This window comes from Oncorhynchus mykiss, chromosome 18 (genome assembly GCF_013265735.2).
Source record: "Oncorhynchus mykiss isolate Arlee chromosome 18, USDA_OmykA_1.1, whole genome shotgun sequence".
NCBI lineage: Eukaryota > Metazoa > Chordata > Actinopteri > Salmoniformes > Salmonidae > Oncorhynchus > Oncorhynchus mykiss.
The window spans coordinates 39,369,208-39,441,296 of NC_048582.1; the positions used below are offsets into that span (position 1 = coordinate 39,369,208).

The window sequence follows — 72,089 nt, forward strand, 5'->3', positions numbered from 1 at the left end:
CTGTAAAAGCCAATTCATGCTTGCCCCGGAAATGCAATCTGTAGGCTGCGTACAGAGGGTGTGATGCAATCGCAGAGCCTCCGGAGGCCAAACGGAGCTCCGTACCGCATCGCAGTGCGCTTCCCAAATGTTTTGACTATGTGGAGGGCACCTTATACCTCCGCATTGACATGACTGGTTGACGGTAGGTGGGGGCGGGAGGTCCTGTATAAACACAAACTCACTTTGACAACTTCTTTCACAACAGCTCTGCAAAGCTTTCTTCGTGTCCAACAAGTTTCTCTGCCCTTAACCTTGTTCTGAACACCTCCAAAACAAAGGTCATGTGGTTTGGTAAGAAGAATGCCCCTCTCTCCCCGCAGGTGTTATTACTACCTCTGAGGGTTTGGAGCTTGAGGTAGTCACCTCATACAAATACTTGGGAGTATGGCTACACGGTGCACTGTCCTTCTCTCAGCACATATCAAAGCTGCAGCCTAAAGTTCAATCTAGACTATGTTTCTTCTATCGTAATCGCTTCTCTTTAACCCCAGCGGCAAAACTAACCCTGATTCAGATGACCATCCTACCCATGCTAGATTATGGAGACGTAATTTGTAGATCGGCAGGTAAGGGTGCTCTAGATGTTCTTTACCATTTGGCCATCAGATTTGCCACCAATGCTCCTTATAGGACACATCACTGCACTCTATACGCTTCTGTAAACTGGTCATCTCTGTATACCCGTCACAAGACCAACTGGTTGTTGCTTATTTATAAAACCCTCTTAGGCCTCATTGGCCTATCTGAGATATCTACCGCAGCCCTCATCCTCCACATAGACAAGCAACCCCGGGATGTGGGTGCTTCTGTTCTGCCAGTCACATTCTGTTAAAAGGTCCCCAAAGCACCCACATCCCGGGGTTGCTTGTCTATTCAGTTCGCTGCAGCTAGTGGCCGGAACAAGCTGCAACAAACACTCAAACGGGCCAGTTTTATCTCAGTCTCTTCATTCAAAGACCCAATCTTGGACACTCTTACTGACAGTTGTGGCTGCTTTGCATGATGTACTGTTGTCTCTACCTTCTTGCCCTTTGTCTGTGCCCAACAATGTCTGTTTTGTGCTGCTACCATGTTGTGCTGCTACCATGTGGTCATGTTGTGCTGCTACCATGCTGTGTTGTCATGTGTTTCTGCCATGCTATGTTGCAGTCTAATGTCTCCCTTTATGTAGTGTTGCATTATCTCTTGTCGTGATGCGTTTTTAAAAAAAAATATAGGACAAAAAAAGAGGCCTTTTGGTAGGCCGTCATTGTAAATAAGAATTTGTTCTTAACTGACCTGCCTAGTTAAGTTTTTTTTTATTTTTTTAAGTAGTATGAAAGCCCTGACTTCTGCAGAGGCTGTATATTCTGTACGGACACTTCTGTACGGGTGATGATTTAACAAAAGCGCATTTGCAAAAAAAGCACCATCATTGCACAAATGTACCTAACCATAAACATCAATGCCTTTCTTAAAATCAATACACAGAAGTATGTTTTTTTTAAACCTTAAGAAATGAATGTTAGCAGGCAATATTAACTAGGGAAATTGTGTCTCTTCTCTTGCATGCAGTGCAAGCAGAGTCAGGGTATATGCGACCATTTCTTCCTAACAAAGACCGTAATTAATTTGCCAGATTTTTACATAATTATGACATAACATTGAAGGTTGTACAATGTAACAGCAATATTTAGACTTAGGGTTGCCACCCGTTCGATAAGATACGGAACGGTTCCGTATTTCACTGAAAGAATAAACGTTTTGTTTTCGAAATTATAGTTTCCGGATTTGACCATATTAATGACCTAAGGCTCGTATTTCTGTGTTTATTATATTATAATTAAGTATATGATTTGATATGTGATAGCAGTCTGAGCAGTGATAGGCAGCAGCAGCAGGCTCATAAGCATTCATTCAAACAGCACTTTATTGCGTTTGCCAGCAGCGTTTAGCAATGCTTGAAGCACAGCGCTGTTTATGACTTCAAGCATATTAACTCCAGAGATTAGGCTGGCAATACTAAAGTGCCTATAAGAACATCCAATAGTCAAGGTATATGAAATACAAATGGTATAGACAGAAATAGTCGACGCGTCATAATTCTTATAATAACTACAACCTAAAACTTCTTAACTGGGAATATTGAACCACCAGCTTTCATATGCTCTCACATTCTGAGCAAGGAACTTAAATGTTAGCTTTTTTACATGGCACATATTGCACTTTTACTTTCTTCTTCAACACTGTTTTTGCATTATTTAAAACAAATTGAACATGTTTCCTTATTTATTTGATACTAAATAGATTTGATTTATGTATTATATTAAGTTTTTTTTTTTAAGTGTTCCTTGTTCATTCAGTATCGTTGTAATTGTCATTATTACAAATATATATATATAAAAACAGTCCGATTAATCGGTACCGGCTTTTTTTGGTCCTCAATAAACCGGTATCAGCATTAAAATCATAATCGGTCAACCTCTAGATTTTAGTCTTCATGTCCAACAATGACATAAAAAAAAAAATCTGAAAACATGGGGACACATGAAAAACCACCCGCGGGCCAAATTTGGCCCAGCAGTTGGGGAACCCTGGCCTATCCCATAAACACTGGCCAAGCATAAGGTTTCTTTGCAAGTGACAGATGATTAGGACTGTGGTAAAATTGACTCAGGACCATGTTCAGCCATTCACTCTCAAGTCAAAAGGCATTGCAGACAAGCAGGCTTATTGGGATTCAAAGCCCAGGTGTCATCGATGCACTCAGATATGATAAACTATGCTCAGTCCAATGAGCACAGCTTGCGCTAGGCCAACAACCCTGCATGGATGGAGCGGTCAAAAGATACATGTCACGAAACGACAATGTTATGGTGTCGTTTGACGCATAGTGTTAAAAAAATATTTCACATTTACTCTTTACATGCAAGTATTGGATATTGGTATCAGTCAGAATGAACTGTAAACAACGTATTAGGGTTAATTCTAGACAAGATACTTTGAGACAAAAAAAACATTGTATACCGGTTTCATCGTGGAGGCTTGCGGTGTTCAGGGTCGTTATGAGGTCGCCCAGGCTTTTCTTGTCACCGTTCATCTTCCAGTTTCCTCCTACGAAAAATGTTCTGGACGACATGATGGCTGGGCGGTAGATGATACTAGAAAAACGATGACACGGGCCTAGGAGGTGATGCTTTTGATACGAACAGCGGGCAAACAGAAGCGGTCTTTTTCTTCTTCTTTGGGATTGGTTTGCGGATCGCATCCAATTTAAAGGTGCATACACCGCCACCTACTGTACCAAAGTGTGAGGCAAGTCAAATTCATTTAATTATTCCTGTCCCTAAAAGGAAAAACTTGCACCAACAACTAACCCTACACCTAAATAACACTATTTCATAAAAATACAAATCACCTCTTCTGCAATAAAATACTTACATGTAAACAGGTAGCCTATTTCACTGCAGCTACCACCTACACTAAAACCCACCACCCCCATTCCATTACTTTTACACTATCTGCTTCAGCACCATGCCAACGGCCTGGGAGGATGGGAAACTACCCCTCAACACACCCTGTAATTCTTCTGATGTCAAATCTCATATACTGCAGCTGCCACCACAACATATTTTCTCTGTGATTGCTATGAACGCTAAGAAGCCAACTTTACTGAAGCATAACTCACTCGTTACCCTATCCCTCAAATCTACTACTCAATAGGATCCCTCACCCTTGACCCATCCTGCTCTACTTTCTTCATTGCATCAGCATTCAACATCCTCTGCACTACTCTGACTCTGGCCACTTCAACCTTCCTCACTCGCACCGGACACTTTGGAACCCTAGCAACATGAGCACCCCTACCCCCGTCTTCTTCTTCTTCTTTTTCTTCTTCTTATTCTATGATATAATGGGGCTTTGCAAACAAACGTCAAAGGTGCCACCTAATGTGCTGGAGTGTGTGGTCAATCACGGTTGACAACACTTCTAACTCAGTACTTCTGAGAAAATAAAAAAGAGTCCTACTGACTTCTAATAGACCCTCCCCCATCCCCCATCCCCCAAATAATTTCCAACCCCTGTCCAACCCCGTCCAACCTCAATGACCCTACAGTTCAATCTTTCCCTCTCTTCAACAGGAGGTCAGAGGCCTGGCAGTGTGGTGCCAGGACAACAACCTCTCCCTCAATGTGAGCAAGACAAAGGAGCTGATCGCGGGCTACAGGAAAAGGCAGGCCTAACAGGCACCCATTAACATCGACGGGGCTGTAATGGAGCGGGTCGAGAGTTTCAAGTTCCTTGGAGTCCACATCACCAACAAACTATTCTGGTCCAAACACAACAAGACAGTCGTGAAGAGGGCATGACAACACCTTTTCCCCTCAGGAGACTGAAAAGATTTGGTATGGGTCCCAAGATCCTCAAAAAGTTCTACAGCTGCACCATCGAGAGCATCCTGACCGGTTGCATCACCGCCTGGTATGACACTTGCTTGTCCTGACTCCGAGCCCGCCTGCCTGACCACTCTGCCTGAGCCTGCCTGCCGACCTGTACCTTTGCCCCCCCCCCCCCCCTCCCCCCGGATTACCCTGACCCTGGACAAATGCAGGTATGTTTATCCCCGTTTCATTCCGTTTGCTTCCATTTTAGAAACGTTTTTCAACAGAATCAGCAGAATGAATACACCCCTGATCACGCAAAAACACAGTTCACTTTCATAGCAGCCACATTGTATTCCTTCTCGCATCTCTGCGCTCTCTTCCTCTCACCTTTTCCCTTCACTTGTGGACTTCAAAACACAACACATCATATAGAATAGTTTTATCTAAAAAATAATAACTTTTGAAATGTTTTAACATTTTTATGAAATTTAATGATTAGGATGGTCCTCCCCTTCCTCCTCTGAGGCGCCTCCACTGATTCTAACATCTTCAAAGTTCACGGTGAGGACACTCGTCGTTGCATCCTCGACTTGGGTGTTCTGTTAAGAGTGATTATCATAATCTAAATGTGATTTCTGTCATTCTGAGCACCGTGGGTGGACACACTAATCACGTTACGCACCAAATGCACATGGGTCCGGTAAATTGAAATGCTGCCGGTCAAATGTCCCATGCCACATTTACATAACGGAAACCCTGCTCTACATATACCTTGCAATAAACCAGACTTTAGTCAAGAGACAATTCAGCAACTCTTGGAGGACAGTGATGGGACTCGATTAATGCCCCGGGCACATTTTTTTTTACAATAAGTCCTTCAGCAAGAGGTTTGCAGATGACAAACTTTGAGACAAACTTCTTTCTAAATGGTTGACTGTCAAAGCACACATACACAGACATGGTGTTAATGCAGAAGTCAATGTTTATTAGAAAGGTTTTTCAACAAGCAATCCATTTTTTTTTTAACAGAGATACTGCAGATGTGTAAATGTGCTACAAAATGCAGTTGGGAGGGAATGTATTGGTATCTGATATGTAACACCTCAACAACGCTTTTTCCCTGAAGTATAATACAGGCGTTGCATTTTGTTTTTACATCATGGATTTGCCTGGTGATTGCAGCCATTTTGGGGCAAAGTAGGAGGGTGCTGCTGGTTAGCATGTGTCATCATAGGTCCAAAATGGCGATAGTCATATTCCTGTGGGACACATACAGTGCCTTGCAAAAGTATTCGGCCCTCTTGAACTTTGCGACCTTTTGCCACATTTCAGGCTTCAAACATAAAGATATAAAACTGTATTTTTTTGTGAAGAATCAACAACAAGTGGGACACAATCATGAAGTGGAACGAAATTTATTGGATATTTCAAACTTTTTTAACAAATCAAAAACTGAAGAATTGGGCGTGCAAAATTATTCAGCCCCTTTACTTTCAGTGCAGCAAACTCTCTCCAGAAGTTCAGTGAGGATCTCTGAATGATCCAATGTTGACCTAAATGACTAATGATGATAAATACAATCCACCTGTGTGTAATCAAGTCTCCGTATAAAGGCACCTGCACTGTGATAGTCTTAGAGGTCCGTTAAAAGCGCAGAGAGCATCATGAAGAACAAGGAACACACCAGGCAGGTCCGAGATACTGTTGTGAAGAAGTTTAAAGCCGGATTTGGATACAAAAAGATTTCCCAAGCTTTAAACATCCCAAGGAGCACTGTGCAAGCGATAATATTGAAATGGAAGGAGTATCAGACCACTGCAAATCTACCAAGACCTGGTCGTCCCTCTAAACTTTCAGCTCATACAAGGAGAAGACTGATCAGAGATGCAGCCAAGAGGCCCATGATCACTCTGGATGAACTGCAGAGATCTACAGCTGAGGGGGGAGACTCTGTCCATAGGACAACAATCAGTCATATATTGCACAAATCTGGCCTTTATGGAAGAGTGGCAAGAAGAAAGCCATTTCTTAAAGATATCCATAAAAAGTGTAGTTTAAAGTTTGCCACAAGCCACCTGGGAGACACACCAAACATGTGGAAGAAGGTGCTCTGGTCAGATGAAACCAAAATTGAACTTTTTGGCAACAATGCAAAACATTATGTTTGGCGTAAAAGCAACACAGCTCATCACCCTGAACACACCATCCCCACTGTCAAACATGGTGGTGGCAGCATCATGGTTTGGGCCTGCTTTTCTTCAGCAGGGACAGGGAAGATGGTTAAAATTGCTGGGAAGATGGATGGAGCCAAATACAGGACCATTCTGGAAGAAAACCTGATGGAGTCTGCAAAAGACCTGAGACTGGGACGGAGATTTGTCTTCCAACAAGACAATGATCCAAAACATAAAGCAAAATCTACAATGGAATGGTTCAAAAATAAACATATCCAGGTGTTAGAATGGCCAAGTCAAAGTCCAAACCTGAATCCAATCGAGAATCTGTGGAAAGAACTGAAAACTGCTGTTCACAAATGCTGTCCATCCAACCTCACTGAGCTCGAGCTGTTTTTCAAGGAGGAATGGGAAAAAATGTCAGTCTCTCGATGTGCAAAACTGATAGAGACATACCCCAAGCGACTTACAGCTGTAATCGCAGCTACAAAGTATTAACTTAAGGGGCTGAATAATTTTGCACGCCCAATTTTTCAGTTTTTGATTTGTTAAAAAAGTTTGAAATATCCAATAAATGTCGTTCCACTTCATGATTGTGTCCCACTTGTTGTTGATTCTTCACAAAAAAATACAGTTTTATATCTTTATGTTTGAAGCCTGAAATGTGGCAAAAGGTCGCAAAGTTCAAGGGGGCCGAATACTTTCGCAAGGCACTGTACACCGGATATGTATGACCAAACAGAAATCACACTGTACATCAACTATGCACTCTAATTAAATACCTAAATGTAAATAAATGTACATATCAACTTTCAGCTACTATCTGCGGGCTTTATTAATCAAAGACAATAAAAATGTATCCGTAATACTAAATCGTTACTGATGTGCATTATATTTCTGCATTTATCTCACACGTTCTTATTGTCAAAAATCTATATGTGTAATTGTCATTCTCACCTTAGACACAAGTAGAGCATTTTTTTTATTTTTTATTAATTCGTTATTTCAAGTAATTACTTCAAATATCCTATTTTTTGGTGTTTGCCATTGCCTAGATATTGATAGTGTCAACCATAACTTCAAAACTCTCGTGTACATGTAGCGCGACTGCATCTTGTGCTGTTGTCGAAGCCATTTATGTAGCATGTTCTATGAAGTCCCACTCACCACCTCCCACATTTGCACACATAGCTGAGAAAGAGGGAGCAAGAGAAGGGAAGATCTAGCGGTTACAAATGACGTGAAATGGTACGGCAAACATCCTCCTCCTGGTATCTCCCCAATCCCAAAATGAGCAACCTTATTTCTCAGGCTTGTGATTCCCCCCTTCTCCTCTCCTCCTCTAGTTCCATCCATCCCCCCTTCTCCTCTCCTCCTCGAGTTCCATCCATCCCCCCTCTCCCTCTCCTAATGTCGCCTCTGGAGCACCAGCTCAGTTCCAGATCTTCAGGAAGCTATCCCAGGATCCTGTGCAGATACCCAAGCCATCATCTGGCACCCCAATGCAGCTCACTCTGTTGTCATGGCCAGATAGAACACCTGAGAGAGAGAGAGAGAGAGAGAGAGAGAGAGAGAGAGAGAGAGAGAGAGAGAGAGGGAGAGAGAGAGAGAGAGAGAGAGGGGGAGAGAGAGAGAGAGAGAGAGAGAGGGGGGGGGAGAGAGAGAGAGGGGGGGGAGAGAGAGAGAGAGAGAGGGAGAGAGAGAGGGGGGAGAGAGAGAGAGAGAGAGAGAGAGAGAGAGAGAGAGAGGGAGCGAGAGAGAGAGAGGGAGAGAGAGAGAGACAGGGAGAGAGAGAGAGAGAGAGAGAGAGAGAGAGAGAGAGAGAAGTCATACACACTGATGCAAATTATGCAGTTCTAGTTTCTATTCCTTTTTCACCCGTATTTCTTTAATTGACTGCCTCCACAAACATCTCATCCAGACTTTTTTTTTTAACAATCCACTTTCTCCCTTTCATTGCCTCTGTTTCAACCACCCACTTATGCCATCTATCTCTTGGTCTGCCTCCCTCTGTTTACATTGACTGTTCTCCCTTCGGTTCTCTCTGCCTCTGCTCTCTTTTTTCCCCCACATATCCCCTCAGTCCCCTCCCCTCTCTCCCGCTCTTTTCTCTCCCACTTTTACTCACCGACTTTCTCGGCCTTCAGGGAATCCCAGATGTTGCAGTTGAAGTTGTCGTAGCCGGCGAAGATGAGGCGTCCAGAGCTGGAGAGGGAGACTGACGTGACGCCTGCATTCAACGCAGCGTCCTGGTAGCCATTGACCTCCTGGTCGGCACGGAGGTCATACATTTTGAGGGTGCAGTCATCGGATCCCGTGATAACTGCAGTGCCACTAGGGTAGAACTGGGGTAGGGGGGAAAAAGAAGAGGAGAGGGCTATTTCAGCATGTTTTGTTTTTTGTTTTGACATTTACTGAGCTTGAAGGTAAGTTGCCTGGTGAGTTGACTGAGTTTGCAGAGTACAGACTCCATGGAAAGAGCTGGTGTTGTGATGCTAAACTATGTTTTGATTTTGGATCACACTGCTCATGTCTTGCTTATATTGTAGTCGGGGGGGTAGTCTCAACCGGAGCTTGAACCCAGGATCTTGTAACTGCAACCCAACACCTTGATGAGGTCGCTAGTTGTTGGGTTAAGGTCACTCAAATTTTTAGAAAAAGAAGAGTCATTCTGATCAGGATTTATGTGCTCACCGCAATGGCGTTAATGTCACTCGTGTGGCCGATGAAGGTCTGCTTGCAGCCACCATCTCTTATGTCCCACAGCTTGGCGCTGGAGTCACAGGCCCCTGAGATGAAAGTGTTCTGGTCTGGTGACAAGGCCAGGCACATACAGTCACCCACGTGGCTCTTGTAGACCACCTTCTGCTTGCCAGTCTCCAGATCCCACAGGCAACAAGTGGTGTCACCGGATGCAGTGAGGATCTCGCTGTCGTTCAGGAAGCGGCTATGGGAAAGGTAGCCTGAGATGGAAGGAGTCGGACAGAGATTTTATTGTTTGTTCTCCTTATTTCCTACATATGTTGAGGACATCCAATTTATGAACACCGTTTTAATGAATTCTCTGAATTGTAGTTGCTCACAGAGTTAACCATAACCCAGTTGGTAACAGAGTTGACCATAACCCAGTTGGTCACGAGTTGACCATAACCCAGTTGGTCACAGAGTTGACCATAACCCAGTTGGTCACAGAGTTGACCATAACCCAGTTGGTCACGAATTGACCATAACCCAGTTGGTCACGAGTTGACCATAACCCAGTTGATCATAGAGTTGACCTAAACCCAGTTGGTCACAGAGTTGACCATAACCCAGTTGGTCACAGAGTTGACCATAACCCAGTTGGTCACGAGTTGACCATAACCCAGTTGGTCACAGAGTTGACCGTAACCCAGTTGGTCACAGAGTTGACCGTAACCCAGTTGGTCACAGAGTTGACCGTAACCCAGTTGGTCACAGAGTTGACCGTAACCCAGTTGGTCACAGAGTTGACCGTAACCCAGTTGGTCACGAGTTGACCGTAACCCAGTTGGTCACAGAGTTGACCATAACCCAGTTGGTCACGAGTTGACCATAACCCAGTTGGTCACAGAGTTGACCATAACCCAGTTGGTCACAGAGTTGACCATAACCCAGTTGGTCACAGAGTTGACCATAACCCAGTAGGTCACAGAGTTGACCGTAACCCAGTTGGTCACAGAGTTGACCATAACCCAGTTGGTCACAGAGTTGACCATAACCCAGTTGGTCACAGAGTTAACCATAACCCAGTTGGTCACAGAGTTGACCATAACCCAGTTGGTCACGGAGTAAACCATAACACGGGTGAAGCAGGGTAGCTACCTTCATGTGCGTCCAGCTCCCTTAGGGTCTTTGGGCTGGCAGCCTTGATGTTGACGATGGTGCACATGTTATCCAGACCTCCACTGGCCACCAGATTGCCAGAAGGGGCCATGGAGCAACTCATCACCCAGGAAGACTTGAGGGGGACGGCATATACCTGGAGGGCAGGGAGAAGAACACTTAACCACTCACTTTTTAGTTTGCTTTGTCTAAAGGTTAGAATACATAATATACCAAGCTAGCTGACTTTTACCATATAAATACATTCGTAGAGTGTGTAGTCAAAGTCAAGACAATCTGAAACAGAAGTCGATACTCCTTCTACACATCAGTGGTTGAAAGAGGGATCTACTCCATACACTGTAAACCAAGTGGAAAGCTCTCGATATAAGTCCTATGCATTATTATGAAAACAGTTAGAACTGTGAAAATGATGACTGATCAGTGATCAGCCCTTACCTTGTTGCCGGTGTAGGCGTCCCAAATAAGAAGCTTGCCATCTTGTGAGGCACTGACCATGTGCCTGTTGGAGAGAGAAAGAGAGTTAAACAAGTGGTCAGTCAGTCTATCAAATTCTGTTTGAACCGGGTTCAGGCACGAGATCCAGTATGAATCTGGTTTAATGCAACATTTGAAACAATGAAGGCCTTTGAAAAGCCTTTTCACCGAACCCCATAACACTTGCATGTTAGAGTGGACACATTAAACAATGGGACTTTTCAATATCCGAGTCCACTTGGTTTCAGCGGTGCATCAGACAACCCCTCTTATCGACCTTCTCTACCCTGCGCAAAGTAGACCTTCTCTATGTTGTTCATAAGCCCCTATATCACGCTGGCTCGTGGTAGTGGTGGGGTGTCTGTGGTGAGCTAGACTGTCCCTGACGCTATCCTGACTCTCAGCTATCTGGACAAGAAGTCCTTCTCGCCTGTTATCAGCAGACCAGTGCAAGCCGTAGATTTTGGCCAAGTGGCCCTTCAATGTCTTTCTGTTCTTCAGCTGGACACGGGGTGCAGCCGCCACACCAGATGCTACGGCAGCCATGGTGGTGTCATTGACCGCCTTGCGGGCAGCCTAGTGGTGTGACGGGGAGATACACACAGGAGAGGAATAAGATTAGTGAAGAGTAAAACAGTTGTCGAAAAATAAGCATATATACATTGAATGTTCTCCATACTTCTGGTGTTTTTTCAATTTTTCAGGAACCAGACACAGCTTAAAATGTCTTAGAATAACTTTAGCTCAGTACCAGTTTTGGTATGTGGAGGAAACTCTATGCAGGCTATTCAATTATTGTGCGTTATTGGTACTGTGCTTCCGAGTGATTCATCTGATGATGAGACCTTTTTTAGACTGGAGGTGATATTGAATATCGTCACAGAAATGTGCTTGATGAGTATGTCTATTGTCATGGTGACCCCAACATCAATGCATGCTGCGACAGGAAGACTCACTTCAATCTGGCTCTTCAGGCCATCGGCCTCCTTTTTCAGCGTCTCCATTTCACCCATGGCAACGGCTGATAGGGGCTGTTACCGCCGGAGAAAGAAACTAGCAGACTAGAAGATAGGGAGAAAGAGAAAAGGATTATATGATTACAAACATATTTATGCAAATCAGGGCTTGGCAAAAATGCTGTCGTTATTGTACAATTAATACAATGTAGAACTCAATCATATAGGGAAGACCTTAAATAGAACGTAAATGTTTGTTCCTGTAACCCCCACCCCACCCATGGCCTCTGACCCCCTAAACTAAATCGCTCAGGTGCTTTCGTCATCTAGTCTGGTGCCAGAGCCTAGCTTGGCCTTCTTGAGTATGGTACGAGGTATAATCCCACATCCGCTGTCTAATAGTGATATATCCAAGCTCTACCTTCACCTATCTGAAGATTAGGGCTAAATTACTGGCCATCTTTTCTGTGACACAGACAGCCATTTTGGTTTTTATAGGTCATTACAGAAGTGTTGCCTGTGTTTCGTGAGTACTTGTCTTTTTATTTTATTTTTTAGAATGACTGTTTTACCACAACTTTACAACGTGGCAACTTTACTTTATTACTTTCATTTTCGTATTCATGACTTCAATTATGTAAATGTTTTGCTACAATTAAAACAAGTTTAAGAGACAATTTGCCATGAACCTTCTTCTGTCAGCTCTCACTCTGACTTTCAATGCCTTTTAAGAGAGAATATTTAATGATCAAGACGTAATTAGTGCTTAGCTGTCTATGGCCCTAATACTCATAATTGGATGCTGACGTTTTCGTATTTGGAGGCCAATTACCAACGCACACCACTTTCTAAATTGTTTTTTAAAAAATGTGTCCAACTAACTACAGCACACATCCCTGCAAATACGGTGTTCAAAAAAACGTATTACTTTCACAGAAACAATTGTTCACGTGTTGACAAAGCATAGGCGTTCAGTAGTTTGACCTAGGACGAGAGCCAGGGAGACAGTGTGCGAGGAGGGGTGGGCACAACCCACTGGGCTCAAACTGGTTAAATCAACGTTGTTTCCACGTCATCAAAAAAAACAAAACGTGATGAAGTTGAATCAATGTGCAAAACTGCAAACTTGCAAAAAGTCATCAACATAAAGAATTTCTGGAATTTGTGTCTTTTTTTCACCCAACTTTCAACCTAAATCCAATGATAAGGTAAAAATGATTTGGATTTCTTGTTGATTTCTTGTTGAAAGGGGGAGTGGGGAGTGTGTGGGGGGGGGGGGGGGGGGGGGGGGCACATGGGCAGAGAGGATAGAGGGGGCAAGAATAGGCAAAGATAGGGGCCTATCAGGTATACATTTGAGTTTTCGTCAGTTTCCTGTTTGGTCATTTCCTTTGAATATATATCTGCACAAATGCACAGACAAGCATCTATTCCTCTGTTCTAAAAGTACTCTAGAAGTGCACAGACAGGCCTCTATTCCTCTACTCTAAAAGTACTCTAGAAGTGCACAATTCTATTAGCAATATAATTATTATTACTATTATCTGTAAGACATTGCCACCTGCAAAAAAAATCCTTTTGTCAAGTGAGAAACAACTGAGAAGGAAAGTTCTGCAGTTTGCTGCTCTTAGGCGTGATATTTTTTTTATACTGGAATCAATGTGGGAGGATTTGCCACCTTCATGATAATGCTGCTAATGCTTGTGCATCCTGCTGTTACCTAATAAAGGAGACTGATTCTGAGAAGAAAAGCCCTCGATGTCACTGTAACTACCTACTTCTCTCCGCCTCTCTCTTTCTCCCACTTGCACAGACATCAGTCAGTATCTTTTCCACGGACTACAGCACACTTGTTGCAGGCATGCCATTGGAGTTCATTTTGCGATGGAAATGAGCACCACTGAGAACTGCAAATCAGATGAAGTTCCATTCTTTTAACTGTGAAATCTTATCACGGATGAGAACACTGAGATAGGTAATGGGATACTTTCCAGGATTATGTGGATCCATGGTGGTAATCATCAGAGGAGTCAATGTAGTTCCACATAGTTCCATGTAAATGCCCAGAAGAATTTGCAACCAAAGTGGACAAAAATCACTCACCTTTTCCACACAAAATGTGATCCTTCTTATTTTTGGTCTTTTCCGCCTCAGTAGCCCTTTGGAGCAGCTTTTTATGTCCCACAATACTCAAGTCAGCCCTGCTATCCTTATCTTATATCTTATTCCTCTTACGCTTTCACCCACAGACTGGTTGCAGGCAATCCTGTGAAAACTCTCTCTCCCTTCCTCCTGTGAGGAACAGATGAGGATTGGAGGGATGAAGGAGATCAGGGATGAAGGGATAAGCCCGGAGATAGAAATAGAGAGAGGGAAAGAGAGAGAGCAGAGAGAGCAGGGAGCATGACAAGAGGAGGCAGGTAAACCGATTGGAGGAGGAAATCAGGTTATGAGGTCAAAAGTCAAGAGCAGGTAAAGAGAGGAGGAACGAAGGAAGAGAGGGAACAGGTGGAGGTTTAAATGTGAGAATATTAGAAAGTAGAGAGACACTGATAGTTAGAACATCCACGTCAATGGCTACTACATAAAGCTGGTAGAGGAACACATTTGATGTCTTCCACATTCAATCACTCATCATTCAACAGTATAATATTAAGGTCTGCAAAGAGAGCGTATTTGATTTTGCTGACCTGGACTGGCTCATGATTTATATCACCATTTATATCACCAACTTTGAGCCAATTGCATGGAAGCCCTCCTGTGCACATCACTAGCGAGTGGTGTTTGGGTTCTTATCCAGGCTATCAATGGCAGCCTTAATTTCTAGTCATCTGATGCAGCAGTCAGAAATGATCAGACATCATCGTATTATTGTCTGACTGTATTGATGGGGCGATTGCATTTTGTCTGGTTTCTGAGAGATTGGCAGGGGTTGAGGATGAAGGGGGTTGAATTCATTTGTCAGACCTAATGAGCTGAGCCCAGTTAATCAGGATCCAATTGGAAATCCGGGGGGAATCTGAAATCTCGTTAAGGAATTGGAGCAGTCCAACCAGAATGTGCGTCACAAGTGACACAAGATGGAAATGGATCAAGATATCGAGGAATCGATTGTGGGTTAAAATAGAGATTTGGGTGTGAAGATGCCAGTGCAGTTACAGAATGAATTTGGGAATAAATGACAAGCCTTTGCAATTCTGGTAGATAAAGGGAGAATGTTACAGTGAGAATTGATCGTCCTTTCTCGACCATGGGACGTAAACTGACTTGTGACTCCGAGGGAGAGATTTCACAGATCCCACAAGATCGGGGCGGGGTTAAAGATCGGGATGGATGGGAACGAGAACTTGGGGGGGGGGGGGGGGGGGGGTTGCTTGAAATGCCATTATTCGCTGCAAGGAATGCCAACAAACAAACCCTGTACATAGATGCACACAATATGGCCCAATACTGATATTCATAAACGGCGCCCATGAAATGATTACTTTATAGGTCGTATTAGACCCCATGTGAGGAGAAATCTTGTGAAAACACATCTATTCTATGCTATGCAACCCTCTGGAATTAACGAGACAATGCACCTTGAACTCCTAGCAAAACAGTACAAGTGAAAACCTAAATGATCAGGAATTAAGATCCTAGTCACAATGTGCAGAAATAGTGAAAAGTAGCTGAATCCTCTTCAATGGAAAGCAACAACAAAAAATACTTAGATATGCAGTCAGGAGGTTATGCATTCGGTTGCACCGTAGAACCAACACTACCACTCATCTGGCCTATTTCCACTGGTTTCATATTGATGCGAAAAACCAATCACCCTGCATCGTGGCATGTCATGTTGGGCCAGAAATAGTTAAAGGTTGAGGTGACTGTTGGACACTCGGATTGGATTCACACCTTCACCAGTCAAAAGACCTTGATCTGTAATCCATTGATTTGACAGATGATGCACTGCTACCTGGCTACCACCAGGGGGCTGTGGACCACGAGTTCCCAATAAATACGTAAAGCCGCAACTATTTTTGCGAGGGAGGGAAGTGGCACTGATGGCCAAATTTGATATCTTTGAATATCCTCTGCATAAAATGCACAATCATTTCTTTATCTTTATTGTTCGGCATTGATAAAAGTTTCAGCAGGCATGAAACGCTTTCCCCCTGGCCCCCCCCAACAGCCAATTGTGAATGTCAGAATCTTTACCATAGAGTATGTTGCCTGAATATTTGGGAACAAGTTCTGACACCTTACAGACCTGTGCAAATGTGTATCAGTGCTTTATTCAGCTATTCTATCGGTTCCGTTGTACCACTCATAATCAATCAAACGCAGGTCAAGTATTTGAAAAGTGAAGTATTTGGCATTCGATCCAAGTTTTTAGAATCCATTTTAGAAGCTGTCCTGTGTCGATTTTATTCTGCAGTTGGCACTGAAAAGGTCTGCAGAGCCCCTTCGAAGCAGTGCAAGGGGGTGAAGCCTCAGATGCTTTCCTGTGATGTTGTTAGTTACTATGTTAAACCTGGCCATCGTCTCATCCCTTTTCCCTCAGTGTTTGTGCAAGGCTGTGCATTTATCAGGCCCCAGTAGGACACCTAGTATTACCCTCCCTCTCTCTCTCTCTTTCTCTCTCTCTCTCTCTCTCTCTCTCTCTCTCTCTCTTTCTCTCTCTCTCTCTCTCTCTCTCTCTCTCTCTCTCTCTCTCTCCCTCTCTCTCTCTCTCTTTCTCTCTCTCTCTCTCTCTCTCTCTCTCTCTCTCTCTGTCTCTCTCTCTCTGTCTCTCTCATTCAAATGGCTTTATTGGCATGGGAAACATGTGTTGACATTGCCAAAGCAAGTGATATAAACAAAAAACAAAAGTGACAAGACACAACATCAACAACAAAACTCTCTCTCTCTCTCGCTTCTCTCTCTGCACACTCTCACCTCTCTCCCTCATCTCTATTACCCAATTCAGACCGAAGACTTGGTATGTTAGCTGTATATACAATATAATATATACAGCAATGTGTATGTCACCCCCTTTCAAACCCCCTTATTTACCACCTATTTGCATTGACACCCCTTTTGCATTGACTCTGTTTGCAGTTCAAATTAGGGAGGTGATAAACAATGGAAGTGTTAATGGATTTACCTTTAATGAAGCAGAGAACCATTGACACAGACACCATACCTGCATTTTGGTTACGGGGTCTGTGAAAATGCAGGAATCTTTAGGTGGCTTTTATTTTTCCCATGTTATTCTGGTATAAAAATGCACGCATGGCAAATATGTGGGATTGTGGTCTGTGTATGAAAGGGGTATGTATATGTCTGTGTGTCTATTCCTCAGTTTTGCGTTTCTCTCCCCGTCTCCCTCCCTCCCCTGTGGTGTATGTTCATATATTGTGTGTGGTAACACTGCATTGAAGCTGTCTGTCCGAAGCTATCATGTCTATTGAGAGCTTATGCCATGTTACTTTACTAGTATGATGCCAGCCACAGTGTTAAGTAGGTCTCAGGACGGAAGGTCGAGGTAAAGTGTTAGTTTGCAGATTGAATCTATACCAGTATCTCTCCCCATGTCAATACTGCCATTTCACCTACTGCTACCGAGGCAATTTCACATTTATCTGGGCAGAAGCTGACAAAGTACACAACCGGGCTGATGTAGGTCGGTCTAATACTGTCAAGGTCCATGTTTTCAGGGCAGCCACTTTATGCAGAACAGTCCAACAGCGAGTCTTCGGGAACAAACATTTACTAGTATTAAATATATTGTTGTAAAACATTAGCTTAGCTATTATGTTGGTATGATAGTGTTCAGTATACTGTGTGTTACAGTGCTATACTAACCATATCTGTTTTGTGAGGACTTTTGGAAATGTGTATTACAGGGACTGGAGCAGTTCTGTGTCCCACCTTTAGGTCTTTATAATGGGCCATTTCACACCTGTGATTTGTCATTACTTCAAGACATTCTGAATAACAATCCAAGTATCCGCCATGTGGTGTCATATTACCATGAATAATGTATAAGGAATAGAATAATACCTCAAGTAAAAAAAATCATTTTCCAGTTCAAAAAAAAAAGAAGGAGACATTTCTACACTATGTGGTTGAAATAACACTGACATTTAGAAAATGATGATTAATGCCCTTTTTGTGAAAAAAAAAGAAAAGATATATATGGATTATCAGCCTGTTGGGGTGAGATGGAGTTTTTGGCACAGATCATGACATCACAATCTGATCTGACTACAGGTTGTTATCAATAAAACGTCACAATAAAGTGCAAGCTTGGGGGCAATGAGACCCACCAGCTCCTTTAAAACCCTTGACAACTGCGTGCCGCTTGCAAGGGACTGTAAAATAAACGTTAACATAGTCAGAACTACACATTTCCAGTGACGTCATCAGAGTTATACAGACAGTATTTGCATGCTTTTCACGACCAGGAAAGATAATTTCAGAGACATGAGGGTGGCCTCACAATAGCTCTCAATATTGGACACCATAAATTGGATATTTGAGGGATATAATTAAGCATTAAGTAAGCATTTCACTGTAAGGTTTACGCCTGCTGGGTTCGGCGCATGTGACAAATGGAAATTTGTCATTTGGTGTGGAGTCCAAATTGAAGATTTTTGGTTCCAACCGCCATGTCTTTGTGAGACTCGGTGTGGGTGAACGGATGATCCCCGCATGTGTATTTCCCACCGTAAAGCATGGAGGAGGAGGTGTTATGGTGTGGGGGTGCTTTGCTGGTGACACTGTGTGTGATTTATTTAGAATTCAAGGCACACTTAACCAGCATGGCTACCACAGCAATCTGCAGCGAAATGCCATCCCATCTGGTTTTGGCTTAGTGGGACTATCATTTGTTTTTCAACAGGACAACAGGACAATGACCCACCTTCAGGCTGTGTAAAGGCTATTTCACCAAGGAGAGTGATGGAGCGCTGCATCAGATGACCTGGCCTCAACAATCCTCAGACCTCAAGCAAATTGAGATGGTTTGGCTTGAGTCGGATCGCAGAGTGAAGGAAAAGCAGCCAACAAGTGCTCAACATATGTGGGAACTCCTTCAAGACTGTTGGAAAAGCATTCCAGGTGAAGCTGGTTGAGAGAATGCCACTAGTAAGCAAAGCTGTCATCAAGGCAAAGGGTGGCTATTTGAAGAATCTGAAATATAAAATATATTTCGATTTGTTTAATACTTTTTTGGTTACTACTTGATTCCATTCGCGTTATTTCATAGTTATGATGTCTTCACTATTATTCTACAATGTAGACCGGTTGTTAAGGGAATTTTTTATCAATGATGACTAATTATGTATACATTTCAATCAGGACTGACTAGTCCAAATGTTATTACGTACTGTACATATATGAATTTTCTCTCTTGCTCCCATTCCCAATTGTGTATAATATAGTCAGGAGTTTAGTAACAATGACGGTCTGTTCCTTTGTACAAATTAATGAACTATCTCCAGATGGCAGGGACGGACTATCTCCAGACTGTCTAAAATGTGTATGTAGCCAGTACTCTCTTGAATTAAATGCTGTTACCTGACTTTTAAGACCGGGTCTCTGTCCATTTCTTATAAAAATATTGGGTCTTACAATCCCATAGAATGCATTGACAGAGTAATTCATTCTGATTGGGAAATCATACAGAGGAATTTAGAATTCCACTAACACCGGTAGTGTATGCTTTTCATCGTAACAGCAAAGTAATTCAGTTTTTGAAGTACCTGTAATAATTCTGAAAGCCCAATAAGCTTCAAAATCTTGTTAGATTGTCCTAAATCTTGTACCATTTTTCTAGAATGATTTCACTCCACAGTATTCAAATAGCTCACCACCCCACATGTAAATAGGCGAGGCAAAGCAATCATTTAGCAAACAAGTAACTTATACGCTAACTGTACACCTATATAACACCTATTCTGTTATTTCCTTTGGCGATTGACAGCCCCAAACACTAATCACCTAGAGAACAACACTGAAAAAGGACATACTCTATAACCGCGTTGGTCTAGACAGATTACCTTCGACCTTCGACTGGATGATCCATTCCCAAAACTAACCGTAACCACTCAAAGTAAAAATGTGTGGTCCAACATAATCTGTCATAGTAAATAGGCTGAACTATTTTCCATTTTCAACATTTTTATTGACAAAACCAAAACAAATGCATTTGCATTGTTATGAATAGATCATTTGATCGTCTGTTTTATGAAAAACATTTACATAAATCTTTTTTTTTTATATATATATTTTTTTTCTTCTTCTATGAATCTAAATAACATGACCGTTGATTGACAGACATTGCTTTAGAAGGATTTTGAACTGTGGTGACCACTTCAATGACACAACAGTAACTATATAAGATCCTCCTGGAGTAAAAGTTTAATTGAAAAAGCAAATGAAAGTAGATACTATTAAAGTAAAGCATTGCTCTTCAGACCTGATAATGCTGTAAAAGTCAACGACAGGGGTGGCCAACCATCTTCCTGAAGAGCTACCGGTCTTGCTCTTTCCCTGCTCTAATACACCTGATTCTACTAATCAGCGGCTCATCCGAACCTTGGTTAGCTGAAACAGATGTGTTAGAGCAGGGTTGGAGCAAAAACCTGAATACCCAGTAGCTCTGCAGGTGAAGTGTTGGTCATCACTGGTCTATCACTATGGACGTTGACAGGGAGGAATTCTGGGTCCAACACGAGTCTGGTAAGTGCTTATCTCTAAGTAGCAGGTGCATAGGCCTACATCTCGATCTCACAGATGAAGGGCCAGTACATGGTGCACGGGGCGTCGTACCAGCTGCTCACCGCCTTGCGCTCCAGCTTGCGAGTCTTCACGATGTAGCCACAGTCTTCGTCAATGTGGTTGTTGGGCTCGCCTTCCTCCCAAAAGCTATAAAGGGAGAAAAATGGTTTCGTTATTAAAAAAAACAACACATATTCAACCAAAACATCTCTTGGTATAACGTACATCATATACAAACAACATATATACACTACCGTTCAAAAGTTTGGGGTCACTTAGAAATGTCCTTGTTTTTGAAAGAAAAGCACATTTTTTGTCCATTAAAATAACATCAAATTGATCAGACATACAGTGTAGACATGGCTAATGTTGTAAAGAACTATTGTAACTGGAAACGGCCAATTTTTTATGGAATATCTACATAGGTGTACAGAGGCACATTATCAGCAACCATCAGCAACCATCACTCCTGTGTTCCAATGGCACCTTGTGTTAGATAATCCAAGTTTATAATTTTAAAAGGCTAATTGATCATTAGAAAACCCTTTTGCAATTATGTTAGCACAGCTGAAAACTGTTGTACTGATTAAAGAAGCAATAAAACTGGCCTTCTTTAGACTAGTTGAGTATCTAGAGCATCAGCATTTGTGGGTTCGATTACAGGCTCAAAATGGCAAAAAAAAAAGGACTTTCTTCTGAAACTCATCAGTCTATTCTTGTTCTGAGAAATGAAGGCATTTCCATGCAAGACATTGCCAAGAAATGCTGATGTTCCAGATACTCAAGTAGGGAGTTTAAATGTATTTGGCTAAGGTGTATGTAAACTTCCGACTTCAATTGTATGTATATATATATATATATATATATATATATATATATATATATATATATGTGTGCGTATAATATATGTTTCACTAGAATAGCTGTTGGCCATTGGTGTGCGCTACTGAACTAGGTTATCTGCAGTGCCTCTACAGGTCTCTCTTTGTCTCAATGAGACAAACCGTTATAAAAGTGAGATAATGTAAAATAATGTACCATATTCTTCACTCTGTCACTGCCGTCTTAATTGCAGCAGTAGTAAGGAAAGACGAAGCAATGGAATATGTAAAAAAATATATATATAAATATAAAGAAAGAAAAGAGGAAGAAATAAGGATGAAATGCTGAAGAATGGGAAGGAGGATAAGACAAGCAAAAAAAGGAGGAAGGAGAAGGGAATCTGAAGCAACACTAATATCTTTTGAAAACACATTAAGAATGAGGAAGAGAGATCATATGATGGCGACCAGGCTGACACAAATTTGAAGGAGGGAAGAAGAACATGGAGAAAACAAGTGAGGTTATGGGCCCATGAGGAAGGGAAACTGGGCCAAAGGGGAAAGGTTCTCTTTCAAAGTATGCATACCAAAACATGCCAGTAAATGTGTGTATACACAGACGGTCCTGTCCTATTTTACTGTAGATCAATACTGTTGCTGCCTGAGCACACAGTCCCAGAGGTCAGTGTCCATAGGAACCAGAGCTAGGTTGACAACAAGCTAAGTTAGTAGCTGTTTCTGTTTTCGGAGTGGCTGCAGATCCATATTCTCTGGAACTTTCTTTCCGGGGACTAAAGGTGCCAAAACCTCTGCGCATGTGCAGGATTCTCTACTTGCGAGCGTAAATGGACCGTAACTCCCCTTTGATGCAATTTTTTTCTTGTCTATTCTGACCTTGAATTTAAGCATGAGAATAACACTTGCCCCCCCCCCCCCCCCATCCCCCAATACACGTGTAAATATTGGACTATAAATTATAGTCTTGCTAAAATGTGTATTCTATTCTACTGCCATTTACTTTGTGATTATATTCTTATCTTTTATTATTTGCTATTGCTGCATTTGTCGCGAAAGAACCTGCTAGTTAAACATTTCCTAGGAGGATGTATACCATGAGTATCCCATTACATATGACTAACACGACGTGAAACTATTCGCTTGGGGGTGGAGATCAAAGAAATGAAGATGTGGCGGAGGTGTGTCTACTTAATTCCCTCGTAATTCCACCCCCTTTACAATCAAATTAAGCAATGAATAACGTTAAGCAACCTGTTGGTTTCCAAGTGGAGCGACTTTATTTTTTATGATAGAAATAACATAATTCTCCATGTACTGTAATTTACAAATTGATAAGAGGCTGAGCTATTGATAAGAGCTGGGCAAATGAAAGTCGCTAGGATAAGGTGATTGTAAATATACATTATAATTGTTTTCAATCTATTTAACCGTATGATCGCTGGAGACAAATGTGAAACCAGTCATATGGCAGCAAACTGAAGCTCATCAACCATTCTTCTCTCATGCGGCCACAACTCAACAGCATGCACCACTAGGCAAAATATCTGCTTTGATTGAAACAAAACACAGGTATGCTATAGTTTGTTTAACACTATCTGCTAAAAGATTTGCTCACTGTACAGGATTCGAAACAACACTGTACATAACTAAGAAGAGTATAGTTTGAGATCAAATGGTTTGGCGTGCAGATGCTGCATGGACGTTTCACTAGTAAAGCTTAAAGGATTATCATACACGATTGACAGTGAGAAATGTGAAGGTAGGGTGACCACAAAAAAATGTATGTGTAAAGTAGAGGTAAAGAAAGACATGCGCGAAACGTGATACAGATCTTTCAAGGGGATTCAGGGGCGCGGGGGCGGGCCGGGGGAGGAACATGGCGGTTATATGTTTCCGGAGCCGCAGCCTTCTCTTTTTCCCCTCTACCTGAGATATAGGGAGTTATTTGGACCCATAGAAATAGAACGACTAGAATGGTCAATAACATTCAAGTCAATGCTCTGTGATGGGTGGACCGGTGGCCATATTGAGTGTACCCATAGGAGTAAAGCAGGAAGTAATTTTATTTCTGGGGTCCGAACAGTAGTTTGTAATAGCCTATTTCTCCTGCATGTAGATCCATTGGGTTACACATTTTTGTTATTTTTCTGATTTATATTATTTCTTTATGGGTCACACAAAGCACAGTCATACATTTCACAAGTTTCGTTTAAGTACAGTCATGCAGTAGAGAATACAGAGGTCAATTAGTTATCCATCTTGCTATAGTTATCCATCTTGGTAATCTTCGTACTGTATTATGTACTAAACAGATCATATATCATCCATTACTATTTAAAATCCATTATCATAGTCCACTTAATAAGTTAAGTGGACGGAAGAACAAATAGGAATATCACACGCCTGATGAAAAACACAGTCAAATGTACCATAACATATTTGTATCTCAGATACAGATGGGAAACATAATGTAGAAACATAAATCCAATAATAACATATACCGTTTAGCAGATGCCTTTATCCAAAGCGACTAACAGTCATGTGTGCATACATGTTACGGTGGTCCCGGAATTCAAACCTACTAGCGTCGCAAGTGCCATTCTCTACCAGATGAGTTACGGAGGACAGAATGAATGAATGAATCTTGTAAAAGATTATAGCCAACTACATTATGGGCCAGTTTAAATAAATCCAGGTGAAGGCTTACAGTTGAAGGCGTAATTCTGGTTCAAAAAAACAAGAATTTTGTTGGTAAACTATTGAATCTTAAATCATTTAAGCCTATGTCTATGTCTATGAATCCAAATGATTATTATTAGCATTGATTATATCTATATATCAATATAATCCTGGGGCAGACTATTTAACTCAACGCCGCATTACACGTTTAAATATACCAATGCGTAAGTCTCTGTGTAACACACCTGACTGATTGTTTCATCCACGCAACTCTGACAACCTTACAGCCTGTTGAGCCTTGAGCCAAATATCAGCAGCCCTCTGTCTGAAAACCGACTGACCAATACCCAGGTTTACAGTGGTGTCAAACGTGTACAGAGAGAGGACTGTGTAGAAGATATTTCTATTATTGTCAAAAGTTATAAAGAAAAAGTCCTTGAAGACATAAAAGATGAGCCACAGAAAGCAAATGACGTAGAGAATTCCCTGCAGGATCCCAGTAATGGTGGCCCTCATCTGACTGCGCAGGCGGGGCGCGGAGAAGGGGCTGCCGCTCTCCTTCATGCTCTTCATGTGTCTGTGCAAGTAGCGCACAGTGGCACAGCTCGACCCGACTACCACACAGAGTCCAAAAAAGATGTATAGAATTTTCAAAACAAGACGTGTCGTCTCAGTGTAAAACAGGTCACTTGGCGAGGCAGACGCAGTGCTGTTCATTGATGTGTAAGTGCCGTTTGCATTTCCAGAGGCACTGTTGAGTAAATCAACTATCGCTGGAATATGAAGAGAAATGTCAAACAAAAACAAGACCCTGTTGATAAACAGGACCCAGTAAATGATGATTTTGATGTTCCTCTTCACCCGGGTGAAGAGAGCTCGCCGAGCAGGGACGATCTGGGTGTAGTAGAAGAAATTCAGCCACACAGAGGTTGTCATACTAGTGGGGAAAGTGTACTCCACTAGCATACTAGCAGCGAGCCTGAGCTTCAGATGTTCCGTGAAGAGGAAATATTTCATTGCAATAACAGAAACCAAGAAAACAATGGTGCAGCAAACTAAAGATTCCAGTAGTGTCTTCATAGGCTGTTTGAGTCCCTCTCTGCCGCGCTGAGGACAGAGCAGGCAGAAGGCAAAAAAAACGTTTGCAAATACGCTGATTGCAATGAAAGTCACATTGACGCTGACAAACGCCAGGTTGTCCATCCCGATGTGCTGATCCTGCAGTTCTGACAAGACAAGGTTTATGCTTGCAGTGACATCTTGTCTTTCCGACCTCTAGAAGCTCAAATGCCGCATTTGCATTGAACATGTGGAAACTGGGCCTAATAAGCTGCAAGTTACATTAGCCCAAAATGAGAATGCAAATATAGAACATTGACAACATTGGGGAGGAGGGGTTGGGCTGCAAGTATTTGACAAACCCACTGAAATGGAACATTTCATCTTGAATGAAAGTTGTGCTGGGTTGGGGGTGGGGCGGGGGGGGGGCTATTCTTGGCCCAGAAGTTCCTTAGGCAGCATGTTGATAGTCTCATAACAGTATACAGACTCTCTGGTAATCTTTTGGGTGGCTCAGAGCGTGCAGAAGGCAAAACATGAATTTGTCAGACAGCTTCAACACCAAAAAGGTCACATTTACAGCATATAAAAAGGCAGAGTCATCCATTGCGATCCTGTCCATCAATGCAAATGGGCAGGTGCTCAACTGCAGACGTGTAATGGTGGACAACCAAATGGGGTAGGGGCCTACAGAATAGCACACGCCTGGGTATGAAAAACACAGTCAAATGAACCATAAGCTGTTTGCATCACAGGTACCAACTGCGAAAACATAGGACTGAGTAAACAACAAAAATGTGAAAAACTACATTAATATGCTAATTTGTACAAGATAAAGCAGGTTTTCATATTACATTAGTGCCACAGACTCAATTTAAACAGGTGTGGCTGAATCCTGGTTTACAGACTTATCTCCGTGCTGTTGGGCTGTTTGTTGCTACTTGGCTATCTACTTGGCTATCTGCCAAACTTTTCGTTTTGAACTTTTAATACATTTACCAATGTCTTTGTTTTTTTCTTTGCTCAACTTTTTCTTTCAACTTTTACCCCGGATGCTTTATCTGGACATGGTTCTACGGGACCTCCACCAGCAGAAAAGGCTAAGTAGTAACATTAACATGAACACTATGCGCACAGAACCCCCCCCCCCCCCCCCCCAACCGTTGTCACTCATCTAGCAGACAGAAACGTTCAACCTGTTCAACATGAGAGGATGGCTTTCACTTCAGCTGTGAGGAATTCATGAACTTCTTCGATGAAAAGATCATGATCATTAGAAAGCAAATGATGGACTCTTCTTTGAATCTGCGTATTTCTCCAAAGCTCAGTTGTCCTGAGTCTGCACAGAACATCCAGGACCTAGGATCAATGGAGACACTTAAGTTGTTTAATCCTGTATCTCTTGACACTGGATCCTATTCCAACTAAACTACTGAAAGAGCAGCTTAAATGGCTCCCTATCCACCAGATGTGTAACAAACACACTAAAAGTGGCAGTAATAAAACCTCTCTTGAAAAAGCCAAAGCTTGACCGAGAAATGTAAAAACTATCGGCCTATATCGAATCTCCCATTCCTCTCAAACAATTTACAAAAAGCTGTTGCGCAGCAACTCACTGCCTTCCTGAAGATAAATAATGTATACAAAATGCTTCAGTCTGGTTTTAGACCCCATCATAGCACTGAGACTGCCCCTGAACAGGCAGCTAACCCACTGTTCCTAGGCCGTCATCGAAAATAAGAATTTGTTCTTAACTGACTTGCCTAGTTAAATAAAGGTAAAATAAAATAAAAAAATGGAGGTGGTAAATTAGCTTTTAATGGTGTCAGACCACGGCTCTGCATCTGACCTCGTGCTCCTAGACCTGCTTTTGACACCATCGATCACCATATTATTTTGGAGATATTAGAAACCGGAATTGGTCTACACGGACAAGTTCTTGCCTGGTTTAGATCTTATCTCTCGGAAAGATATCAGTTGGTCTCTGTGGATGTTTTGTCCTCTGACAAATCCATTGTAAGTTTTGGCATTCCTCAAGGTTCCGTTTTAGGACCACTATTGTTTTCACTATATATTCTACTTCTTGGTGATTTGGAAACAGAATGCCAACTTTCACGACACACAGCTTTACATTTCGATGAAACAGGGTGAAGCTCCAAAATTGCCTACCCTGGAAGTGGAAGGCGGCAATATTTTACTTTTAATCCATGCTATTGTCACTTCTAGATTAGACAATTGCAATGCTCTACTCTCCGTCTACCCGGACAAAACACTAAATAAACTTCAGTTAGTGCTAAACATGATTGCTAGAATCTTGAATAGAACCCCTAAAAATTATCATATTACTCCACTGCTAACCTACAAAGCATTACATGGGCTACCTATCTCTCCGATTTGGTCCTGCCGTACATACCTACACGTACAGATATGGTCACAAGATGCAGGCCTCCATATTGTCCCTAGAATTTCTAAGCAAACAGCTGGAGGCAGGGCTTTCTCTTATAGTGCTCAATATTTATGGAATGGTCTGCCTATCCATGTGAGAGACACAGACTCGGTCTCGACCTTTAAGTCTTTACTGTAGACTCATCTCGTCAGTAGGTCCTATGATTGAGTGTAGTCTCACGTAGGGGTGCGAAGGTGGTTATATATCCTGCCTGGTTGGTCCTGTCCGTGGGTATCCTCGGACGGGGCCACAGTGTCCCCCAACCCACCCCTGTCTCAGCCTCCAGTATCTATGCTGCAATAGTCTATGTGCTGGGGGGCTAGGGTCAGTTTGTTGTATCTGGTGTCATTTTCCTGTCTTATTCTGTGTCCTGTGTGAATTTGAGCATGCTCCCTCATATTCTCTCTCCCTCTCTCCCTCCACACCCGGAGGACCTGAGCCCTAGGATCATGCCTCAGGACTACCTGGCCTGATGACTCCTGGCTGTCCCCAGTTCACCTGGCCGTGCTGCTGCTCCAGTTTCGACTGTTCTGCCTGCAGCTATGGAACCCTGATCCCGTTCACTGGACGTGCTACCTTGTCCCGCACCTGCTGTTTCGATCTCTGAATGCTCGGATATAAAAAGCCAACTGACATTTACTCCTGAGGTTCTGACCTGTAGCACCCTCTACAATCACTGCTGGTCATCTATGAATGTTTGAACATCTTAAAGAACAATCTGGCCTTAATGGTCATGTACTCTTATAATCTCCACCCGGCACAGCCAGAAGAGGACTGGCCACCTCTCAGAGCCTGGTTCCTCTCTAGGTTTCTTTCTAGGTTCCGACCTTTCTAGGGAGTTTTTCCCTAGCCATTGTGATTCTACATCTGCATTGCTTGCTGTTTGGGGTTTTAGACTGGGTTTCTGTACAGCACTTTGCGACATCTGCTGATGTAAGAAGGGCTTTTCAAATACATTTGATTGATTGATTAATGAACATCCCCTAATCGAGGTTTACATGGTTAGTTAGACCTATGGTCTGTGATTCAATACGTTTTTAATGAACCACCACAGTCCAGAGATAATTTAGGCCATGTGTATGAAGCCAATCATTTAGTGTTGATTGAATCCAATATAATCCTGGGGTAGATTTAGGGCTCTATTCAACCAGATCCGCTTTAGCAGACATCGGCATAGTGGTTGTTTTGGTGGTGTCGGAGGTGGAACTGCTTTAGCTGTCCTGGCATTATACCTGAAGCGGGCATTGCTATTGGCTGCAGGGAGTCACATGAACAGAAATCCCATACGCAGCCTTGTTTACAAGTTGGAACACTAGAATGTGAGATGTAATCTACACCTCCATTACGATGATAGAAACCCTTATTATTTTATTTCAGCATTTTTCAATTTGAGCGTCATTATTTCTATGTAGCCTGCACTTTCTCGCTCTGAACTTCTAATCTGAGTAAGGTGGGGGTGACTTGTGACAATGATAGCAAGAGCAGCGATATGACGGCTCCAACGCAGTTCTACCTCTGACACTCCGCCAAAACATCCCCCTTGTGCGGGTGTCTGCTATCGCCAGTTAACGCCTGATCTGATTGAATCTAGGCATCCACGAAACCCGCCCACATTTTTGTTGTAGCCCAGCAAAGCCAAAAACTTACCCCCCGACCAATTTGGTTCCATCGACCCAAAGCCAGTCTGCCTCAGCCGTCTCGTCACTGATTCCAAACCAGTAGGCATTCCAGTGGCCCCGAGGTAACTGGTTCCACAGAAACGTCTATAGCAGGAGACATGATTACATTGGGATGTGACAATGTCTATAGCAGCAGACATGATTACATTGGAATGTGACAATGTCTACAGCAGGAGAAATGATTACATTGGGATGTGAATGATGACGTCTACAACAGGAGACATGATTACATTGGGATGTGAATGATGACGTTGATAACAGGAGACAAGATTACATTGGGATGTGAATTATGACGTTGATAACAGGAGACATGATTACATTGGAATGTGACAATGTCTACAGCAGGAGAAATGATTACATTGGGATGTGAATGATGACGTCTACAACAGGAGACATGATTACATTGGGATGTGAATGATGACGTCTACAACAGGAGACATGATTACATTGGGATGTGAATGATGATGTCTATAACAGGAGACATGATTACATTGGAATGTGAATGATGACGTCTGTAACAGGAGACAAGATTACATTGGGATGTGAATGATGACGTCTACAACAGGAGACATGATTACATTGGGATGTGAATGATGACGTCTGTAACAGGAGACACGATTACATTGGGATGTGAATGATGACGTCTACAACAGGAGACACGATTACATTGGGATGTGAATGATGACGTCTACAACAGGAGACACGATTACATTGGGATGTGAATGATGACGTCTACAACAGGAGACATGATTACATTGGGATGTGAATGATGACGTCTATAACAGGAGACATGATTACATTGGAATGTGAATGATGACGTCTGTAACAGGAGACAAGATTACATTGGGATGTGAATGATGACGTCTGTAACAGGAGACACGATTACATTGGGATGTGAATGATGACGTCTACAACAGGAGACACGATTACATTGGGATGTGAATGATGACGTCTACAACAGGAGACATGATTACATTGGGATGTGAATGATGACGTCTATAACAGGAGACATGATTACATTGGAATGTGAATGATGACGTCTGTAACAGGAGACAAGATTACATTGGGATGTGAATGATGACGTCTGTAACAGGAGACACGATTACATTGGGATGTGAATGATGACGTCTACAACAGGAGACACGATTACATTGGGATGTGAATGATGACGTCTACAACAGGAGACATGATTACATTGGGATGTGAATGATGACGTCTATAACAGGAGACATGATTACATTGGAATGTGAATGATGACGTCTGTAACAGGAGACAAGATTACATTGGGATGTGAATGATGACGTCTGTAACAGGAGACACGATTACATTGGGATGTGAATGATGACGTCTATAACAGGAGACATGATTACATTGGAATGTGAATGATGACGTCTGTAACAGGAGACAAGATTACATTGGGATGTGAATGATGACGTCTGTAACAGGAGACACGATTACATTGGGATGTGAATGATGACGTCTACAACAGGAGACACGATTACATTGGGATTTGAATGATGACGTCTACAACAGGAGACACGATTACATTGGGATGTGAATGATGACGTCTACAACAGGAGACATGATTACATTGGGATGTGAATGATGACGTCTATAACAGGAGACATGATTACATTGGAATGTGAATGATGACGTCTGTAACAGGAGACAAGATTACATTGGGATGTGAATGATGACGTCTGTAACATGAGACACGATTACATTGGGATGTGAATGATGACGTCTATAACAGGAGACATGATTACATTGGAATGTGAATGATGACGTCTGTAACAGGAGAAATGATTACATTGGGATGTGAATGATGACGTCTACAACAGGAGACACGATTACATTGGGATGTGAATGATGACGTCTACAACAGGAGACAAGATTACATTGGGATGTGAATGATGACGTCTACAACAGGAGACATGATTACATTGGGATGTGAATGATGACGTCTACAACAGGAGACATGATTACATTGGGATGTGAATGATGACGTCTACAACAGGAGACATGATTACATTGGGATGTGAATGATGACGTCTACAACAGGAGACATGATTAAAGAACATTCCCTCAATTACTCCATTCTACCAGGAGAAATTGGTTTAGACTAATTATCATGAACCCCAAAACTCTCTTGTTGACGTTGGGCTTTATCTTCCCTATTGATTGGTTATTTCCAGCCTTGCCAGATATTTGAGAAAATCAACAGTGTCTAATCCACCACATCCCTCCTCCTCTACTCTCTTTCCCACCCGCCTTTCTCCCTTTTCCAACCTCTCTTTCCATCTTTAACTCCACCCCCTTCTCTCTCTTCCCCCATCCCTGCCTCTCTCTCCCCTCTCTCTCACCTGTTCCTCAGCAGTGTGTATGATGGCCAGGTGTCCTATTTTCTCCTTGCACCAGGTCTGGCTGTCCGGCCAGGTCATACTCCTGGTGGAGATGTAGTAGCAGCTTCTGTTGAACACCAGCCAGTCCGGAGGACAGGTTAGTGGGGTTGAAGGGGGCAATGGGATTGACGGAGGTGACAGTGGAGATGGGAGTAATGTGGGTGATGTTTGCTCTGGTTCTGTCATACACAGCAGAGGGTAGGATTTAGATCGACAGCAAATGTTTGATTTGCTTCAGCATCATGTCACGCAGGGGCGCAACTTTGGTTTTAGAAGTGGAGGGGACATATATGGGATCAATATCATACCAAATGTATTCACAAATGTAAATCACTTTCCAAAAATGTAAATCACCAATCCACAAATGTAAATCCCCAATCCACAAATGTAAATCACCAATCCACAAATGTAAATCACCATCCACAAATGTACATCACTTTCCACTAATGCAATTCACGATTCACAAACAAACACCTTTTGATTTGTATTTGTAAAACGAGGGCCTTAAAAGTAAAATCACTGCCATAAAGATTTTCACATAGGAGAGATATGCGCAAACATGACAGATCTGGCAAACCTGCAACTCCAGCGCTTAGGTCACCTGACTTTTGGCAGGGATTTGACGACAAGAAAAAGACAAGAAGTTCTCATGCGTAGACAAGAAGTTCTCATGCGTAGACAAGAAGTTCTCATGCGTAGACAAGAAGTTCTCACACAGAAAAAAGTTATTGCGGTAGAAAGTGATTTGTAGGTGTAGAAAAAAGGTTTGTACTCATAGAATGCGATTTCTATAAATCGCTGGCAGCCTTTCGTTCGGCCATGTTGATGCCTGCCTTTCAGGGCTGCAGAAATGTATAGTATGGTAACCATAATATGTTAACCATATGTGTAACCATAGTATGTCCAACGTAAATAATCGAAACCCTTGCCCTAGATTACTTTATATTTGCAACACTATTGTGGTGTATATACATTTTTGGAAAGTGTGGATAGTAATTTTTTGGAAATTTTGGAAATTTGTGGATAGTAATTTACATTTGTTGATTGGTGATTTACATTTTTGGAAAGTGATTTATATTTGTGGATTGGTGATTTACATTTACGAAGACATTTGGCATGATATTGATCCCATAGACATAACTTATTTTCTTTTTTTTATCCAGTCGGATAAACACTCTGAACAGCCTACCCAACTGCTAGGAGGCGTCCACATGGTCCTAAAGCACACCTTTGCCTCGATTTGAATCACATTCCAATGATAAAACTGGGCGGGACAAAAATGCAATTTCAGAATGTGGTGGGGGGGCATGTCCCCCCCGTCCCCAATGAAAGTTGCACCCCTGAAGTCATGACACACACACACACACACACACACACACACACACACAGCTGACCTGATTTGGCCATCCTAGCCAGAAGTTCCTCTCTCTCCTTCACAAGGTCTTCTTTCTCCATCTGCAATTTTCTCAGGGCTTCAGTCAGGGTGGTCACATTGGTGGTCTGCCTCTGCATCTGGATTTGACCACCAGAGTCATTCTGAGGCAGAGAAGCCAGATGCTCATTGCGCAAGCTCTGATAAAGGTTCTTATCTGAGAGGAAGACAAGAAGCAGGGGACTTCAGTCCAAAGCATCCAGGAAAAACAACAAGTCTTTAAAGAATGGAAGGCAAAGACAAAGTATAAGATGAGTGTAGGGCAGATGTGGCGAGGTTCCTTTGAAAAGGCTAGTTGAACTTGGCAGCCATAAGTCATGGGAAGGTATCCCCATGGAACAAAACACGCAAATGTCTATTCATTAACGAGCTGAGGATGAAATCGTCAACTGCGGCCCTAAGATTTGTTCAGGGTAAGATTTGTTCAGGAGCAGCAATCACTGACTCAACACTGCTTTTTGACCTCACAATTTGTCAGTGTGCACGTAGAGTTTCATTTCAGTTGTTTTATGCAGGTTGCATTTACTGGGATGACACATGTACTGGAGACAAAACATCTGATTTTAAACCAATCCTTAACCACACTGCTAACCTTATGACTAACCCTTGGGACCGTTGAGATGTGGGAAATAAATGATACAACACAAATGAGTAACTGGTAGCACTTAAACTTTGTTGGCTGGGGAAGACATGTTTCACAATGTAATTCCCTGGCAGCCCAATACACTGTATTCAGATTCCATGAATCCACCCTCCCCTCCCCTCCCCTCCCCTCCCCTCCCCTCCCCTCCCCTCCCCTCCCCTCCCCTCATTGGGACACAATGGTACATCAGGAAGTGGTTTATGGAGGCACCATTGAAGCAACGTTGTGTGGTGGTTGTGTGTTTGATTACTCACAGTGGGTGCTCACAGCGATGACGGACAGCAGCAGGACAGCACAGAGTGTGGCTAGGCAGCCCGTGGCTAACCTGTAGGGCCCTTGGCCACTCTGTCTGGAGCCTGCTCTCAGTGAGGGAACAGACACTGTTATGGAGGACACAGAGAAGTACATGACACCAGTGTATTGAGCTCTGTTTCAGTTGAAAATGTTGGTGCTAATTGCCCTGTATGCAGTTTTGGGGGGCTTTTGTGCACCGGAAACACTTTATGGCAGAGTCAGATACTATACTACAGCCTACTGTCTGCAGGTTGGGGATGGACAACATGCTTACACTGAAATCTTCTCAGAATTTCAACTAATCCTACAGACAAAGAAACATATGTTTTTTTTATAGACTTCATGAATCATTGTACAAAGTATGGAAAATAAGTATGAAATCAAAAACTATTAAGTATAATTGAAAGAGAGGTGCTATGACATGCCATTAGCAAGCCTAAATACACAAAGTATACAAAACTGACCAGGTGAATCCAGGGGAAAGCTATGATTCCTTACTGATGTCACTTGTTAAATCCACTTCAATCAGTGTAGATGAAATGGAGGAGACAAGTTAAAGAAGGATTTTTTTTAAGCCTTGAGACAATTGAGACATGGATTGTGTATGTGTGCCATTGAGAGGGTGATTGGGCACGACAAAAGATTTAAGTGCCTTTGAATGGGGTATGGTAGTAGGTGCCAGGTGCACTAAAATGACGTTGGAGGCAGCTTATGGTAGAGAAATAGTGGACTGGTGGACATTCCTGCAGTCAGCGTGCCAATTGCACACTCCCCCAAAACTTGAGACACTTGTGGCATTGTGTTGTGTGAAAAAACATTTTAAAGTGGCCTTTTATTGTCACCAGCACAAGGTGCACCTGTGTAGAGGCTGATGCCATAGACTTGGAATCATTGGCCACTTTAATAATGGAACACGAGTCACTTTAATAATGTTTAAATAATGTTTACATGCTGCTTTACTTATCTCAAATGTATATATGTTCTATATATTATATTCTACTGTATTTTAGTCAATGCCACTCTGACATTGATCAATCTAATATTAATATATTTCTTATTTCCATACTTTTACTTTTAGATTTGTTTGTATTGTTGTGAATTGTTAGATACTACTGCACTGTTGGAGTTAGGAACACAAGCATTTCACTACACCCGCAATAATATCTGCTAAATATGTGACCAATAAAATTTGATTTGGTATTTTATTAGGATCCCCATTAGCTGTTGCAAAAGCAGCAGCTACTCTTCCTGGGGTCCATACAAAATATGAAACATAATGACATAATACAGAACAACATTAGACAAGAACAGAACTACGTACATTTTTATAAAGGAACACGTAGCCTACATATCAATGCATACACACAAACTATATAAGTCAAATAGGGGAGAGGCGTTGTGCCGCTAGGTGTTTCTTTCTGTTTTTTGAAACCAGGTTTGCTGTTTATTTGAGCAATATGAGATGGTTCCATGCAATAAGGGCTCTATATAATACTGTACGTTTTCTTGAAATTTGTCTTGATTTGGGGACTATGAAAAGACCCCTGGTGGCATGGCTGGTGGAATAAGTGTGTGTGTCAGAGCTGTGTGGAAGTTGACTATGCAAACAACTTAGGATTTTCAACTAGAGATCGGCCGATTAATTGGAATGGCCGATTTCACGTTTTCATAACAATCGGAAATTGGTATTTTTGGGCTCCGATTTTGCCGATGTCAGCTCGGGGGATCCAATCTTGCAACCTTACAGTTAACTAGTCCAACGCTCTAACCACCTGCCTCTCATTGCACTCCACGAGGAGCCTGCCTGTTATGCAAATGCAGTAGAAGCCAAGGTAAGTTGCTAGCTAGCATTAAACTTATCTTATAAAAAACAATCAATCAATCATAATAACTAGTTATAACTACACATGATTGATGTTATTACTTGTTTATCTAGTGTGTCCTGCGTTGCATATAATCAATGCAACGCTGGGGGATGATTTAACAAAAGCGCATTTGTGAAAAAAGCACAATCGTTGGATGACTGTACCTAACCATAAACACCAATGCCTTTCTTAAAATCAATACACAGAAGTGTATATTTTTAAACCTACATATTTAGCTAAAATAAATCCAGGTTAGCAGGCAATATTAACCAGGTGAAATTGTGTCATTTCTCTTGCGTTCATTGCACGCAGAGTCAGGGTATGTGCAACAGCTTGGGCAGCCTGGCCAATTGCGAACTAATTTGCCAGAATTGTACGTAATTATGACATAACATTGAAGGCTGTGCAATGTAACAATAATATTTAGACTTAGGGATGCCACCCATTAGATAAAATACAGAACGGTTCCATATTTGCCTGAAATAATAAACGTTTTGTTTTCGAAATGATAGTTTCCGGATTCAACTATATTAATGACCAAAGGCTCGTATTTCTGTGTGGTATTATGTTAGAATTAAGTCTATGATTTGATAGAGCAGTCTGACTGAGCGATGGTAGGCAGCAGCAGGCTCGTAAGCATTCATTCAAACAGCACTTGAGTGTGATTTTGCCAGCAGCTCGTCGCAAGCACAGCTCTGTTTATGACTTCAAGCCTATCAGCCTAATGGCTGGTGTAACGATGTGAAATGGCTAGCTAGTTAGCGGGGTGCGCGCTAATAGCGTTTCAAACGTCATTCGCTCTGAGACTTGGAGTAGTTATTCCCCTTGCTCTGCAAAGGCCGCGGCTATAGGTATATGAAATACAAATGGTATGAAGAGAAATAGTCCTATAAATACTATATTAACTACAACCTAAAACCTCTTACCTTGGAATATTGAAGTCTCGTGTTAAAAGGAACCACCAACTTTCATATGTTCTCATGTTCTGAGCAAGGAACTCAAACTCAAGCTTTTTTACATGGCACATATTGCACTTTTACTTCTCCAACACTTTGTTTCGGCATTATTTAAACCAAATTGAACATGTTTCATTATTTATTTGAGGCTAAATAGATTTTTATTGATGTATAATATTAAGTTAAAATAAGTGTGCATTCAGTATTGTTGTAATTGTCATTATTACAAATAAATAACATTTAAAAAAAATATATATATATATATATATTATTAATTTATTATTATTATTATTTATTTTTTAATCGGCCGATTAATCGGTATCGGCTTTTTTGGTCCTCGAATAATCGGTATCGGCGTTGAAAAATTATAATCGGTCGACCTCTATTTTCAACACATGAATGTTTCTTATAAAAAGAAGAAGTGATGCAGTCAGTTTCTCCTCATCTCTTAGCCAAGAGACTGGCATGCATAGTATTTATATCAGCCATCTGACTACAATTAAATGCAAAATGTGCCGCTCTGTTCTGGGCCTGCTGCAGCTTAAATAGGTCCTTCCTTGCAGCACTTGACCACACGACTGGACAATAATCAAGATTAGACAAAACTAGAGCCTGCAGAACTTGCTTTTTGGAGTGTGGTGTCAAAAAAGCTGAGCATTTCTTTATTACGGCTAGACTTCTCCCTATCTTTGCAACCATTGAATCTATATGTTTTGACAATGACAATTTACAATCTAAGGTAACGCCAAGTAATTTAGTCTCCTCAACTTGTTCAACAGCCACACAACAACAACCACACCATTCATTACCGGATTCAACTGAGGTCTAGCACTTAAGGAATGACTTGTACCAAATACAATGCTCTTAGTTTTAGAGATGTTCAGGACCAGCTAATTACTGGCCACCTATTCCAAAACAGACTGCAACTCTTTGTTATTAACCTGTTAGAGCTCTAGGGGCGCTATTTCATTTTTGGATAAAAAACGTTCCCGTTTTAAGCGCGATATTTTGTCACGAAAAGATGCTCGACTATGCATATTCTTGACAGTTTTGGAAAGAAAACACTCTGAAGTTTCAGAATCTGCAAAGATTTTGTCTGTAAGTGCCCCAGAACTCATTCTACAGGCAAAACCAAGATGATGCATCACCCAGGAATTAGCAGAATTTCTGAAGCTCTGTTTTCCATTCTCTCCTTATATGGCTGTGATTGCGCAACGAATGAGCCTACACTTTCTGTCGTTCGCCCAAGGTCTTAGCAGCATTGTGACGTATTTGTAGGCATATCATTGGAAGATTGACCATAAGAGACTACATTTTCCAAGTGTCCGCCTGGTGTCCTGCGTCGAATTCGGTGCGCAATTGCCAGCTGCTTCTACTTTACCATTTGATTCAGGGGAGAAAGCATGTGTCCAAGAACGATGTATCAATGAAGAGATATGTGAAAAACACCTTGATGATTGATTCTAAACAACGTTTGCCATGTTTTCAGTCGATATTATGGAGTTAATTTGGAAAAAAGTTCGCGTTTTGAGGACTGAATTTTGGGATTTTTTTTGGTAGCCAAATGTGATGTATAAAACGGAGCTATTTCTAATACACAAGGAATCTTTTTGGAAAAACTGAGCATCTGCTATCTAACTGAGAGTATCCTCATTGAAAACATCAGAAGTTCTTCAAAGGTAAATTATTTTATTTGAAGGCTTTTATGTTTTTGTTAATGTTGCGTGCTGGATGCTAACGCTAATGCTAACGCTAAATGCTAACGCGAAATGCTAACGCTAGCTAGCTACTTTTACACAAATGATTGTTTTCCTAGGTTGAGAAGCATATTTTGAAAATATGAGATGACAGTGTTGTTTACAAAAGGCTAAGCTTGAGAGATGGCATATTTATTTCATTTCATTTGCGATTTTCATAAATAGTTAACGTTGTGTTATGCTAATGAGCTTGCTGATAGATTTACACAATCCTGGATACAGGGGTTTTTTCATAGCTAAACGTGACGCAGAAAACGGAGCGATTTGTCCTAAACAAATAATCTTTCAGGAAAAACTGAACATTTGCTATCTGAGAGTCTCCTCATTGAAAACATCTGAAGTTCTTCAAAGGTAAATGATTTTATTTGAATGCTTTTCTGTTTTTTGTGTAAATGTTGCCAGCTGAATGCTAATGCTAAATGCTACGTTAGCCATCAATACTGTTACACAAATGCTTGTTTTGCAATGGTTGAGAAGCATATTTTGAAAATCTGAGATGACAGTGTTGTTAACAAAAGGCTAAGCTTGAGAGCTAGCATATTTATTTCATTTCATTTGCGATTTTCATGAATAGTTAACGTTGCGTTATGGTAATGAGCTTGAGTCTGTATTCACGATCCCGGATCCGGGATGGGGAGATCAGAAAGGTTAAGGGTTTCAGTGACTTCATTAGCTGTGGTTGCTGATGCGTATATGGTTGAATCATCAGCATACATGGACACACATGCTTTGTTTAAAGCCAGTGGCAGGTCATTGGTAAAAATAGAAAAGAGTAGAGGGCCTAGAAAGCTGCCCTGCGGTACACCACACTTTACATTTTTTACATTAGAGACGCTTCCATTAAAGAAAACCCTTTGAGTTCTATTGGATAGATACCTCAGAATCCACGATCTGGCAGAGGTAGAAAAGCCATAAAACTTAGGTGCTTTTAACAACAGGTTATGGTCAATAATATCAAAGGCTGCTCTAAAATCTAACAGTACAGCTCCCACAATCTTCTTATTACCAATTTCTTTCAACCAATCATTAGTCATTTGTGTCAGTGCAGTACATGTTGATGTCACACCCTGATCAGTTTCACCTGTCCTCGTTATTGTCTCCACCCCCTCCTGGTGTCGCTTGTTTTCCCAGTGTATTTGTCCCTGTGTTTCCTGTCTCTCTGTGCCAGTTCGTCTTGTATGTTTCCAAGTAAACCAGCGGTTTTCCCGTTCTCCTGCGTTTTACATTCTCCTTTTTCTAGTCCTCCCAGTTTTGACCCTTGCCTGTTTCTGGACCTTGTACCCACCTGCCTGACCATTCTGCCTGCCTTGACAACAAGCCTGTCTGCCAATCTGTACCTCCTGGACTCTGATCTGGTTTTGACCTTTTGCCTGTCCACGACCATTCTCTTGCCTACCCCTTTGGATTAATAAACATTGTAAGACTCCAACCATCTGCCTCCTGTGTCGGCATCTGGGTCTCACCTTGTGGCATGATAGTTGAGTGCCCTTCTCTATAAGCATGCTGAAAATCATCTATTGTTAATTTGTTTACAGAGAAATAGCATTGTATTTGGTTAAACATATTTTTTTCCAACAGCTTGCTAAGAGCTGGCAGCAAGCTTATAGGTCTGCTGTTAGAACCAGTAAAGGCCGCTTTACCACTCTTGGGTAGCGAAATTACTTTGGCTTCCCTCCAGGCCTGAGGACAAAGACTTTCCTCTAGGCTTAAAAATATGACAGATAGGAGTGGCTATAGAGTCAGCTACCATCCTCAGTAGCTTTCCATCTAAGTTGTCAATGCCAGGTGGTTTGGCATTATTGATCATTAACAATAATTTTCCACCTCTCCCACACTAACTTTACAAAACTCAAACTTGCACTGCTTTTATTTCATTATTTGTTTTTTATGCATGAATATAATTGCTCACTGTTTGTCATGGGCATTTCCTGCATAAGTTTGCACACTTTGCCAATGAAATACTCATTAAAATAATTGGCAACATCAAATGGTCTTGTGATGAATAAGCCATATGATTCGATGAAAGATGGAGTTGAATTTGTCTTTCTGCCCATAATTTAATTTGAAGTAATCAAGTTTTCCTCCATCATTCTTTATATCATTGAGCTTGGCTTCATAATAAAGTTTCTTCTTTTTGTTGAGTTTAGTCACATTTCTCAATTTGTAAGCCAGTCAGATGTACAGCCAGACTTATTAGCCACTCATTTTGCCCCATCTCTTTCAACCATACAGTTTTTCAATTCCTCATCAATTCATGGAGCCTTAACAATTCTAACAGTCAGTTTCTTAACAGGTGCATGTTTATCAATAATTGGAAGAAACAATTTCATAAATTGATCAAGTGCAACGTCTGGATGCTCCTCATTAATCACATCAGACCAACAAATATTTTTAACCTCACCCACATAAGAGTCACAGCAATTTTTTTTGTATGATCTCTTATACATTATTTTAGTCCCAGCTATTGGAACTTTGGCTTTCCTGGATATAGCCACTATATTGTGATCACTGCATCCAATGGGTACGGATACAGCTTTAGAACAAAGTTCTACAGTATTAGTAAAAATATGATTGATACATGTGGATGATCTTGTTCCCTGTAGTGTTTGTAAACACCCTGGTAGGTTGATTAATAACCTGAACCAGATTACAGGACCTGGTTATGGTAAGAAGCTTCCTCTTGAGAGGACAGCTTGATGAAAACCAGTCAATATTCAGGTTCCCGAGAAAGTAGACCTCTCTGTTTACAACACATACACTATCAAGCATTTCACAGATATTATTTAGATACTGACTGTTCGAACATATTATTTAGATACTGACTGTTAGCACTTGACTGCAACACCCCACTATGAGCGTCACTGTAGCAATTGTGCAAAATGGGACACCGCATCATCTGGATATGTGCGCAACAAAAGTTCAACATTCACCTTCTGCAACCAATTCAACACATGCACCACACAGGACACACCGCAACTGCCTCTGCAACGCAATGCTGCAAGGCAAATGCAGCGTTCCATTGGGAAATGAATGTACTTCTGGTGTACCAAAATGCATTGACACTGTCGGTGTGATCGAGGCGTGAGTGTACTTCTGGTGTACCAAAATGGTCGGTGTGATCGAGGCGTGAGTGTACTTCTGGTGTACCAAAATGCAATGACACGGTCGGTGTGATCGAGGCGTGAGTGTACTTCTGGTGTACCAAAATGCAATGACACTGTCGGTGTGATCGAGGCGTGAGTGTACTTCTGGTGTACCAAAATGCAATGACACGGTCGGTGTGATCGAGGCGTGAGTGTACTTCTGGTATACCAAAATGCAATGACACGGTCGGTGTGATCAAGGCATTATTTGTGCTTATTTGTTTGAACTCTGTTTACATGCAATTGTTAAGGCCAACAGTTTACTCAGATCGACTTCAGCCATGTGAAAAACCTTCCTTAGCAAAATATAGATACCTTCCTTTTCTTGTACTTGCCTCTCATCCGACTGGTGTTAGCTAGCTACTAGTGCTGTTGCTGCGCAACCCAAGTGCTTTGGTCTGGTTTTAGAACTGAGATTCAGCTGAAAAGATGTTAGCATAGTCAGAAATGCTACAAAAAGGAAGCAGCACATTGTTGGTTCTTAATGGACAGAGATTTTCACGTGAGAGGATAAATTATACATGTTATCATAACTTTGCCCCTACAAACGTATTCAGTCCGAAAGGTGGTAAGTCTAATTGTCACTTTATGGACACTGTCGTCTTGTTCTTAAGCTGGGATGAAAGGCGGGGAATGTCTTGTGTACCTCCAATAAAGTTGATTTGCACATTTTAATCGACATTGATCTAAGCCAACATGACATATGATGATAGAGCGATTTTTATGTAACATTGAACTTCAACCAATGCATAGAGTATTGTGGGGGCGACTGCATTTTTTATGTGGTTTGCACAAAAAGAAAAAAGAGTTCAAATAAAATGAGAATTTTGTAATCCTTGAAATATAGCCCTAATGATTGGAATACACAATTGTTATTGTGGGTGCTTGATAAGGAAACATGCTACTGGCTACTATTCATTAGGTACTGTATATACCCTATCAATTTAATTCCGTACTTGTAGAATTGATGAAGAACTGTTGATTTGATGTTTGTTTGAGCCAACTGTTAAAATAGGAACAGAAGTTATGCAAAGAAGAAAACTCGTGACTATTCTGCTCTTCTGTGTTGCTAGTTGGCTACCTCTTGCTCCCCGATGATTCACAAAATGCCTGTTGTTGAATCACATCTCCCATCGTATTTGTAATGCAGGATTATGGTTGTTGATATTCCAGGTTGTGAAATTACACATGTCCACGCAAATGTGCAATCAGTACACGAAGAACATGTATCTTGCTGTTAAATGTCACGAGCTTGTTTGGACGAGTCGTTGCTACCGCACACCGAGGTAGGAGGAGGATTCCGGGAACACTACGTGGGCTGAATGGGAAGAGGGTGTAGCTTGTTAACCGTTTGGAGAAAATTCCCCATTTTATATGGGATTCCTGTAAATAATATTTCCTGTGGTGCACTGTATGCACTCAGTGTTTTCACATCTGTTTCTCGGAGAACCCAGCTGTCGCACATTTTGTCATATTGCAGCAATGGCTCGGATATAAATTGACTAGTTGAATCAGGTATGCTAGTGCTGGAAGGCAACTGCTGGGGTGTGCCAGATTACCAGATTGACACATTTTGAAATTGAAATGATTGTTTTACTTCGCAATATTAAAGACACAGCACGCAAATATATTTTTTCACATTAGATGCTAGATTTAATTGAACTAACATCTCTTGATAAAGAACTATTGATTTTCAGAACTTCTGATAGTTCTATAATATACGATTACATAATTATTTTACTTTTAGCTATGGTGTCAGATACGTGGAAGGAAGCATATTGAATATGAATTAGAAGCGGTGTCTATTCTATTGAGTTGATTGGACAAGAAGGTAATGATGAAAGACACGACATAGCAACCCTGAGATAACTTTATTTTGAATGCAATACACATCATGCCTGAGTGAACACTGAATAACCAAAATAACTCCCGAAACTTTACAATGTAAATCCTTCATATCAGGCTCTCTTTGCTGGAAATTATGCATATTGTTTTTGTCATATTGTAGTCATTTGAATTGTGTTCTTGTCCCACAAGCCATACATTTCAAAACCATGAAGGATATTTCCAATACCTGCTGCTTTCTTTACTGTAACATTTTAGATCATTTGTATAATTTCCCTAAATCAATTCCTTTGTACAGGAAACACTTTTTGATGTTCTTACCCGTGTGCACTTCAGGACCGCGCAGCTCTGAATCGTCCAAATATTGACTATCTTTGTCGATAAGTTTAGAATACATCCCATCGCATGCTGTTGATCCCATATCAACCATCTCGCCTCTCGCACGGTGATCCTCGTCAATAAGAAACTGATTCAGCAGCTAGAACTAGACTATTGTGATACCACCCCGTCACAAATTATGTGAATGCGAGGTGAAAATAAACAGAGAATTTAGCCAGAGGTGGGGAGCATGTTTTGGATTATAGCACGGACATTGGACAACAAGAAGAATGACGTTTCTGATCGTTCAACATTGCGCAGTTTCATGTGCCTAGTGCAATTTGTTGATCAATGATATTATTACATAATAATGACATGTGCATTGCCATACATATGCATTTTTTTGCATTTTTTATGACAATTCTGAAGAAGAAAAAACATTTTACAAATGTTTTAAAAAAAAGGTAATAACTGTACTAATTAATACACCATTAATTAACTATTGAAGTAGAATATAAGATTAGTAGCCTATGTATCGTTTTGTGTTTTTTTTTATGTCTGTATTGTGGGACATTTAATAGGACTAATTTACACTGAACAAAAATATAAATGCAACATGTAAAATGTGGACAAATTTGTTTACATCCCTGTTAATGAGCATATCTCATTTGCCTAGATAATCCATCCACCTGACAGGTGTGGCATATCAAGAAACTATTTAAAGAACATTACACAGGTGGACCTTGTGCTGGGGGTCAATAAAAGGCCACACTTAAATGTGCAGTTTTGTCACACAACATAATGCCACAGATGTCTCAAGTTTTGAGGGAGCGTGCAATTAACATGCTGACTGCAGGAATATCCACCAGAGCTGTTGCCAGAGAATTTAATGCTAATTTCTCTACCATAAGCCGCCTCCAATGTCATTTTAGATAATTTGGCAGTACGTCAAACCGGCCTCACAACCGCACACCACGTGTATGGCATCATGTGGGTGAGCGGTTTTCTGATGTCAACGTTGTGAACAGAGTGCCCCATGGTGGCAGTGGGGTTATGGTATGGGCAGGCATAAGCTACAGACAACGAACACAATTGCATTTTATCGATGGCAATTTGAATTCACAGAAATACTGTGACGAGATCCTGATGCTCATTGTGAGGCCCATTTTTTTTTATGTATCTGTAACCAACAGATGCATATCTGTATTCCCAGTCATGTGAAATTCATAGATTAGGGCCGAATGAATTTATTTAAATTTACTGATTTCCTTATATGAACTGTAACTCAGTGAAAATGTTGCATGTTGCGTTTATATTTTTGTTCAGTATATATACAGTACAAGCAATATACTACAGATTATGATTAGCAGAGTGCACCACTCTTCTTGAAAATGATTTAAAACGGTTCCATGTAGGCTATTGTAAAAAAAAATTAAAAGGGCGCATTTTTTTTCTGCAGTCATTTTCCTGTGATCAGCCACTAGAGTGCAACATTGTACAGCTACGGTAGTAATGCACTTCTGTAAACAGTTTTATTTTCATGACTGAGTCTGAGGTCAAATTTTTCCTGTAGGTGAACTACTGTCTATTTATTAAAAGTGTGTACAATTAATTGACTATTAGTTGACCGACAAATGTGGAAAGGGAGTTTGGCCTACATACACATTGCATACAAAAACGAAATTGATAAATCACTGTTTTTTCAACATTGATTCAAATCCGCAGGTCGTGGCGACCTTATGCTGTCCCACTTCTTGTGTGGTGTTTTGACTTTGGATGAGAAGGGGGTGGCGGGTGTATCAAAAGGAAAGTGGTTTGCATGTGGAAAGGAGTGGGCGTATAGAGAGGAGTGGATGTGTCGAAAACGCTCTGCTATAGGTTCAACGGTTTTGATTGAGGAGTGCTTTTCTTCGTCCGTTTCTTACCACACAAGCGAATGTACCGCCAGAGTTTGGACTTCGGTTTTTAAGCCAAAAGATGAGTCTCTTAGTTTTACACAAATAATTGTACATATAATACTGACGATTGTTTATTTTATATTAACAGTATTTATGATGGGTGTACTGTCACCCTGATATTGGCTACTAGGTAGCTACTTCCCACGCAGTTGCCGGACCGTAGTGCTTGTCAAGCGGGAGCGAAGGGCACTTTGTCCCAGTGTTGCCATTCATGCCCTCCCTATAGAGTAGTAGACTTTATGTAGGCTATGTATCAAGGTGACATCTACAGTGCATTCGGAAAGTATTCAGACCCCTTGACTTTTTCCACATTTTGTTACATTACAGCCTTATTCTAAAATGGATTCAACATTTTTTTCCTCATCAATCTACACACAATACCCCATAATGACAAAGCAGAAACTTTTTTATTTTTTATTTTTGAAAACAACAACTGAAATATTACATTTACATAAGAATTCAGACCCTTTACTCAGTACTTTGTTGAAGCACCTTTGGCAGCGATTACAGCCTTGAGTCTTCTTGGGTATGACGCTACAAGCTTGGCACACCTGTATTTGGAGAGTTTTTCCCTCTCTTCTCTGCTGATCCTCTCATGCTCTGTCAGGTTGGATGGGGAACATCGCTGCACAACTATTTTCAGGTTTGTCCTGAGATGTTCGATCAGGTTCCAGTCCGGGCTCAGGCTGGGCAACTCAAGGACATTCAGAGACTTATACCAAAGCCACTCCTGCGTTGTCTTGGCTGTGTGCTTAGGGTCGTTGTCCTGTTGGAAGGTGAATCTTCGCCCCAGTCTGAAGTCCTGAGTGCTCTGGAGCAGGTTTTCATCATGGATCTCTCTGTACTTTGCTCTGTTCATATTTCCCTCGATCCTGACTAGTCTCCCAGTCCCTGCTGCTGAAAAACATCTCCACCGCATGATGTTGCCACCACCATGTTTCACCGTAGGGATGGTGCCAGGTTTCCTCCAGATGTGACGCTTGGCATTCAGAGTTCAATCTGGGTTTCATCAGACCAGAGAATCTTGTTTCTCATGGTCTGAGAGTCCTTTAGGTGCCCTTTGGCAAACTCCAAGCGGGCTGTCATGTGCCTTTTACTGAGGAATGGCTTCCGTCTGGCCACTCTACCATAAAGTCTTGATTGGTGGAGAGCTGCAGAGATGTTTATGATTCTTCTGGAAGGTTCTACAATCTCCACAAAGGAACTCTGGAGCTCTGTCGGAGTGACCATCGGTTTCTTCGTCACCTCCCTGACCAAGGCCTTCTCCCCCGATTGCTCAGTTTGGCCATGCGACCAGCTCTAGGAAGAGTTTTGGTGGTTCCAAACTTCTTTCATTGAAGAATGATTGAGGCCACTGTGTTCTTGGGGACCTTCAATGATACAGAAGTGTTTTGGTACCCTTCCCCAGATCTGTGCCTTGATACAATATGTCTCAGAGCTCTACAGAAAATTCCTTTGACATCATGGCTCGGTTTTTGGTCTGACATGCACTGTCAACTGTGGGACCTTATATAGATAGGTGTGTGCCTTTCCAAATCATGTCCAATCAATTGAATTTACTACAGGTGGACTCCAATTACATTGTAGAAACATCTCAAGGATGATCAATGGAAAGAGGATGCCCCTGAGCTCAATTTTTTGAGTCTCATAACAAAATGTCTGAATACTTATGTAAATAAGGTATGTGTTTTATATTTTTAATACATTTGCAAAAAAATTCTACAAATCTGTTTTTGCTTTGTCATTATGGGGTATGTGTGTGTAGATTGATGAGGAAATAATTTAATTTAATCAATTTTAGAACAAGGCTGTAGTGTAACAAAATGTAAAAAATTATTGTATTTTTTGCTATTGGATTAAAGGTAGTTAGTTATGACTAATAAATTACTAAATGATGATCCTATCACAAATGGTTCTCATGGTATTTCTCCCAAAAACTTTGCATGAAAGACTCAGGGGTGAAATATGTGTGGAACCCCAAATGAATGCAAAATCAATGGTTCTGAACATAACTAGTGTTATCAGTTTTGAGTTTTTAAAATTCAATACCTGCTTGTGGAAAAAGCACCAAAGCGATTAAAAAATACTGTAATGATGCAAATTCAATGTGTTTAGGTGCCCTTTGTGTTTGTGTTTGTGTGTGTGTGTGTGTGTGTGTGTGTGTGTACCTTTAACTTACATTGTGTAGGCTTACTGGATTACACATTACATATCACATTGAACCAGAAAGTATCAAACGGTTAACTCCCCTTTTATGTATATGTTACTGGGTCAATAAATCTTCTCAAATCAGAATGATGTGATACTCCCCTGGATTCATTCACTATCTGGAAGTTGGCCATGTCAAAATACATATGGGAAGTGGGTGACTCCTTTCAAGGGAATGCTGTTCTTGCTTACTTTAGGATGTCAAGTAATACTGTATGTATTTGGGGGTGGGGAAGCGATTGGGAAATGTCACGGTGTGTTCCTGGTACTATTATAAACCATTACAAGCCTGCCAGAATGTGTGTGTTCCAACTCCTGCTTTGAAGCAACTGATAGAAGGCAGGGGAGTTACAGAGACACAGGGGGAAATTATTACCGTTAGGCTACACTACTTTAGGGCCTAGCTAGCTAGTCTGTCCAAGCATGACTGAAGCCAAGCAAACCTACAGTTGAAGTCAGAAGTTTACATACACCTTAGCCAAATACATTCAAACTTTAATTGTTCACAATTCCTGACATTTAATCCCTGTCTTAGGTCAGTTAGGATCACCACTTTATTTTAAGAATGTGAAATGTCAGAATAATAGTAGAGAGAATTATTTATTTCAGCTTGTATTTCTTTCATCACATTCCTAGTGGGTAAGAAGTTTACATACACTCAATTAGTATTTGGTAGCATTGCCATTAAATGGTTTAACTTGGGTCAAACGTTTCGGGAAGCCTTCCACAAGCTTCCCACAATAAGTTGGGTGAATTTTGGCCCATTTCTCCTGACAGAACTCCTGATTGATGTCTTGAGATGTTGCTTCAATATATCCACATCATTTTCCTCCTCATGATGCCATCTATTTTGTGATGTGCACCAGTCCCTCCTGCAGCAAAGCACCCCCACAACATGATGCTGCCACCCACGTGCTTCACGGTTGGGATGGTGTTCTTCGGCTTGAAGCCTCCCCCCTTTTCCTCCGAACATAATGATGGTAATTATGACCAAACAGTACTATTTTGGTTCCTCAGACCAGAGGACATTTCTCCAAAAAGTACGATCTTTGTCCCCATGTGCAGTTGCAAACCGTAGTCAGGCTTTTTTTTTTATGGCAATTTTTGAGCAGTGGCTTCTTCCTTGCTGAGCTGCCTTTCAGGTTATGTCGATATAGGACTCGTTTTAATGTGGATATAGTTACTTTTGTACCTGTTTCCTCCAGCATCTTCACAAGATCCTTTGCTGTTGTTCTGGGATTGATTTGCACTTTTCCCACCAAAGTACGTTCACCTCTAGGAGACACGTGTCTCCTTCCTGAGCGGTGTGATGGCTGTGTGGTCCCATGGTGTTTATACTTGCGTACTATTGTTTGTATACATGAACGTGGTACCTTCAGGTGTTTGGAAATTGCTCCCAAGGATGAACCAGACGTGTGGAGGTCCACACTTTTTTTCTGAAGTCTTGGCTGATTTCTTTAGATGTTCCCATGATGTCAAGCAAAGAGGCACTGAGTTTGAAGGTAGGCCTTGAAATACATCCACAGGTACACTTTCAATTGACTCAAATGATGTCAATTAGCCTATCAGAAGCTTCTAAAGCCATGACATCGTTTTCAGTCATTTTCCAAGCTGTTTAAATGAACAGTCAACTTAGTTTATGTCAACTTCTGACCAACTGGAATTGTGATACAGTGAATTATAAGTGAAATAATCTGTCTGTAAACAATTGTTGGAAAAAATACTTGTGTAATAGATGTCCTAACCCACTTGCAAAAACTATAGTTTGTTAACAAGACATTTGTGGAGTGGTTGAAAAACGAGTTTTAATGACTCCAACCTAAGTGTATGTAAACTTCCGACTTCAACTGTAACTACCAGCGTTGAATTCTGAGTTTGTTTTTGGTAAGGATATTATGATGTTGTGCAGGCATAGATAGATAGGCAGTTGCACCACTCCCTCTGTAGTGCCAAGACAAAAAGGGAGTAACATTCAAAAGTAATGTAGAAAGCAGTGTTAGGGTCAATTCCATTTCAATTCCAGTCAGTCACATTTGTAATTGTAATTGTAGTTTTGCTTACTTTCTGAACTGACTGAATTTGAAATGTAATTCACCCCAACCCTAGCAGAAACTGAGGATAACTCGATCTGCTCACAAAAAGGAGAGGAATATAAGGACCATCAGGTGGCACTACAGTCATTGTGATGCCCAGGCTGAAAGGCACAGCCTTAAAGGCCTAGTGCAGTCAAAAACTAGATTTTCTGAATTTTATATTTAGCTCCACACCAAGAGGGTGGAAAAAATATTGTGAAAATGATGATGATTCCCTTTTAGAGTTGAATTTTCAGCCTGTTTTGGTGGGATGGAGTTTTGTCCTGTCTGGTGACATCACCAGGCGATATATTGGTTAACAGACCAGTAGGAAAGTTCCAAACCTTTTTGCCAATAACAGCTAGTTTTCGGTTTTCCCCATTCAGATCTCTCCCAGACAGTCCTCGGGAAAATTCTTGCCTGAGAAATTGGTCTTGCTGAGAAGCTATTTTGGTAAAGAATTTTACAATTTTGATTGACAACAATCACAGTAAGATACTTAATTGTTACCCAGAAATGTTTTGATATTGGGATAAAACAGCTGCATTGGACCTTGACATTTCCCCCATTAATACCTTACTTATTCTTCTGTAGTAGACACAAACATGTTCATGTTTGCAAGTATGAAGGTGTGTGTCAATGCATTTGGTTTTGTGTATGTTTGTTAGTGTATGAACACTTGTGTGTACGTGTGTGTGTGTACGCATGTTTGTGTGTCTCTATTTGGGTTTCTGTCTGAGTGAGTTATTTTTTAGTGTCTGTCTGTGTGTGTGTTTGTGTGTGTGTGTGCTCAGCACCGTTCGGGGCATGGTGTTTCAGTCACAGAGGGACAAAGCTGGGGGAGGCGTTACTCCGCCCCAACGCCCCCAGGCGAGGCAGGACAGAGGTGACGTGATGGATGGCAGACAGATAGATTGCTCTATCCCATCATGCACCTGACCTGCGTCTCTGACTGACCGACTGAGTCAGGTACAGCAGACTTCCTCCAATGTGTACATTCCGTGTCATACACACCCTGTCACGAACCGCATGCACCCACACAACACATTAGCGGTCAGTTCCAGTAAGTATTTTAAAAAAAGGTTATACCAGATGCTGTTCATCCTGACCAGAAGGGTTTTTAACCTGGACTATATATTGGAAATAAAATATGACAATTAGCTGAAACAATTGAACATATTGAAACATTGAAGATACCAGGTCTGGTCTTCAGAGCAGATTTTGAAAAGGCGTTTGATAAAGTACGATTAGAATTTATATATAAATGCCTGGAATACTTTCATTTTGGTGAATCTCTTATACAATGGCTTAAAGTTATGTACAGCAACCCCAGATGTAAAATAGTAAAAAATGGTTACTTCTCAGAAAGTATTGAGCTTTTAAGAGGAGTTTAACAAGGCTGTCCATTGTCTCCATATCTATTTAGTATGGCCATTGAAATGCTTGCTATTAAAATTAGATCCAAGAAGAACATCAAGGGGTTAGAAATCCAGGGGATAAAAACAAAAGTATCAATGTATGCTGATGATTGTAGTTTTTCTCAAGTCCTCAATCTGGATCTCTGCACAGTCTCATTAAAGATCTTGATCACTTTCCTAGCCTCACTGGATTAAAGCCTAATTATGACAAATGTACCATATTAAATATTGGAGCATTAAAAAATACAATGTCTACATTACCTTGTAGTTTAACAATAAAATGGGTGGATGGTGAATTAGACATACTAGGTATTCACATCTCAAAAAATATAAATGAATTTACCACAATTCATTTCAATAGAAAGTTAGCAAAAATAGATAAGATTTTTCAACCATGGAGAGGTAAATACTCTATTTACGGAAATATTACACTGATTAACTCTTTGGTCCTATCACAGTTTACTTACTTACTAATGGCTTACTCCAGAAGATTCGTTTTTAAAATCAAATGAACAAAAAATATTTCATTTTATTTGGAATGCTAAGGCAGCCAAAATTAAACGTGCCTATTTGTATAATGAATATGAGTTTGGGGGGCTAAAATTATTCAATATTAAAGCTTTAAACCTCTCACTAAAAGATTCACTCATACACAAGTTATACTTAAACCCAAAATGGTTCTCCAATAGATTATCAAGAAAAGCTCATAATAATACTCGTAGGAACGGTTTTCATCTTTAGCTCACAATCTGTGGATAATATACGATTAGAAAGATTCCAAAATTTTGTAAAACACAATGGAAAAATATATGGCACATGGAAACCAAACAAGGGTGGTCTATGGTGGTAGGTGGGATGGGCTGAGAGTGGCTGAGGGTTGGGATTAAAGAGTTTGTTTGGTAATGTATTGTTGTTATATATAAAAAAGTACCATGTATGTCAAATGTATATGTTAAATGTGTATTTAAAATGTATGTATATGTAGCATAAAAGCTGTAAAAAAAAACGAAGATATTTGTCCTCCGGAGGGGTTAAATAAAATCATTTAAAAAATAAAATCATTAAAAACATTATCATGTTATCAGTTTCCATCTGAATGATAAAGTACATTGCATATTAATATTAATATCCAAATATCATAATCAGATGCATCATTACAGTGGATAATGTTTTTTCTGAGTGTGGTGTTACTATTTCTTGGTTATTGCAACACTTTCCCACAATCAGTGAGTCATGAAGAATTGACCCCAAACTTGTACAATTAGAGGTCTCTTTTGGAAACCACGAAACAAATAGTTTTACAGGAAATCAACAATTTGTTTTGTTTTTTTGCGACACTTACAGCAATGTAAGCCTAATGTACGAAACAGTTTTAAACCGAAACAAACTTGATTTAAATGAACATCATATTCATCATAAATATTCAATTTGTAGTAAATACCTTTTAGGGTCAATGAAAAGTTGTGATGGTATAAAGAATCTCAAACATGTGGAACACCTGATGACATTTCCCTTACGTTTGTTAAGAGAGATCTGGACACAATTAAAGTAAGAACTCCCTCACATTGTTTAGTCTGGTGATTTTTGTTTGTTTTTCTGACCTCCCTTTGCACTCTGGCATACCAGGAAAAAGCCTGCCAGCCAAACCTGTACCTCCATTCTCTGAGCCACTTGGCACAAAGTCAGTGCTCAATCCAACTGTATCAAAACAGAAGGGCATACAGCATCACTGCTTAACGCTGCTAAGGAGTAATATGAATGACAGCTTGACATGTTTTTGGCTTCTGCAGACTGCTTTTGTGGTGTGTGACACTTCGAATGTCAGATTTTCGGGCCAAGTCTGTCACATACACTGAGTGTACAAAACATTAGGAGCACCTTCCTAATATTGAGTTGCACCCCATTTTGTACTCAGAACAGCCTCAATTCATCGGGCATGAACTCTACAAGGTGTCGCAAGCATTCCAAAGTGATGCTGGCCCATGTTGATTCCAATGCGTCCCACAGTTGTGGTAAGTTTGCTGGATGTCCTTTGGGTGGTGGACTATTCTTGATACACACGGGAAAATGTTGAGCGTGAAAAACCCAGCAGCTTTGTAGTTCTTGACACACTCAAACCGGTGCGGCTCATACCTACTACCATACCCTATTGAAAGGCACTTCAATCTTTTGTCTTGCCCATTCACCCTCTGAATGGCACACATACACAAATCAGGTCTCAATTGTCTTGAGGCTTAAAACTCCTTCTTTAACCCGTCTCTTTCCTTTCATCTGCATTGCTTGAAGTGGATTTAACAGGTGACATCAATAAAGGGATCATAGCTTTCCCTTTGATTATTCATGTTTTATACACACAGTGTATGTCTCCATATATCCTATCTGTAATATCAGTTATGAAATACATGTCAGACGCGTCCACCTCCACTATGAACGCTAAAGAGGGGTCCGGATTCGCCAACACGGGCGCATTGGTGAACAGCTCCTTCAAACGACTGAAAGCTCTGCCCGCCTCTGCTGACCAACGCAAGCGCACCGGTCCTCCCTTCAGCAGTGAGGTGATGGGAGCAGCCCAGCAACCCGGATAAACTTCCGGCTTTCACCGTGGTCCATCACCACCCCGGAGGTGGAAATACGATAACCCAGAAAGGAAACGGCCTGTTTGAAAAACTCACATTTCTCCGCCTTGCAATACAGGTCATGCTCCAGCAGTCGCCCAAGTACCTTACGCACCAGAGACACATGCGCCGCACGTGTGGCAGAATAGATTAAGATGTCATCGATGTACGCTACCACTCCCTGCCTGAGCAGGTCTCAGAGAATCTCATCTACGAAGGATTGGAAGACGGCTGGAGCATTCTTCAACCCATATGGCATGACGCAGTACTCATAATGACCAGAAGTAGTACTAAATGCGGTTTTCCACTCATCTCCTCCCCGGATACGTACCAGATTATACGCACTCCTCAGGTCCAGTTTTGTGAAGAAGCGCACCCCGTGAAATGATTCCACCGCCGTAGCGATGAGAGGTAGTGGGTAACTAAACCCCACTGTGATGGAATTTAGACCTCTATAATCAATGCACGGACGCAGACCTCCATCCTTCTTCTTCACAAAAAATAAGCTTGAGGAGACGGGTGATGCGGAGGGCCGAATGTACCCCTGTCCCAGCGATTCAGCAACATATGTTTCCATCGCTACTGTCTCCTCCTGGGACAATGGATACACGTGACTCCTAGGAAGTGCAGTGTTCTCCAGAAAGTTTATTGCTCAGTCCCCTCGACAATGGGGTGGTAATTTGGTCGCCCTTATTTTACTGAAGGCGACAGCCAAATCGGCATATTCAGAGGGAATGCGCACGGTGGAAACCTGGTCTGGACTCTCCACCGTAGTCGCACCAATGGCAACTCCTATACACCTACCTGAACACTCCTCTGACCACCCCTTAAGAGCCCCCTGTCGCCAGGAAATCACCGGGTTGTGCTGAGCTACCCAGGGAATGCCCAACACCACTGGAAACGCAGGTGAATCTATAAGGAACAAACTAATCTGCTCCTTATGACCCCCCTGCGTTACCATGTCCAGCGGCACCGTAGCCTCCCTAACTACTCCTGACCCTAATGGTCGGCTATCTAAGGAGTGCACGGGGAAAGGTAGGTCTAACGACACCAGGGGAATCCCTAGCCTTAACACGAGCCCACGATCCATGAAGTTCCCAGCTGCGCCTGAATCGACTAGCGCCTTATGCTGTAGAGAGGGAAGAAACCCAGGGAAAGAAGTTAACACATACATATGACCGACAGGAAGCTCTGGGTGAGTCTGGTTCTTACTCACCTGGGGTGATCGAGTAGTGCTCCGCCTGCCCTCCCGACTCCCAGATGAGTTCCTCCAGCACCGGTCGGTCGTGTGCCCTCGCCGACCACAACTGGTGCAGGAGGACACTCCTCCTCCGGTCCCCCTCGAAGCCGCCCCTCCTAACTCCATAGGGATAGGGGCAGGAGGGCTGGGAAGTGGAAACGACAGGACCTGATCCGAACCCCCGCGGGCAGCCAGCAGGTTGTTGAGACGGATAGCCATGTCAATGAGTTCATCCAGTGTGAGGGTGGTGTCCCTGCGGACGTCCTCCCTGAGACTGCATCGGAAATGATCTATCAAGGCCCTGTCGTTCCACCCTGCTCCTGCGGCCAAGGTCCTGAACTCCAGGGCAAAGTCCTGCTCCTCGTCTCCTGTCGCAGGTGGAACAGCCGTTCACCCGCCGCACGACCCTCTGGTGGATGGTCAAACACAGCTCAGAATCGGCGGGTGAACTCGGCGTAATGATCCCTCGCCGAGTCCGGACCGTTCCACACTGCGTTGGCCCACTCGAGAGCTCGCCCAGTCAAACAGGAGACGAGGGCGCTCATGCTCTCCTCTCCGGAGGGAGTAGGACGCACGGTAGCCAGGTACAGTTCCAGGTGTAGAAGGAAACCCTGGCACCCCGCCGCCGTTCCATCATACTCCCGTGGAAGCGTCAGCCAAAGAGCCCCTGAGCCAGATGCGGTAGCAGGAAGTGCTGGAGGAGGGGGTGGTGGAGATGAGGTGGGAAGGCCACTCCTCTCCCATCGATCCATCCTCTCCATCATTTGGTCTATGGCCGAACCAATCCTATGGAGAACGCTGGTATGATGGAGGACCCTTTCCTCTAATCGATGGGAGAGGAGATGCGGCTGCTCCTGCTGATTCCATGTTCGGGTGCGGGATTCTGTCACGCGGGACTAGGTGTGTGTGCAGGAATCAGATGCAGAGAGAGAGTAACGGAGTAAAGTGCTTTACTATTGCACACCCAACTGATAAGCCCAATACAATACAGGGCGCAGGACACTATACCAGACAACCCAAAACCACAGGGTGTCCAGTATAGAAAATAAAATACACTACGACCTAATATGTACACACGTAACAAAAGACAATCCCGCACAAAACAAGGGCGGTCAAACTACTACATATAGGGAAGCTAATTAAACCAACACATGAAACTAATAAGACAAAACCAACAGACAAACGAAAAAGGGATCGGTAGCGGCTAGTAGGACGGTGACGACGACCGCTGAGCACCGCCCGAACAGGCAGGGGAGCCAACTTCGACGGAAGTCGTGACAATATACTCAATCATAAGGTCAATGAGTTTTTACATTATTACATGTCATCACTGCTGTAATTCAGTGTTTTGTAAAAGGGGGGGGAAATTATTGAAAGAAAGAGATACATTTAAGTTTACATTTCACAGACATGTTTTACTTTTAACAACAATTCACAGTTATCAATTTCTCCTTGGCGAACAGTGACTTTAGATACCAGTGAAGCTGCAAAGGCTGCTACTAGTTTGGGTTCTGCCTCAGCAGTTAGCTCATGAATCATCACAAAGGAACTTTTTTGGAAAAGATTGTCACCGACACCTCGCCCAGTCTACTATGGTGGCGGTAGTTCACTCTTGATCCTGCAGGTCCGGTTCATCAGGATTTCCTTCTAATTCTGCCGTCCATACACTACGCAAATGATGAATGCAAATACTTCTGTCTCTCGTTTGTAACAGACCTTGAACCCACAACCAGGATACAGTCTGGGCTCTATTTTAACAAACCTATCGCATTGGTTAATCTTAGCGCTGGTGGCAGTGTTTTAATAGTTTAGGGGTGTGACAGAAGTATTTTTTCTAATTTCAAAACCGGAATTATAGGCGCAGTAGTGGGCAGCGGCGCAAAAGGGCTGGGATTTGATGAATTAGCAAGTTGTGGGTGTGTCTTGCTTGGCCCCTCACTGGCCAATCAGAACATGCTCAATGGCTAAATATGTGGTTGCCTTTAGTTGTGTATTTACGTTTTTTATGTATTGCATTGTTATCATCTTAAATTCTAATGTTAGCCCGTTATAGCCTAGTTTTTCAAATAGCCGACCCCATATATGCTAAATATGTTGTATTTGTTGGCGTTCGTAATTATTAGGGGTTCAGAAGCAAAGCTGGTGAAACCCTATTGTATTTGGTGGTGTTTATTGATGAAAAAAATGTGATTTCCTGTAAGACCTCAGAAGTTGCAACCTTGCTTGATGGTAAAGGGGCAAGGGCCACAACCTCTCATGCGATGTCATGCCAATTGGCCACATGGTGGCTGTATAACAAGCCATAGAAAATGCAAACTTTGAAAGCTCACGCCCCTCATCCCATTTGAACTGAAATTTGGTATACAGGTCCCTCTCCTCACAACAAACAAATATGCCTCAAAGACCCATAAGATCCACCATGATGGATTTTGAATTTTTGTGAAACACAACTCTACTCCTCTGGTACCGAATGACCGATCTGCACAAAACTTGATACTTAGGATCTATGGACCAAGCTCTCACAAATTATGTTTATCCAGGATAGTATCTCAAAAAATAGTCCAATAAACATTAATGTGGGACATTGTGGAGTTGTCAACTGTGATGTTCTGCCTTATTATTATTCGACCATGCTGGTCATTTATGAACATTTGAACATCTTGGCCATGTTCTGTTATAATCTCCACCCGGCACAGCCAGAAGAGGACTGGCCACCCCACATAGCCTGGTTCCTCTCTAGGTTTCTTCCTAGATTTTGGCCTTTCTAGGGAGTTTTTCCTAGCTACTGTGCTTCTACACCTGCATTGCTTGCTGTTTGGGGTTTTATGCTGGGTTTCTGTACAGCACTTTGAGATATCAGCTGATGTACGAAGGGCTATATAAATACATTTGATTTGATTTGATTTGATGGAGAGCTCTTGGAGCGGGCAGGCCTTCGCCGGGAGGAAGTGCACTTCCGTCTTGTCGAGGTTGAGCTTGAGGTGGTGGGCCGACATCCACATGTCGCCACCTGGGTGTCTGAAGGGGGGAAGGAGAAAAGTACTTGAGCGTCATCCGCATAGCAATGATAGGAGAGACCATGTGAGGATATGACAGAGCCGAGTGACTTAGTGTATAGAGACAAGAGGAGAGGGCCGAGAACCGAGCCCTGGGGGACACCAGTAGTGAGCGCACGTGGTGCAGACACAGATCCTCTCCACATCACCTGATAGAAGCGGCCTGCCAGGTAGAATGTACAGTGCCTTCGGAAAGTATTGAGTCCCCTTGAATTTTCAGAATTTTGTTATGTTACAGCCTTATTCTAAAATTGATTAAATAGATTTTTTCCCTCAATCTACACACAATACCCCAAAATGACAAAAGCAAAAAACTGGTTTTCAGAAATGTTAGCAAATGTATTAAAAATAAAAACACTAAAATATCACATTTACATAAGTATTCAAACCCTTTACACAGTACTTTGTTGAAGCACCTTTGGCAGCGATTACAGCCTCGAGTCTTCTTGGGTATGATAGTACAAGTTTGGCACACCTGTATTTGGGGAGTTTCGTCCATTTTTCCCTGCAGATCCTGACTAGTCTACCAGTCCCTGCCGCTGAAAAACATCCCCCACAGCATGATGCTGCCACCACAATGCTTCACTGTAGGGATGGTGACAGGTTTCCTCCAGACGTGATGCTTGGCATTCAGGCCCAAGAGTTCAATATTGGTTTCATCAGACCAGAGAATCTTGCTTCTCATGGTCTGAGAGCCTTTAGGTGCCTTTTGGCAAACTCCAAGGGCGCTGTCAAGTGCCTTTTACTGAGGAGTTGCCTGTCCACTCTATCATAAAGGCACGATTGGTGGATTGCTGCAAAGATGGCTGTGCTTCTGAAGGTTCTCCCATCTCCACAGAGGAACTCTGGAGCTCTGTCAGAGTGACCGTCGGCTTCTTGGTCACCTCCCTGATCAAGGCCCTTCTCCCCCGATTGCTCAGTTTGGCCGGGCCGGCCAGCTCTAGGAAGAGTCTTGGTGGTTCCAAACTTCTTCCATTTAAGAATGATGGAGGCCACTGTATTCTTGGGGACCTTCAATACTGCAGACATTGTCAAAAAAAAATAATAATGTTTTCACTTTGTCATTATGGGATATTGTGTGTAGATTGATGAGATTTTTTATGTATTTAATCCATTTTAGAATAAGGCTGGAACGTAACAAATTGTGGAAAAAGTCAAGGGGTCTGAATTCTTTACGAATATACTGTAGTCCAAGATGTGCAGAGCCTGAGATGCCCAGCCCAGAGAGGGTGGAGAGGAGGATCTGATGGTTCACGGTGTCGAAGGCAGCAAATAGATCTAGGAGGTTGAGAACAGAGGAGAGACAGTCAGGCTTGGCAGGACAGAGAGTCTCCTTTACACAGAGAAGAGCAGTCTCCGGTTGAGTGACTCGTCTGGTTAGGGTCAAGAAGATAGTTCTGAGAGAGAGAGAGCGAGAGAGTTGGTCCAGGTTTGGTTGTTTTAGTACTTCTATGTAATACAGAAGCACACACCACACCTGCTGTAAACACACGTAACCGAAAATTACAATGACACTGCGCAAAGAAAATGGACATGTCAACCAACATACAGTACATGACACGGGGGTAGACATACATACACACCCCAACACAAATGAACACACACAACGCACATTCCATGAGTATTTTCAGACTGACGAAGCCTCAAAACACCTGATAAGGGGAAGGAGGGCATAGTGCAGGAGTTGCACAATCTCACTACTTCAAGTTTCACTGCTAAACTTACTCTCCCCGTTTCCGTGGAAACTGAACCCCCACAGGATCCTGACCCCTGGTGACCCTGTCCCTGGGTGTATGCTAGGCTACTCAATCTGCTATGCGCATTGTGACTATGAGCGAGGTCAGAGTTATAGGGGCTTATTGGAGCTGTCATTTGTGACCGAGACTTGTAAACATGTGCTTTAAACAATGTAAATTTGTTAATTGCTAGGCACACAAATAAGATGATTTCTTATTTAATTTGAAACGAGGTCTATTTGTGGCTGCAACCGGACTAGTTTGTGAATGACGGAATGTATGGCTGGACTGTCATGAGGGTGATAAGTAGCCTGACGACTCTTCCGATGCTCTGTCATTCACTACAGACTTCTTTTCCTTCTCTTTATGGAGAAGAAACTAATGTCCGTGGGCTTGGCGTAGCCGGAACAAGTAGTCTAGATAGCCAGGCAAGGTGGTAAGCGAACTGCAGCTACACGATTCGTTCTTGTGTTCGAGTCTGCTGAGCATAGGCTGTGTATGTTTTGGTTCTACAAAGCTGCTTACATCATAGTTGTACAGTCGTCTCAAATAAAACTGTGAAGGACCTCGGCTTTACTCTGGACCCTGATCTCTCTTTTGACGAACACATTTCAAGGACAGCTTTTTTCCATCTTCGTAACGTTGCAAAAAAATCTGAAACCTTTTGTCCAAAAATGATACAGAAAGCTAATCCAGGCTTTTGTCACTTCTAGATTAGACTACTGCAATGCTCTACTTTCCGTCTACCCGGATAAAGCACTAAATAAACTTCAGTTAGTGCTAAACACGGCTGGTAGAATCTTGACTTGAACCAAAAAATGTGATCATATTACTCCAGTGCTAGCCACTCTACCTACACCAGCTTCCTGTTAAGGCTAGGTTTGATTTCAAGGTTTTACTGCTAACCTACAAAGCATTACATGGGCTTGCTCCTAACTATCTCTCCGATTTGGTCCTGCCATACATACCTACACGTACGCTACGGTTACAAGACACAGGCCTCCTCATTGTCCCTATAATTTTTAAGCAAACAGCTGAAGGCAGGGCTTTCTTCGACAGAGCTACATTTTTTATGGAATGGTCTCCCTATCCATATGAGAGATGTAAACTCGGTCTCAACCTTTAAGTCTTTATTGAAGACTCATCTCTTCAGTGGGTCCTATGATTGAGTGTAGTCTGGCCCAGGGGTGTGAAGGTGAACGGAAAGGCACTGGAGCGACGAACCACCCTTGTTGTCTCTGCTTGACAGGTTCTCCTCTCTCCACTGGGATTCTCTGCCTCTGATCCTGTTACGGGAACTGAGTCACTGGCTTACTAGTGCTCTTCCATGTCATCCCTAGGAGGGGTGCGTCACTAGAGTGGGTGATCTTCTTGTCTGGGTTGTCTGGGTTGGCGCCGCCTCCGATTCGTGCCATGGGGGAGATCTTTGTGGGCTATACTTAGCCTTGTCTCATGGTAGTTAGTTGGTGGTCTGTGGATATCCCTCTAGTGGTGTGGGGGCTGCCTTTGGCAAAGTGGGTGGGGTCATATCCTGCCTAGTTGGCACTGTCCGGGGGTATCGTCGGACAGGGCCACAGTGTCTCCCGGTCCCTCCTGTCTCAGCCTCCAGTATCTATTCTGCAATAGTTTATGTGTCGGGTGGCTAGGGTCAGTCTGTTATATCTCGTGTAATTCTCCTGTCTTATCTGGTGTCCTGTGTGAATTTAAGTATGTTCCCTCTAATTATCTCTCTCCCTCCCCTCCTGGAGGGCCTGAGCCCTGGGATCATGCCTCAGGACTACCTGGCCTGATGACTCCTTGTCTGTCTCCAGTCCACCTGGTCGTGCTGCTGCTCCAGCTTCAACTGTTCTGCCTGCGGCTATGGAACCCTGACCTGTTCTTTGGACGTGCTACCTTGTCCCGGACCTGCTGTTTCGACTCTCTCTCTCTACCGTGCCTGCGGTCTCAAACTCTGAATGATCGGCTATGAAAAGCCAACTAACATTTACTCCTGAGGTGCTGACCTGTTGCACCCTCTACAACCACTGTGATTATTATTATTTGACCCTGCTGGTCATCTATGAATATTTGAACATTTTGGCCATGTACTGTTATAATCTCCACCCGGCACAGCCAGAAGACGACTGGCCAGCCCTCAGATCCTGGTTCCTCTCTAGGGTTCTTCCTAGGTTCCTGCCTTTCTAGGGAGTTTTTCCCTAGCCACCGTGTTTCTACATCTGCATTGCTTGCTGTTTGGGGTTTTAGGCTGGGTTTCTGTATAGCACTTTGTGACATCTGCTGATGTAGAAAGGGCTTTATAAATAAATAAAGGAAAGGGGGGTACCTAGTCAGTTGTCCAACTGAATGTTTTCAACTGAAATGTGTCTTACGCATTTAACCCAACCCCTCTGAATTACAGAGGTGCGGGGGACTGCCTTAATCGAAATTCACATCTTCGGTGCCCGGGGAATGACAGATTTGTACCTTGTCAGCTCTGGGATTCGATCCAGCAAACTTTCAGTTACTGGCCCACCACTCTAACCACTAGGCTACCAATAAATTTGATTGATTGATTGAATAATCAATTAATTGCATTAATTCTTGCACCATGCGATCAATGATCAGTTCTAAACATGCATTTTTCTTCTCTTTGATGCATTGGTGGTCAGAGCACGCCTCTGGAGCCGTTACTACTGTGAAGTGAGTCCAATTAAACGAGATGGGACGAACGGTATCCTTGTTGTCGGCCTGTACTACCTCGTGAGTACGAAACCATGACAGAAAAGGTGAGGAATTTATTATGCAATGATCATGGAACAAAATAAATAAACAAAAGCCTCGGAAATAGACGCCTATTTGTAATTATTTTAAAATGCAAAGATAAACAAAATAGATGTTCACTCTTCTCACTAACGGCAAAGGATTGCATCTTGTTATTTACCTGTTTATCGTTACGAATAAGCCTGTCTATCATATCCCCCATTTGCACACAACACTAATATACTTGCCTGCTTGTAATGCAACACTTTAACCACTAGAAACTGCGAGTAGGCATGGTTTAAAGTTTGCGGGAACATGATTACATTTTAACACCAAGTTCCGTTTTTGTGAATGCCAACTTTTGCGTGAAAACTGGTGCACGCATGTTTTGGGATCTAGTTTGTATTGCACAGTTTATAAATGAGGCCCCTGGGCCTGGCACGCAGAGGCTGATTGACTCCAAGGTACTCTGATCTAGAAGATGCTACCTGTTTGGTTACGTTTCAGGTCTGTGAGCAAGAGAAGCCAGCGGTAAAGAAGTAATTGACGCCAAGTTTTAATATCTAGGAAATAATATCTGTCTGTATGTTGAGAATGTGTGTAAATGCAATGGTAGAGGATTGAGAGAGCTGGATGAGAGAGAGAGCTCCCCAAAAAAAGAAAGTAAACTTGGGAACCTGAATTTGCACTCATAGCTGAGACAGATATGCACATACAGTTAAAGGTCATGACTCACACATCACAAAATATAATTTACCACTAGTTATTTTACACATAACATTCTTATTTAGTTCAAAACTGATTTCCAAACTTAAAAGCTAAATTGTAAAAAAAAAAATATTTAAAGGAACAATTTGAAATTGCATACATCTAGACTTGTACCTCCAAGTTACAGCCATTTTAATCTGCCTACTACAACAACAAAAAACACTGAGACACATTGGCCGGTATGAGTGTGATTACAGAGTAGGGTAATGACAGCCCTGATCTGCAGAAAGTCAGGTTGGTGAGTCATAGTCACAGCACAAACTGCCTCCCCTCCCCTCTCCTCTCTCAAGGCTGCGCTGCCTTGTACAAGAGCTCTGGGGACTGTCCCCGTGACATATGAGCAAAAACTGAAAGTCATAATTTGTGACTGGGGACTATTCTTTAGACTACACTGTTCGTGGGTGAGAGACACTCACTCGATCTGCCAAGCAGACTTATTTATGAACTAATGTCCTTGGCAGGCACAACTTCCTGACAGTGACAGGGTTAGTGGAAGTCAGGTAGAGGTAGCCTATATCCCACATAGCCTTCAAACCTGTATGGCCACAACAAACATGTTACAATCAAGTTAGTAAAGAATTATATGAACTCCTCTTGGCTTTAATTTTCAAGATAATTGCTCGAAAGCACTTTACATTCAGTATATTTGATTTCATGCCTGTTGTTTGACATGCAGAACACTTTGCACTCAAGAAACCCAATACACTGGCAACTAAAAGCTTGAGCTCATAGATGTGGTGTAATCTTATAAGACATAAAGGCAGCTTTAAAAAGGGATCCAGAGATATTTTTGTACACTTACATTTTATTGAGTTTTCGTTTAGATTCAAGTACAGTGATACAGTTGTCCCATTGTTTTAACATCCAACCAGACCAAAAGTACATTTAAAAAAAAGCCATTGTTGACTCAAGGCAAATGAACTTGATAGACTGGTCACCACCAAGAGCATCCTGCACCTTGTAGTGTTTGTTTATCCAACCGTGCATTCGTATTCCCGTCCCAATTACACTAGACAAGTTAGCTCATTTTATATGAACGCGTCTGCAAGAGGATCAAATCCAGTTCAAATGTAAATGTGTGGTTTCAAATCCAGTCCATTTTGGTTCAGATAAAATATGGATGCTTTAATTAACCCACCCCTGAGCTCAGGGTGTCGGTTTCTCACCCTGAGCTCACAACATGCCCACTGCAGGGATTCTCTTTCTCTGTTAAAGCAGGTTTTTACATCGTTTCTTTCTTTTTTTCTGAGCCATATCTGTGAAGAAAGGGGGGGGGGGGACTGGTGTGGCAGGAGAGGAGAGCACCATTGCATACACACACACCAACTGCAGCAAGACCGCCTTTATGTTCTGTGTCATTCCAAAACCAGAGAGAGAGAGAGAGAGAGAGGTGATTGGCTGTTTAGAAACAGAGTCTGCGGTTGGCTAGCGAGACATAGGTAGGAGAGTTCCATTTGCAAAGAAGCAAGACTAACAAAACACAAGTGGCAGTAAGGACAGAAGAATAAATAAAACAAAAAAATCTCAGAGGCGTGTCCATACAAGGAGAAAAATGATGAATGAATATAGGCTGGTCAGTCATTAAAGAATAATACGCCTTTCTGTAAACAACCTGAGGAAGCTTCTGACATTTGAAATATTCAAATGAAGATAAAGCAAGAAACCCCAAATCGACAACAGAATGTCAAGCCTAAAAAATACAATGTTTATTACAGTATACATTTACATAAAGTAAATCATATTTACAAAGGTTTATTGCTCTTCCATTTTTCACTAAAACACTTCAGGTAAAAAGGTGTCAATTTCTCCCTGTTTATCTTCAAGAACTAAACCAACGAGACGAAAACGGAACAATCTCATTCTTCCTCAGTCAATCAAGTTTCTTACTTAGATCTCTATGAAAACTAATGACTAGTACATGCAGTGGCTTTGACCAGTGTACCTGCTGAACAAGAGTATAAACACAACATGCAACAATTTCTAAGATTTTACTGAGTTACAGTTCATATAAGGAAATCAGTCAATTAAAATAAATTATTTAGGCCCTAATATAGGGATTTCACATGACTGGGCGTGGGCGCAGCCACATGACATAGGCCCACACACTGGGGAGCCAGGCCCAGCCAATCGGAATGAGTTACTGCCAAATTCTCTAAAACGACGTTGGAGGCGGCTTATTCAATTCTCTGACAACAGTTCTGGTGGACATTCTGGTAGTCAGCATGCCAATTGCATGCTCCCTCAAAACTTGAGACATCTGTGGCATTGTGTTGTGTGACAAAACTGCACATTTTAGAGTGGCCTTTTATTGTCCCCAGCACAAGATGCACCTGTGGAATGATCATGCTGTTTGATCAGCTTCCTGATATGACACACCTGTCAGGTGGATGTGTTATCTTGACAAAGGATAAAATTCTCACTAACAGGGATGTTAACAAATTTGTGCACAACATTTGAGAGAAATAAGCTTTTTGTGTGTATGGAACATTTCTGGGATATTTTTTTCAGTTAATGAATCATGGGACCAGCACTTAACATGTTGCGTTTAAATTTTTGTTCAGTGTACTTGGTTACCGTGTTCAAGTTCTGGTGTCTGTGCATCTGTCTTTATGTTTGAATATACGGAATGCTTTATGTAATTACATGTTTTAACAGAATAGGTCAAACCACAAGAGTAAACACCTTCCACAGCCAAGTGACATTACCAGGCCTACTAGAGTAACTGCCCTGTACTGTTTATGCCACACAAAACCCCCCATTGACTTTAAATAGTGGGAGAAAACTTAACAGATAAAATAACTTTTAACCCATAGTTCTGTGTGTTCTAATTGAAGGTGTGTATGACTGGTTGTCACATACCTGTGTGTGCTATCAAACAACTAATTGTTTGACAGCAAACAACTTATTATCATTCATTGGATTAAAAAAACAAACCCCATCAGCTTAATGTATTCATCGGAGGGTTCAAAAAACACTAGTGACAAAAACAAAGCTAAAAAGCAGGTCAAAAGGGGTTGTGTTACAGTTAACATAAAATGTCACTTGTTCATTCATGTTTCTAAAAACATAGTTTTGTCTTTTTGGGGGGTTTAAACTACAAAAGGCCAAATGATTAAAACATTTGAAAAGTGGAATATAGCAAATAACAGAACTCAGTAGTACAGCCCTGAAGCACACACATTTTCCCTCCAAAACCAAAGAATGTCTTTGCCCACAAAAACATTCCTACCTTTTTTTTTCTCTTCTCCCCTGAATATTTGCTGCGTGTTGGATCTTGTCATCGCCGTCTTCACATTAAGTTCTTACGAGCAGATCTTGTAGAGGTAAAGACGGAAAATAAAAAGGGGGGGGGGGGGGGGGGAGCAATCCTTGGGATCAGGCAGACACCTGTCTGTGGCAACGTCAGATTTATGAACCTGTGTCCGTCAGGTGTTTGAAAGATTCAGACGATACTTGCCCATTCGCCTTGATGAGTGTGCTCAGTGAGGAGGGACCAAGTGACTAAGCCCTACAGTCCCGTGGGACTCCAGTGTATTACACCACTAGATCCTCCTCCAGTTTCTCACCATCGCTCAAGTCTATGATGCGATTCATTTCCCAAGGAATGTGTGGAGAAATTGATGTAAGCGATGACATTCCTGTTTTGCAAAAAAAGGGAAGAGTCAGCATTCTCAGGGAATGTTGGAAGCTGTTTACCTTAGCCAATGGGATGGATGGAGAGGAGGGAAGGTGTGTGAAGGAAAATAAGTCCATACAGACAGATAGATGTTAGATGGGATAGATGTGTTGGTGCTTTCGGGTCCAATCCAAGCCCAAGGACACCACCATTTTCAACAGAGATGACCATGTCTTGTGATGTGTGAGTGTTTTTGGAGAGGGCGATGTTGTGACCCCTGGGGTTATATGGACTTTGTGATGAATAGCTTGTATGGCTGGACAGACCTGGGGGAGGTTTCCACCTGAGTGGTCTTCCCGACTGCAGAGATTGATCTTGAGGGGAATAATTGGCTGATTCTTTGGGCTGATAGCTCCTGTGGGGAAGAAGAAACTCATAGCTTACCACTGAGCGCTACTCACAACCACAAGAACACGTTCTGAAGTTGAATATCTTGTTTTCATCAGCCCTCGTCAGAAAGTCCTCTTTAGGTGAACATTGGCAATACTTAGGCTATACAGTGTCTACTGGCTTTTGTTCTACTTCAACTCCCAAAGTGCTAATAGGCGAAAATCAAATGATAACAGCAATGAGGACCTTTGCCTTACTTGTTCATTCAGACTAAAGATGGATACACTGATTTACTGTAGCTATGCCAGACTCGGACTCGGTGCTCACTCCCTACGTATAAAGTCAACATTCTTATCTGAAAGGCCTTTCAGGTAAAATGTGTGTGATACGGAGTGGCACCACAGAACAGTAGCTATAGCCTCAAACGCAATGCAATAAAAATGTCCTCAACAAGGAAATGTTTGTCCCAGGTCAGTGGAGACAGCCTTGATAACTGTTGTTAACAACAGGATAATAATGCTGGCCTGCGTTGCCTGACAAGGGAACGCAAAAACAACTTCAGGATAATATAGAGTTATCAAAGAGCGGCTTACCAGCTTTCCTCGGGGCACTCTTCTAGTATGGCGACTCGACACTGAAACAGAACATAAAAGAAAATAGTGGCGATGAGTGTAATGATGAGTTGGCTTTGAAGGGATTTGAGAAAAACAAGACGCCTCATTGTTGTGGGGATGATAACTTCGCTTTGACAACCTGAATGACTTGATTTTAGTTCATATATCCACATGACCGCAACAAATATAAAGCAGGCAGCTATTATTTCAAAATAATTGTGTATCCTAATTTCTTTGATGGAAACCCAATAGGTAGCTCTTTACACTTGTACCTGTATACATGTTGAAATTGGCAGATTTGGTCACTGATAAGCGCCTAAATTGTAACGCAGTGGCTTTACAGTAACATGCTATACACTCAGTGGCCAGTTTATTAGGTACACGAAGGACCAGGTCAGACACCCCTTTGCCTCCAGAACAGCCAGAATTATTCAGGCATGGAAACGTTGCTCAACTGGTATCAAGGGATCAAACGTGTGCCAGGAAAACATTCCGCACACCATTACAGCACCGCCACCATCCTGTACCGTTGACACCAGGCAGGATGGGGCCATGGACTCATGCTGCTTACGGCAAATCCTTGACTCTGCCATCAGCAAGATGAACCGGGATTCATCAGAACAGGCAATGTTTTTCCACTCCTCAATTTCCCAGTGTTGGTGATCGCGTGCCCACTGGAGCTGCTTCTTCTTGTTTTTAGCTGATAGGAGTGGAACCCGGTGTGGTCGCCGGCTGCAATAGCCCATCCATGACAAGGACCGACGAGTTGTGCGTTCCGAGATGCCATTCTACACACCACTGTGGTACTGCGCCACACCACTGTTTGTGGCCCGCCTGTTAACTTGCACGTTTCTTGCCATTTTCCTTTGACCCCTCATCAACCAGCCTTTTTGGCCCACAGGACTGCCGCTGACTGGATGTTATTTGATTGTCACCGACGATAATACCATGCTCACAGTCACTTGGGTCACTCGTTTTGCCCATTCTAATCCTACAGTAACTGAGTGCCTCGATGCCCGTCTGCCTGCTTTAAAATAGCAAGCCATGGCCAGGTGAACGGGGTGGCGTACCTAATAAACTGCCAACCGAGTGTACATGACGTCAGAGCTCAAGGTCTCCGCTTCACAGCACGGTATGGGTTTTGACTGACAGCGGTTCTGACAGCGGTCCCTCCCTGTAACTGGGCAATTTGAGCAAATGTTTTGTTGTCCGAGTGAGGGAAATGCTGTAAATGAAAGAGGACTCAAAGTATTTTGAAAGACGAGACGTTGAGGATTATAATAAAATATCGCTTTTATGCCGTACAAGCAAGCCAAAGACTTCCCATTTCCATATCGTAAGACTCATGTGATATAGAGTACATTGTCAACGTTTATGATCACTGTGCTTGATGTTCAGTTCCAAGACGACGTGGCGTCATACCCTGGGTTGTTCTGAACAACTACAAGTCTGCTTGCTCTCGTTCCTCAACAACACAGCTAGGAGAGCTGGAAATAGCAGCTCATTGTTGAAGACTCTTCTTGGAGTCATAATATTGCATTGAAATTGCTTAGGAATTGTGGACACTTTGTAGAGGTGTGAAAGCCACTTGGAGACACCAGTTTGACCTCTCACTCAAACCCTTCTCATCTCTTTGTCTTATGTTGTACCTACCCCAAATTTTTATATCCTTATCATGTTGCTGAATGTATCTACAGTATTTTCCGATTTCGTTATCAGCAAATGCAGCGAAAAAGACAAATGTAAAATTCACATACAATCAACAATGTAAAGTTAAGATTCCATCTCGTTTCAGATGAACCGTTTTGTCCTCGCCTTTAGTCTAAATAATTTCCCCCTAATTTCCAAACTGTTTCCTTTTAATTGCTACCATGGTTATACATATGGTTTTCATATTTCTTCTGTAAAAAAAAATATATATATTTAGCCCTATCCATATAGGCCAATTCCTACGAGTTTAAATGGTTAGTGAACAAACCCTAATGCCCTGATGAATAAGAGCAGTGTTGGTAGGTACTGTAACCTTTGTAATGCTGCGATCGCATCTCAGAAAGCATCTAGCCTAGTTTTGTGCCATTGATAAGAACAGTAGACATAACAATGGGGACAAACACAGGAAGAGGATGACTCAATAACTACAATATCAACAATGAGTACTTGGCCGTTTCACTTTGATCCTGCAGGTATGCCCGTGTACTATGGCTGAATTACGGCATGTCTCCAGAAAATATGAGTACTTCCGTGAGGAATGTCCCTCAGGACAAACCGTGTCGAGGAAACTCTAAATCATAGCGGAAAGTAAGCGAGGACAGATGGAACCAAGTGGAAGAGAGGAATGTAGAGTAAGAATGTTAGAAAGAGTGAAAGACAGTAACAGACAGAAGAGGCGAGAAGAAGAGGGAGATGGACAGAAAGAGAGCGAGAGACCTGTGCAGACAAGACGGTGGCATTCCAACCATGCTCTCATCTCAGCCTCTCCCCCATCACCAGTGACTCCCATGGAAAGGGGGAAAATCCAAGTGATGGAAATGTATGCCCTTCTTTATTGCCCTTATCTAATTGTTGCTCCACTGACTCAAATCTCTGTCCACCAAAACGTACCAGAAATCTGAAGAGAGAGATGCTGCTTATAAACAGAGCAAGGTGACCGCGGACAATAGTTTGGTTAAACAGTACAAATATGACATACGCAGATCGATCAAGATGGTGAAACACAAGTATAGGGACAAAAGGGGAGGAGCAATTCAGCAGGTCGGACACAAGGCGTATGTGGCAGGGGCTCCTAACGATCACCAACGCTACCCTACCGGACGAGCTAAACACCTTTTTCTCAAGAAACGAGCACAATGACCCTGAGCTACCATTCAAGTAAGTCATTCAAACATCTTAACCCTTGCAAGGTTGCTGGCCCAGACGGCATCTCTAGCAGTGCCCTCAGAGCACGTGCAAGACGAACTGGCTGTTTTGTGTTCTCGGACATTTTCAATCTCTCCCTAACTCCGGCCTCTATACCCACCTTCTTCGAGATGTCCACTATCATCCTGTGCCCAAGAAAGGGAAAGTAATTGAGCTGAATGACTACAGACCAGTAGCACTTCTGTCATCATGAAGTGCTTTGAGAGGCTAGTCAAATACCATATCACCTCCTCCTTCCCCGACACACTCGTCCCTCTCCAATTAGTCTACCGCCCTGACAGATCCACGGACGACGTAATCGCTATTGCACTGCACACTGCCCTTACCCACCTGGACCATAGGAATGCAAATGTGACTCATTTCAGGAAACTAGGCGTATGTCGCACGTCACCACTCCACAGGAAAGCCATTTGAACGTAGTTAACTTTTTAATTTAAAAAAAATCTAAATGCGTTTTTTTGGCAGAAGTGCCTTCTGGAACATGTAAACATTCATGTGCCTTAATAACAAACTGATATGCAATCTGTAAATATTAATACAATTGTTCAATTACGAGCCTAGTTGGTTTAGCCACAGAAAAAGACAGGAACCTTCCCGCTAGGCATAATTGGCTGAGATAATGGGTGGGCTGGACATGTCGAGAGATGAGTTCAGATTGGTCTGTCATGTAGCACGCTACTGTCTATTTGAGCTGGTCAGTATGTGTAGGTAATCCTCTCTAATGCAGATTTCTTTGAAAGATATCACATAGTAGAACTGCA

At 42.1% G+C, this 72,089-nt stretch overlaps 4 protein-coding genes across 5 annotated transcripts in view; all 4 read right to left on the bottom strand.

Annotated features, from left to right (window-relative positions):
- Positions 1–3,298, bottom strand: part of LOC110496202 (triosephosphate isomerase A) — a 14,108-nt gene extending 10,810 nt beyond the window's left edge. Inside the window, exon 1 of the mRNA XM_021571965.2 lies at positions 3,049–3,298. Coding sequence (XP_021427640.2) covers positions 3,049–3,289 — 241 coding nt within the window. The 5' untranslated portion in view covers positions 3,290–3,298. The remainder of the gene's footprint in view (positions 1–3,048) is intronic.
- A 3,937-nt stretch (positions 3,299–7,235) lies between these two features.
- Positions 7,236–14,283, bottom strand: LOC110496204 (guanine nucleotide-binding protein G(I)/G(S)/G(T) subunit beta-3-like). Its single transcript, XM_021571970.2, has 8 exons — positions 13,981–14,283; positions 11,878–11,982; positions 11,352–11,497; positions 10,883–10,946; positions 10,424–10,580; positions 9,275–9,543; positions 8,709–8,925; positions 7,236–8,119 (listed from the first exon to the last, which is right to left on the bottom strand). Exons 2-8 carry the CDS (start codon positions 11,932–11,934, stop codon positions 8,013–8,015), a joined length of 1,017 nt encoding a protein of 338 aa, XP_021427645.1. The 5' UTR covers positions 11,935–11,982; positions 13,981–14,283; the 3' UTR covers positions 7,236–8,012.
- Positions 14,284–20,007: 5,724 nt separating this feature from the next.
- On the bottom strand, positions 20,008–44,259 carry LOC110496205 (C-type lectin domain family 4 member M). The gene is made up of 6 exons (XM_021571971.2): positions 43,986–44,259; positions 34,059–34,184; positions 33,124–33,318; positions 31,691–31,908; positions 29,296–29,411; positions 20,008–20,772 (listed from the first exon to the last, which is right to left on the bottom strand). The coding sequence occupies exons 1-6, from the start codon at positions 44,092–44,094 to the stop codon at positions 20,622–20,624; spliced, it is 915 nt and encodes a 304-aa protein (XP_021427646.2). The 5' UTR covers positions 44,095–44,259; the 3' UTR covers positions 20,008–20,621.
- Positions 44,260–64,577: 20,318 nt separating this feature from the next.
- LOC110496206 (carcinoembryonic antigen-related cell adhesion molecule 1) overlaps positions 64,578–72,089 on the bottom strand; it is an 18,380-nt gene continuing 10,868 nt past the window's right edge. The window contains exons 8-10 of one of the 2 annotated variants that reach the window (XR_005037469.1): positions 68,392–68,432; positions 67,735–67,823; positions 64,578–67,430 (exon numbers count right to left, since the gene is read on the bottom strand). Coding sequence is in view for 1 of the 2 variants with exons in the window: in XM_021571973.2 (XP_021427648.2) it covers positions 68,414–68,432 (19 nt within the window). In the remaining variant the exon portion in view is untranslated. Of the gene's footprint in view, positions 67,824–68,391; positions 68,433–72,089 lie in introns of both variants that reach the window. The other variant, XM_021571973.2, reaches the window with a different exon arrangement.

Excerpts from the sequence above, each read along its gene's own strand:
- LOC110496204 (XM_021571970.2), bottom strand. The coding sequence starts at position 11,934 with ATGGGTGAAATGGAGACGCTGAAAAAGGAGGCCGATGGCCTGAAGAGC. Across the intron at positions 10,947-11,351 it reads CACTGGTCTGCTGATAACAG|GCACATGGTCAGTGCCTCAC; the intron begins GCGAGAAGGACT and ends TCTCTCCAACAG. Across the intron at positions 8,120-8,708 it reads CCTGAAGGCCGAGAAAGTCG|GTGTTCTATCTGGCCATGAC; the intron begins GTGAGTAAAAGT and ends TCTCTCTCTCAG.
- LOC110496205 (XM_021571971.2), bottom strand. The coding sequence starts at position 44,094 with ATGGTTGATATGGGATCAACAGCATGCGATGGGATGTATTCTAAACTT. Across the intron at positions 34,185-43,985 it reads CGGTCCTGAAGTGCACACGG|TGTCTGTTCCCTCACTGAGA; the intron begins GTAAGAACATCA and ends CCTCCATAACAG. Across the intron at positions 33,319-34,058 it reads CATCGCTGTGAGCACCCACT|ATAAGAACCTTTATCAGAGC; the intron begins GTGAGTAATCAA and ends TCTTCCTCTCAG.